Here is a 60,948-nt window from a genome sequence, read left to right on the forward strand (position 1 = left end):
CGCTCGCCACGGTAAGCACGGGGAGTTGGCTCAGGTCTCCAACCTGACTCAGCCACACTCCCCGTGTGCCCCCCCAAAAAATTGGGGAGCTGCCTCTCGGGCTTCCTTGCTAGCCGAGTCCCTTCGTAACGCTGCCGCTCTGCTCTTGCTGCCTCCAGTTCCTCCTGTGGACGGCGATACTCCCCAGCCTGCCTCCAGGGTCCCTTACCATCCAGGATCTCCTCCCAAGTCCATGAATCCTGGACACGCTGCTCCTCCTTACCACGCTGCTTGGTCCGTTGTTGGTGGGAAGTTCTGTCACGGCCGTCGTAAGAAGAGGACCAAGGTGCAGAGTTGTGAGCGTACATACTTTTAATAGTAGATGTCGCCGACAAAACAATTAACAATACAGAAACAAACCGTGAAGCTAAAGGCTATGTGCCCTTAACCAAGTCAACTTCCCACAAAGACACCTAAGTGTCATACGTAAGTATGGTTCTCAATCAGAGACAACAATAGACAGCTGCCTCTGATTGAGAACCACACCCGGCCAAACACAAAGAAATAGAAAACATAGCAATAAAGAAACTAGAATGCCCACCCTAGTCACACCCTGGCCTAACCAAAATAGAGAATAAAAGCCTCTATGGCCAGGGCGTGACAATGATGTTGTTACAAAATAGATTTGTGTTGACTGTGATTAGGGCATGGGAATATAAGAGCATCTGTTAGGCCAAATTAGCATGCATAGCTCACTGCATGAACCTCAAACCAAAGATTAGACAAACTCGTGTTTCTAAAAGTGAATTCAAAGCCACTGTAGTATAGCCTAATAAGGCATTTTTAGTTTCATTGTTATTTAATTCTAAGTGATTATTTTTTATAAATGTCATTTTATACAGCCTAAATGCAACATTTTTAGGCATGTTGTTGAAGTGCTGTTGAAATGCTGAGGATTCCTGCCAGCCCCTAGCATGTAACGTGTCACAAATGCTTTATTATTTATTTATTAAATTGCCTTGAATTTTAAAAAAATCCTTAGGATACCTGGCTTGCTCCGGACTGATTTAGAGTTAGTATGTTATTTAATAACCTGTACGTATGTTGTTTAATAAATGTTAAACGTCAATTGATCGTGACAGAATCACACATTACCTCCCAAGCAAAGTATTTTTTTGTCTCCTCGGCTATACACAGTTATAGCGCAGCCTCTGAATGTCATAGAGACAAACCCAAATATATCCCAAATGCATCGGTCACGTCTTTTCCAGCTTGTTTCAAGCATTAAGCATCGCGGACTAAAGTGTCATAGTGTTATAGATCGCTTTTTATAATCAGGTCCATATACACTACCTTTCACAAGTTTTAGGAACACCTACTCATTCAAGGGTTTTTCTTTATTTTTACTTTATTTTCAACTTTGTAGAGAAATGGTGAAATAAAAACTATGAAATAACACATATGGAATCATGTAGTAACCAAAAAAGTGAACGGATAATCTCCGCATGTGTATTTCCCACCAAAATGCATGGAGGAGGAGGTGTTATGGTGTGGTGGTGCTTTGCTGGTGACTGTCTGTGATTTATTTAGAATTCAAGGCACACTTAAGCAGCATGGCTACCACAGCATTCTGCAGCGATAAGCCATCCCATCTGGTTTGGGCTTAGTGGGAATATCCTTTGTTTTTCAACAGGACAGTGACACAACACCTCCAGGCTGTGTAAGGGCTATTTTACCAAGAAGGAGAGTGATAGAGTGCTGCATCAGATGACCTGGCCTCCACAATCACCCGACCTCAACCCAATTGAGATGGTTTGGGATGAGTTGGACCGCAGAGTGAAGGAAAAGCAGCCAACAAGCGCTCAGCGTATGTGGGAACTCCTTCAAGACTGTTGGAAAAGCATTCCAGGTTAAGCTGGTTGAGAGAATGCCAAGAGTGTGCAAAGCTGTCATTAAGGCAAAGGGTGGCTATTTAAAGAATCTCAAATCTCAAATATATTTGGATTTGTTTAACACTTTTTTGGTTACCACATGATTCCACATGTGTTATTTCATAGTTTTGATGCCTTCACAATGTTTCTACAAAGTAAAAAATAAAGTAAAAATAAATAAAATAACTTGAACGAGTAGGTGTTCTAAAAGTTTGGACCGTATACACTTTTAAAATCTTAAACTAACAAGTGATGGCCTATGCTTTTAGCCATTTTCTTTAACAAAAGCCACATTACCCTCACATACCCCCTCAAATCAAATCAAATTCTATTGGTCACATACGAAATGCGAAATGCTTGTGTTCCTAGCTCCAACGGTGCAGTAGTATCTAACAATTCACAACAATACACACATCTAAAAGTAAAAGAATGGAATTAAGAAATATATAAATATTAGGACGAGCAATGTCGGAGTGGCATTGACTAAAATACAGTAGAATAAAATACAATATACACATTTGAAATTTGTAAAGCAGTAAGTAAAATTATTAAAGTGACTAGTGGTCCGTTATTAAAGTGACCAGTGATTCCATGTCTATGTATATATGGCAGCAGCCTCTAAGTTGCAGGGTTGAGTAACCGGGTGGTAGCCGTCTAGTGATGGCTATTTAACAGTCTGATGGCCTTGACATAGAAGCTGTTTTTCAGTCTCTCGGTCCCAGCTTTGATGGACCTGTACTGACCTTGACTTCTGGTAGCGGGGTGAACAGGCAGTGGCTCGGGTAGTTGATGTCCTTTATGATCTTTTTGGCCTTCCTGTGACATCGGGTGCTGTAGGTGGCTTGGAGGGCAGGCAGTGTGCCCCCAGCGATGCGTTGGGCAGACCGCACTACCCTCTGGAGAGCCCTGCGGTTGCAGGGGGTGCAGTTACCGTACCAGGCGGTAATACAGTCCGACAGGATTCTCGCAGTCGTGCTGAGAGAAAAAGTTTTAGGGTCTTAAGGACCAAGCCAAATTTATACCACACTGTCTGTCTGTGTGGGTGGACCATTTCAGATTGTCAGTGATGTGTACGCCAAGGATGTGGATAGGGGCCTGCTCCCTCTGCTGTTTCCTGAAGTCCACGATCAGCTCATTAGTTTTGTTAGAGGTTATTTTCCTGGCACCACTCCTCCAGAGACCTCACCTCCTCCCTGTAGGCTGTCTCGTCATTGTTGGTAATCAGGCCTAATACTGTTGTGTCGTCTGCAAACTTGATGGAGTTGGAGGTGTCCTTGGCCACGCAATCATGGGTGAACAGGGAGTACAGGAGGGGGCTGAGCACGCAACCTTGTTGGGCCCCTGTGTTGAGGCGGCCCGTCAGGAATTCCAGGACCCAGTTGCACAGGGCGGAGTTCAGACCCAGGGCCCGAGCATAATGATGAGCTTGGAGGGTACTATGGTGTTGAAGGCTGAGCTATAGTCAATTAACAGCATTCTTACATAGGTATTCCTCTTGTCCAGATGGGATAGGGCAGTGTACAGTGCTATGGCGATTGCATCGTCTGTGGATCTATTGGGGCGGTATGCAAATTGAAGTGGGTATAGGGTGTCAGGATAAGGCAAATGTGATATGATCCTTAACTAGCCTGTCAAAGCACTTCATGATGACAGAAGTGAGTGAGTGCTACGGGGACAGAGGTGAATGCTACGGAGTGATAGTCATTTAGATCAATTACCTTTGCTTTCTTGGGTACAGGAACAATGGTGGACATCTTGAAGCAAGTGGGGACAGCAGACTGGTATAGGGAGAGATTGAATATGACCGTAAACATCCCAGCCATGCATGTCTGCGCATGCTCTGAAGACGATGCTAGGGATGCCGGCAGCCTTGCGAGGGTTATATTTAAATGTCTTTCTCACGTCAGCCACGGAGAACGAGAGCCAACAGTCCTTGGGAGCGGGCCTCGTCGGTGGCACTGTGTTATTCTCAAAGTAGGCAAAGAAGGTGTTTAGCTTGTCCAGAAGCAAGACGTCGGTGTCCGCGACGTGGCTGGTTTTCCCTTTGTAATCTGTGATTGTCTGTAGACCTTGCCACATACGTCTCGTGTCTGAGCCATTGAATTGCGACTACCTCATCTCTGTACTGACGTTTGCCTGTTTGATTGCCTTATGGAGGGAATAACTACACTGTTTGTATTCAACCATATTCCCAGTCACCTTGCCATAGTTAAATGCGGTGGTTCGCACTTTCAGTTTTGCGAGAATGATGTCATCTATCCACGGTTTTTGGTTTGGGTAGGTATAGTCACAGTGGTGAATAATCATCCCCTATACACTTCCTGATGAACTCAGCCACCGTGTCTGTGTATACTTCAATGTTATTCTCAGAGGCTACCCGGAACGTATCCCAGTCCGCGTGATCAAAACAATCTTCAAGCATGGATTCTGATTGGTCAGACCAGCGTTGAATAGACCTTAGCACGGGTACTTGCTGTTTGAGTTTCTGCCTATAGGAAGGGAGGAGCAAAATGGAGTCGTGATCTGATTTGCCGAATGTAATGTGTGGGATAGCCTTGTAGGCATCCCGGAACGGGGGGTAGCAGTGGTCAAGCATTTTAGCAGCGAGAGTACTACAGTCAATGTGTTGATAGAACTTCAGTAGCGTTTTCCTCAAATTTGCTTTGTTAAAATCCCCAGCTACAATAAATGCTGCCTCAGGATATGTGGTTTCTAGTCATCGTGGTATCGGCTTGAGGGGGAATATACATGCCTGTTACTATAACCGAAGAGAATTCTCTTGGTAGGTAATATTGTCGGCATTTGATTGTGAGGTATTCTAGGTCGGGTGAACAAAACGACTTGAGTTTCTGTACGTTATCACAGTCAAACCATGAGTAGTTAATCATGAAATGTTCACCACCGGAGAGTTCTTTATTCCTGTCTGTGCGATGTACTGAGAACCCAGCTGGCTGTATGGACAGGGACAGTATATCTGGAGAGAGCCATGATTCCGTGAAATAGAGTATGTTACAGTCCCTGATGTCTCTCTGGAAGGAGATCCTCGCCCTGAGCTCGTCTACTTTATTGTCCAGAGACTGAACATTAGCAAGTAATATACTCGAAGTGTTGGATGGTGTGCACGCCTCCTGAGTCGGACTAGAGGTCCACTCTGAATACCTCTTCTCCGCCAGCAGCGTCTTGGAGCAGCCTCTGGGATCATTTCAATTGCCCTGGGGGGAACGAACAAAGGATCCAATTCGGGAAAGTTGCATTCCTGGTCGTAATGCTGGTGAGTTAACGTCACTCTGATATCCAAAAGTTATTTCCGGTTGTATGTAATCACACAAAAAAACATTCTGGGCTAGTAATATAAGAAATAACACAAAAAAACCTAAATGCTGTAAAGTTGCTTAGGAGCTAGAAGCAGAGCCGCCATGTCTGTCACCACATTGCCTTGATTCGAGTCCTCGTTTTAAAACTTCTTAAGGATCGGTGTTCCGCTAGCGGGACAACTTCTGGTGAAACTGAAGGGTGCGCAATTCAAATAAATAATCATAAATGTTATGGATTTTAAACATTTAGGTACATGTGTCTTATATCGGCTGAAAGCTTAAATTCTTGTTAATCTAACTGCACTCTCCAATTTACAGTAGCTATTACAGCGAAAACATGCCATGCGATTGTTTGAGGACGGCGCCCCACATCAAAATATTTTTCCACCGGCACAGGTTTCACACATTTACATATAACGATTAAATATTCACTTACTTAAAAAAATAAAAATAAAGTATATTCCTCTGATTTGTCATCCAAAGGGTCCCAGCTATAACATGTAGTGTCGTTTTTTTAGATAAAATCCTTCCTTATATCCCAAAAAGTCAGTTTAGTTGGCGCCATCGATTTGAGTAATCCACTCGTTCAACTTGCAGAGAAAGGAATCCGAAAATCTACCCCGAGACTTTGTTTCAACAAGTCAAAATACGTTTCTATTTACTCCTCAGATACCCTAAAATGTAATCAACTATAATATTTCTTTTGGAAAGAAGTATGTTCAATAAGAAATCGATTTTAGCAGGTGCGTAATGTCTTCATGCGCGCATACACGAATTTCCAAGACTGTGTCCTTCTACTAAAACTGATATTTCTTATTCGTTTTTGAAGTTACAAGCCTGAAACCTTGAACATAGACTGCTGACACCTTGGCCATAGGAATTGCATCCAGGGAGCTAATTTTCAATATGACCTTTCTCTTGCATTTCTAAGAGGATGGTCTCTCAAAAGAAATATCTGGTTGGTTTTTCTTTGGATTTTCTCCTACCATATCTATTGTGTTATGTTCTCCTACATTATTTTAACTTTCTACAAACTTCCAAGTGTATTCTTTCCAATGGTACCAATTATATGCATATCCTGGCTTCAGGGCCTGAGCTACAGGCAGTTTACTTTGGGCACGTCATTCAGACAGGAAGTGGAGAAAAAAGGGGCCTATCCCTAAGAAGCCCTTCACTGACAGCAAGATATTTAAGGAGTGCATGGTGACTGAAATAAATGGCTGACAAAATCTATGGATAGTAGACTATCATTTTGCCTCTTGTTTCTTTAATAGGAAGAAATAGGCTCCAACAGAAAGCCCCCTTGTTAATAGCCTAAAGTAAAATGTAAGTCTCGAATTAGCCTACTTTCAGCACCCATGCACTGTCCATCTCCGCGGCTGCCCCTTCATAATAATGTAAGTTTTGCAAATTATATATGGCTTACTGTGAGTTCAATAACTCTGATAAATAGCTTCATTACGCGCAACGAAACACATTGTTTTGACTAAAATCAATTGTAGCAAGCTTACCTCCGGTCCTCTTTTACATTTTCACGCTCTCCCTCTCAAACTGGATATCAGTAGGCCTAGTCCGCATGCACAGATATTGCATCAAAGACGCCTTTGACTTGCCTCTTGAAGAGCCGCCATGCACAGTACAGCCATTGGTTAGGTAGCACAAAAGTGTGTACATCAGCAAGAGCAGGGCAAGCCAGGGCTCATGATTGTGTGTAATGCAGTCTGTAATGCAGTGTAGCCTAGTTTTATATACACCATCCCAGCAGCGAATATATAGAACAGATATAGATATAGAACTTCGCCCTGTGCTTCTCAGTGCATGCCGTTTGTGAAATCGCACTAGGCACACTTGATATTGGCTTCCAGCAAAGAATTAGGGATGAGGGGCAGCATCAGGCGTACGTCGAGATATAATATGGAACTAATTCTCAAACACTGAGCAATATGACATGTAATCAATTACAAAAAAAAAATTATATGATCCTCCCCTGGACTAAATAAAAAAATTACTAGACCCTCCCCCTGACAAATGTAAAAAGCATTACCCTTAAACAAGTGTGCATATTTAGACTGCTACCTTTAAACTACAACCAATGAGTGATCAAATGTCATTGGTGTGTTGCCACATAAAGGCTAGGCGCCTAGTAGATTGAAATGGAGGTTTAGACACTCTGGTCCATAATGTTGAATATAATCTGAAACAGCCGTCTTCATTTATGGTGTGGTAATATACTGTATAATCCTGTTGTAATGTGTTGCCTGCAGTCTGTCAGTCATATCTGATGCCAGGCAGTATTTGCCCCTTGGGAATAACTTGAATTTACATGCCTTGAATTAAATTAAAATTGGTAATGGTAGTGAGCCCTGTGTCACAGAGCCCTTTTCTGTAGACATCCACACATGTTACCTCCTGCTTGCAGGGACGAGGTGCGAGCGGAGGGCCACACAATCCCATCAACACCCTTCTGCTTCACTCCCCCTCCTCCTCCGTTCCAGTGTCCTGCGCCTGACATTTTACACACCGCGGATAAAAATAAACAGATCTACTGGAACGTCGGAAAATAAACGGTCTGCGTTTCGTCCTCCGGCGGCAACAGGAGAAATGTTACCACTCGAATGCTGTCATGCCAGAACTGCTTAATGTTTTGTTACACTGTGGTTGAATGAATTAACATCCAACTGTGACCATATAAGAGAAGTGATGCCCTGTGTGACTAAGAAGAGATTTCTTTAGACAGAAGATTCAGCTTGTATATGTAATGCCTTGGATATTCATTACCATACATTATGATAATGAAACGGATGTGGTAATGTAATAATGTGTTTGAGGTGATAATGTACAGTATGTGATAATGTGTGTGGTGTGGTAATGTATAGAAACAGGATAATACATGTTTAAATATCCAAATGATTGAATCCTTTTGAATAAAACAATGTACAATCCGTGTCCCCTCATTATCATTGGCTACTGAAGATCCCCAAAGCACTTGGTGTTAACTAAGAATCTGCAGTCAGTGTTGTGTGTGGAAGCATCATGCCACAACCAGGTATTCATATATCTCAGCTGTTTGATGTTTGATGAATATGATTGATGAATCCATAACTGGACCCTGTGTGTGTGTGTGTGTGTGTGCGTGCCTGTTTGTGTGTGTGTGAGAGAGAGAGGCAGGATTAGGACAATACCCGCTAATTATCAAAATTCTAAAACCACCTAAAAGGAAGCGATTCTCAAACCTTCCATAACAAAACCATCACCTACAGAGACAAACCTGGAGAAAAGTTCCCTAAGCAAGCTGGTCCTGGGGCTCTGTTCACAAACACAAACAGACCCCACAGAATTTTTTTATTTAACTAGGCAAGTCAGTTAAGAACAAATTCTTATTTACAATGACAGTCTAGGAACAGTAGGTTAACTGCCTTGTTCAGGGGCAGAACGACAGATTTTTACCTTGTCAGCTCAGGGATTCAATCTAGCAACCTTTCGGTTACTGACCCAACGCTCTAACCACTAGGCTCCCTGCCGCCCCACCCAGGACAGCAACACAATTAGATCCAACCAAATCATGAAAAAACAAAAAGATAATTCTTTCCAATATGTCCAGTAATTAACAAAAAACAGAGCAAACTAGAATGCTATTTGGCCCTAAACAGAGAGTACACAGTGGCAGAATACCTAACTACCGTGACTGGTCCAAACTTAAGGAAAGCTTTGACTATGTACAGACTCAGTGAGCATACCCTTGCTATTGAGAAAGGCCACCGTAGGCAGATCTGGCTTTCAAGAGAAGACAGGCCATGCGCACTGCCCACAAAATAAGGTGGAAACCGAGCTGTACTTCCTAATCTCCTGCCAAATGTATGACCATATTAGAGACACATATTTCCCTCAAATTACACAGACCCACAAATATTTTATTTTTTTTAAACAATTTTGATAAACTTCCATATCTACTGAGTGAAATACCACAGTGTGCCATCACAGCAGCAAGAATTTTGACCTGTTGCCACAAGAAAAGGGCAACCAGTGACGAACAAACACCATTGTAAATACAAACCATATTTATGTTTATTTATTTTCCCTTTTGTACTTTAGCTATTTGCACATATGACATTTGAAATGTCTTTATTCTTTTGTAACTTTTGTGAGTGTAAAGTTTACTGTTATTTTTTTATTATTATTGTTTATTTCACTTTTGTTTATTATCTATTTCACCTGCTTTGGCAATGTAAACATATGTTTCCCATGCCAATAAGCCCCTTAAATTGAATTGAAATGGAATTGAAATTGAATTGAGTGCGAGTGAGTGAGTGAGCGTGCGCTGTTCCAGATATGTTTCTACATTTTGTGCTGAGTCACAAGAGATAGCCTATATTGTTGACACTTTCAATGTAGCCTGCATACCAACACTGTTGTCTTAAGAGTTATCAGTAATTAGGCTACATTGCTTCTGACATCTGAAACAACTGTACCATGGCTCATGCAACGAAAGCGTTGAACCACAATTCCAATCATTAACATTCGATGCATCATAACAGTCCAATCTAACAACTTCTTGCCTGGGAGATTTGTGGGCCTTTATTCATTTTTTATTTACCTCTGTAGTGTTTCTTTCTCTTACAGATTGAACTATTCTTTGATGGGTCCTTTGTTTTGGGATCGTTTGAAATGTGGTTCATGAAAGACTCTTTCTCCTGAGCATCAGTAGAGTCGAGCAGCTCCAGCAAATCCCCTCAGTCACATGAAAATCTTGCATCACGTCGCAGGCGGCAAGAACGAGCTGGCACAATGGGTTCATTACAATGATTTCCTGTCTTCCACAATTACTGGAGTGAACTTATTATCGTCTCGGTATATTCAGATGATTTACAATGAGAAACTGCTCTCATATGGGCATGAGTGTCTTATTTGAGTTTTCAAAACAATTTGTTTTGAAATGGGGTTGAATCCCCAAAGCATATGTGTAATTAAAATAGAAATAACAAGAAATCCACATTAGCCTTTGTAGTCATTTCTGTCTTCATCAAGTTAACTCTCGGATGTGAGGGGAATGTGGCATATGACTATCTATTAATTCAATTACTTTTTTCTTTTTGACTGTCAATTGACTCAAGTCATTCAGCTTGTGATTCAAATCCTTTAACACTCAAGTTTCAGTTGCAGCAAAGTACACAACCTAAAATTATATGTACATGTATGTAAGAAAAGCATTGCATTTCCAATGTCTCAATCAAGACTGGCAGATGATAGTTTTCCCACACTGCCCTTTACAGTAGCAAGTCCAGGCTGGAGGAAGTTGACACTTGATTTAGGAATTGGCAGTGCTGTTGTGTGCCCTGGATGACTTCTCCGCCAGGTTTGGCATCAATACTGAACGCGTCCCATTTCTAAATCATATGTCAACTTCCTCCTTCTGAGGTAAATGCTGTGCAAATCAAACGCACTTCTGAAAAGGCGGTGTAGAAAAATGTCATATCTGCAATGATTGAATGCCAGTTTATGCCTCAAGACTTTTGACTAGCTAATATGTTGTAGCATTGTCCTCCAACATGGTGGATGCGCCATGATCTAAGTAACCCTCAAAACCAAAATAGAGTGTTTTGAGATAATGGGGTATTCTGTAGAAACATATCGATGCTTATTTTCCTCTGAACACAACTTAAGTGGCAAAACCAAAGTCCCATTCACTGGGCAAAAGATAAAGAATATTTCCGAACGTAAATGCTACCAAGACACCATCTGAGCTCATCCAATAGCACCGCTTATTTATGCTTCAAAAGCGATTGCTCCCACTTGAGGTTAGCGCTTGTGTCCTAACTCTGTGTGGAACAGACGTTTGGCATGACTTGAATTTTCCAACTTGGATCATGATGTCGATGGAGCACAAAGGGGGTCCAGTAAATAGAGCAGCGTGCTGCTTGGGGCCAAATGAAATGAAGATTCTGTGTCACAGACGGGGGAGAGATGAGGTTTCTCTTTCAAGGGAACCGTGGAGGAGGGAGCATTGTCACTGCAAATAAATCACGACTACTACTCGATTGGAGAGGAAAACAAAATGGTGTGAAACTATCTACGACAGCTTGCTTTACAAAGCTCAGCTACAGAGGCAGGAAAAAGTATGTGTACCCTTTGGAAATACCTGGATTTCTGCATAAATTGGTCATGACATTTGATCTGATCTTCATCTAAGTCACAACAATAGACAAACAGTCTGCTTAAATGACACACAATTATACATTTTCATGTCTTTGTTGAACACAGTGTAAACATTCACAGCGCAGGGTGGGAAAAGTATGTGAACCCTTGGATGTAATAACTGGTTGACCCTACTTTGGCAGCAATAACCTCAACCAAATGTTTTCTGTAGTTGTGGATCATACCTGCACAACAGTCAGAAGGAATTTTGGACCATTCCTCTTTACAAAACAGTTTCAGTTCAGCAATATTGTTGGGATGCCTGGTGTGAAATGCTCTCTTGAGGTCATGCCCCAGCATCTCAATTGGGTTGAGGTCAGGACTCTGACTGGGCCACTCCAGAAGACGTATTTTCTTCTGTTGAAGCCATTCTGTTGTTGATTTACTTCTGTTTTTTGGGTCGTTGTCCTGTTGCATCACCCAACTTCTGTTGAGCTTCAATTGGTTGACAGATATTGACAGATAGCCTAACATTCTCCTGCAAAATGTCTTTATATTTTTCCGTCGATGATAGCAAGCTGTCCAGGCCCTGAGGCAGCAAAACAGCCCCAAACCATGGTGCTCCCGCCACCATACTTTACAACTGGGATAAGGTTTTGATGTTGGTGTGCTGTGCCTTTTTTTCTCCACACATAGTGTTGTGTCTTCCTTCCAAACAACTCATCTGTAGTTTCATCTGTCCACAGAATATTTTGCCAAAAGCGCTGTGGAACATCCAGGTGGTCTTTTGCGAACTTCAGACGTGCAGCAATGTTTTTTTGGACAGGAGTGGCTTCTTCCATGGTGTCCTCCCATGAGCAGCATTCTTGTTTAGTGTTTTACGTATCGTAGACGAGTCTAACAGAGATGTTAGCATGTTGGAGAGATTTCTGTAAGTCTTTAGCTGACACTCAGGATTTTTCTCAACCTCATTGAGCATTCTGCACTGTGCTCTTGCAGTCATCTTTGCAGGACAGCCACTCCTAGGGAGAGTAGCAACAGTGCTGAACTTCCTCCATTTATAGACAATTTGTCTTACCGTGGACTGATGAACATCAAGGATATTAGAGATACTTTTGTAACCCTTTCCAGCTTTATGCAAGTCAACAATTCTTAATCTTAGGTCTTCTGAGATCTCTTTTGTTCGAGGCATGGTTCAAATCAGACAATGCTTCTTGTGAATAGCAAACTCCAATGTTGTGAGTGTTTTTTATAGGGCAAGGCAGCTCTAACCAACATCTCCAATCTCGTCTCGTTGATTGGACTCCAGGTTAGCTGACTCCTGACTCCAATTAGCTTTTGGAGAAGTCATTAGCCTTGGGGTTCACATACTTTTTCCAACCTACACTGTGAATGTTTAAATTATATATTCAATGTAGACAAGAAAAAAACAATCATTTGTGTGTTATTAGTTTAAGCACACTATGTTTGTTTATTGTTGTGACTTAGATGAAGATCAGATCAAATTTGATGACCAATTTATGCAGAAATCCAGGTAATTCCAAAGGGTTCACATACTTTTCCTTGCCACTGTATATGCTTCGTATTGTTTAATAACCCTTAGCAGAGCAGAATATAGGGTAACATCCTCATTAATTTACATTCATGCCTTCCTATTAACGTGCACGAGGGCTAAAATAGCGGATTACGCTGATTATGGTATGTCAATCATTTTGTCTGAGAGAGAATGAGTTCCTGTTTTACAGTAGTTTTAACGAACCTCAACCCTTTTAAGCCTGCCACCCTTCCTCTCGATATCTCTACTCTTCCACCAGACACTGGTAGAAGATGGTTGATATCTGTTTGCGCATGACAAAGACAGATATCAATTGGGTGTGCTATCTTCTTGAAATAATCCCTGCCTTGCCCTCACCTCAGTTTTGATAGGGAGTTTGTTGGCTTCACACTTGAAAAGGGAGAAACATAAGCTATTTTGAAATGGCTCTTTAAATTCCTCTGGTTTATTATCAATCAAAATGTATTTGGCAGCAAGTGGTCATAACTTCGAAACTAATGTTCACGTGCTGTACAGTGTCACAAGAGAGTAGAATGATGTGATCCATGTAGTCTGTCACACACTGTAAACCAATGTGTAAAAGGGCTGAACACACACACAGAGACATTCAATAAAGCTTGCAAGTGATAGGAAATGAGACAACGGACCCCTAGAGTTCACATTTTTGAGTTACAACGCTTCCAAACATATCGACAGATTGAAACCTCGTTACTTTGACAAACACATTGGGGAGAACTGAAACACTAAGAACAAAGAACATCCCCTTTTTTTCCACCTCTCCTCTACGGATCCACCCATCCCCTGGATTCAGGGGCATTATTGCATTATTGGAGATATCCAATCTCCATATACCACCTCCACGGTCAAAGGGCCTGGAAACAGTTGAAAATCACCCTGGAGGGAACCACTTATCCACCACATTCCTCCATTGGTGGGGGGGGGGTTCAACGTTGCCTAAAAGGTACCCACCATCCAAACACTCCAAACCCTTTATCTCCCATGTGTCGGGTGGCGACAAGGAGCTGCCAGATAGCCGGCCTACTCCAGAAGCCCAGAGTGACAAGCTCCATCAGGAGAGTCCTTGTATGGCCATGGATCGGGCTGAGGAGGACGATAAGCAGCAGTCAGCCCAGCTATGCAGCCCATGTTTAGAGAGACTCCTTGGGACCGGGCATCCGCAGAACAATGTCTGTTTCTGTTCAATTTAGAGTGGTTATCGCACGCTGTTCTTCCCGCTAGGCAGTGCGACTTTTTCACAGCTCCATTGGGACTAACAGAGGTGAGTAGAGAGGTTCTTGTTAGGCTGGTCATCCTGTTCATCTTTGATGAATTTGAAATGTATTTGTCACCAATGGAGTTTTTCTTAAACATGGTGAGATGTTTGGCTTTGGTTTTTTGACTGTGTGTGAGGTGCATGGGTGGTTGGACTTCCATGAAAGTCCTTCACCTTGGAAAGAGAGATGGTGCAGTAGACTAGCAGATGGGGAATCATCATGTGTCCTCAATTCTACGTTTCTGTACGATTTTCTTATAGCAGATGGGGAATCATCATGTGTCCTCAATTCTACGTTTTTGCACAATTTTCTTAATTCCGTTATAATATGGATCATGGGAGATTAAAATATTACATTAGCAAACCATACCATAACAGAGGCTGTTATTGATTTTCAGCCTTTGTATCCAATTGATGACATAAGCACCTGAACAAAAGTCCTCTACATTCAGTGAGAAATTGGACTTTCAGGCAAAGGGGGTCAGATAAATCTTGATTCAGAGCTAATTAACTAATGCAGCTCATGCACTGGATAGGAATGGTAAAGTTATAATATGAATAATTACACAAACATAAATAAATAAATGCAAGACATACATTTGTATGCCATTTAAAGAGATAGTTCTCCCAAATTACAAATGTATATATTTGCTCCTTTAACCAGAAAGCAGATTATGGACAATTAGGGACTGCAATCCACACTTTGGTTTGGTTGAACTTTTGGCTGCCACCAACAGTTAATGTTAGCATTTTCGAACCAAAATGTAAGTTAATGTCCCCCAGTTAACATAATTCAAATGGCATGCAGTTAACAGACATGCCCTGATGCTACACTATTGTCCTCCCAGTTTTTTCATTATCTATCGTAATGTAATGCATGAGAATGGCTGAATATATCACTGTGCTGCCTATACTCTGGATATGACGAAAAACTAGGAGAGCATGAATATACAGCCGCTGAAAGTGTACACACCCCTTGCACAGTCTTCACATTTTGCCGCCTTAAATTTAAATCTAAGAAAGGTTTCAATTAGATTTTTTTCATATCGATCTGTACAACCTACTCAAAAGGTTCAAAATTAAAGACAAATGTTAGAAAATGTTCTAGATTTTTCGTATTTATTATTAAGATGCGTTGACTGCGTATGTCTTCACATCCCTTTTGGTGGAAGAACATTTGGCAGCCATTACAGCTGTGAATCATTTTGAACGAGGTTCTACCAACCTTAGGGCAACATACTGTGTCACGGCTGTTGAAGGAAGTGGACCAAGGTGCAGCGTACATTTTCCTTTTATTAATAAAAATGTCACCGAACAAAACAATAAACACTACAAAAACAACCTTGAAGCTAAAGGCTATAGTGCCAATAAACAAAGACAACTTCCCACAAAGACAGGTGGGAAAAAGGGCTACCTAAGTATGGTTCTCAATCAGAGACAACGATAGACAGCTGTCCCTGATTGAGAACCCTACCCGGCCAAAACTTAGAAATACAAATAATAGAACAGAATACCCACCCCAATTCACACCCTGACCAAACCAAAATAGAGACATAAAAAGGATCTCTAAGGTCAGGGCGTGATCATTTATGTAATTTTTATTTAACTAGGCAAGTCAGTTAAGAGCAAATTCTTATTTACAATGATGGCCTACCGGGGAACTGTGGGTTAACTGCCTTGTTCAGGGGGAGAATGACAGATTTGATGGGTGGGGGGGTATGGGGGAATAGGGAGGGGGTGACATCTGCCCTCTTTCTGTTTACCTGTCCTGGTTCTGTATGTCTTGTTCTGTATTATTTACTTTGTACTTAGAACTCTGGGTATTTTTGTTTCTTTTATGTTCAGATAAGAATTGTATACTTGTCTTTTCTACAAAATACCTATACACCATTCTTGTGTGTTCAATAAAAATATTTTAACATCTCTCACTTACTATGTGTCGTACTACGATGCAAAGGACTGTTTAAGGACTGAGGGAGTACAAGCAAAGTCTGGCCACGTGCATGTAAGTCAAAATAACCCTGTAAGCCAAGATAACTGATAGTAAAAACATGAATGACTAACTGACATTCAAGTAAAGTGTGTCCAGTCTGTGAGCCAAGAGCAAAAACATGACTGACTCAACTGTGAGTTCACCCCAACTCTCCCTCTCTTGCTATGATGAAGTCATTTGGGGAGAAAGCTTCCCAGTTTCATTAAAACTCCACTGACTCAGAATGGAGTCAGGTTCATCTGCATGCTGTGTCTCTGCCAAGGGACACGCATCTACATTGTTTCAAAAGGAAACAAAAACACGCACCGCGCGTTCGATGAAACTTTGATGAAACCGCTTTCACCTCTCCCTTCAGGTGAATTGATTTCAAAGTCAAAGCTTAAAATAATGAAAGGTAGTCACTGTGTAACCTAATGTAGTAGGCATAGAAAGATGCCTGAGATTGGAGTTCCCACAAGGTAGGTTGACAATACTGTATCCCTGAAAACCAAATGTTAGCGTTTTCTGGCGACTCCGCATAGGCTAGTCACTGTGTGGTGTGTGTAGTGCATTTGGAGCAGCATAGGCTAAATTCAAAGAGTGACTATTGCAGCATCCTCTGACATATTCATATCTGTCGGCTGCTAAGCTAGCCTTCTACCGGAGGCCTGGAGATAGAGGGAGCTAACAAGGGGAGACAAAAGATGTCAGAGAACTCAGCGTTGGGTAACTTGACCTGACATGGCATTGCAGTGACTCAAGGTTACATGCAGGAGCACCAAACTCTTTTCTTTAGTGAGTTATAATTGACCTCAGCTTATCTGACAGGCTGGTCTCATAGACTAGACGTAACATAGTAAACAAAAATCTGGGAAACTCAAATTTGTGTCATATATTAAATATGGTAGGGTTACATAACACAGAAGGTTAATTAAGGCAAAACTGAAAAGAGGGTGGTTGGTCAGGGTGGATAGGTAGGTGTATACCGCGAACATCTAGCAATACAAAAGTTAGCAACTTTGCAACTACTTGCTACTTTTTAGCTACTTTGTAACTACTTAGCATGTTAGCTAACCCTTCCCCTAATCCTTAAGCTAACTCTTTGAGATATGCATCTTTCCCTTTCAAGACAATTTGATAAATATCTAGATAAATGGGCTTCGATACTATACAGGAATGATACATTTTAATTTGAAATTATTCGGTGTGATTTGGTTTGATAAGAGGAATAATGCAAATGTCTAGCAACCCAAACGTTGCATGTTTGAATCCCATCACGGACAACTTTAGCATTTTTGCTAATTATCAACTTTGTAACTAAACTCAGCAAAAAAAAGAAATGTCCCTTTTTCAGGACCCTGTCTTTCAAAGATAATTCGTAAAAATCTAAATAACTTCACAGATCTTCATTGAAAAGGGTTTAAACACTATTTTCCATGCTTGTTCAATAAACAATTAATGAACATGCACCAGTGAAATGGTCGTTAAGACACAAACAGCTTACAGACGGTAAGCAATTAAGGTCACAGTTATGAAAACTTAGGACACTGAAGAGGCCTTTCTACGGACTCTGAAAAACATCGAAAGATGCCCAGGGTCCCTGCTCATCTGCGTGAACATGCCTTAGGAATGCTGCAAAGAGGCATGAGGACTGCAGATGTGGCAAGGGCAATAACTTGCTATGTCTGTAGTGTGAGATGCCTAAGACAGCGCAACAGGGAGACAGGACAGACAGCTGATCGTCCTCGCAGTGGCAGACCACGTGTAACACCTGCACAGGATCGGTACGTCCGAACATCACATCTGCGGGACAGGTACAGGATGGCAACAACAACTGCCGGAGTTACACCAGGAACGCACAATCCCTCCATCAGTGCTCAGACTGTCCGTAATAGTCTGAAAGAGGCTGGACTGAGGGCTTGTAGGCCTGTTGTAAGGCAAGTCCTCACCAGACATCACCGGCAACAACATTGCCTATGGACACAAACCCACCGCTGCTGGACAAGACTGACAAAAAGTGCTCTTCACTGACGAGTTGCGGTCGGATTCGCGTTTATCATCGAAGGAATGAGCGTTACACCGAGGCCTGTACTCTGGAGCGGGATCGATTTGGAGGTGGAGGGTCCGTCATGATCTGGGGCGGTGTGTCAATGCATCATCGGACTGAGCTTGTTGTCATTGCAGGCAATCTCAACACTGTGCATTACAGGGAAGACATCCTCCTCCCTCATGTGGTACACTTCCTGCAGGCTCATCCTGACATGACCCTCCAGCATGACAATGCCACCAGCCATACTGCTCGTTCTGTGCGTTATTTCCTGCAAGACAGTAATGTCAGTGTTCTGCCATGGCCAGCGAAGAGCCCGGATCTCAATCCCATTGAGCACGTCTGGGACCTATTGGAACGGAGGGTGAGGGCTAGGGCCATTCTCCCCAGAAATGTCCGGGAACTTGCAGGTGCCTTGGTGGAAGAGTGGGATAACATCTCACAGCAAGAACTGGCAAAGTCGATGAGGAGGAGATGCACGCAGTACATAATTCAGCTGGTGGCCACACCAGATACTGACTGCTACTTTTAATTTTGACCCCCCCTTTGTTCAGAGACACATTATTCAATTTCTGTTAGTCACATGTCTGTGGAACTTGTTCAGTTTATGTCTCAGTTGTTGAATCTTGTTATGTTCATACAAATATTTACACATGTTAAGTTTGCTTAAAATTAACAGAGTTGACAGTGAGAAGACGTTTCTTTTTTTGCTGAGTTCATACTTACACATTTTTAGCTACATTGCAACTACTTAGAATGTTAGCTAACCCTTCCCCCAACCCTAACTTTAACACTTTAACCTAACTCCTAGGGTGTGAATCTTTCCTTTTCAAGACGATTCGATATGTATCTAGATACATGGGCTCCGATATGATACAGAAACGCAACATTTTTGTTTGAAACGATTCAGTGCGATTTCGTTTGATTAGAGGAACTAATCGATGCGATTCGGTTCGATGCGATACGAACCGATGCACTAATATTTGTTGCATAAACACATTAATTTTCCATTCTTAATTAAAATCTGCTGTTCATGAGCTGGGCCTCTCTGAGCTGAATTCTGTGTGTGTGTGTGTGTGTGTGTGTGTGTGTGTGTGTGTGTGTGTGTGTGTGTGTGTGTGTGTGTAGGCACCTAAGCTGAGCCACAAGGGAAACTAGGCATCTACTACCCCACTATCAGTAATGGGGGAGGGGGGCAATGCTAGCTTGTGATCTGAAATCACCGTCACCCACTAATTAATTTCTCATTTTTGCAGATTCAAAGTGTTAAGAGCTAGTAATGTATCAATATTTATCAAAAACAATTAGCAATGAAATAGTCAATGAATATATAGCAGAACTTTAGATTTCACCCCCGTCTCATAATTGAATGATTTAGACCGTTTGGAAGTTTTGAAGGACTAGGACCATCTCTTCTCCTCCTGCTTCGACCATGCAGTGATTGTAGCAAAAATTATTGCTGTCTTTGTTATGAAATTAGCAAATTTCCCCTGTATATCTAAAAATAATCACATGTACTGATTGTTTCAAGCAAAATTACCAAAACTATTGTTGATGGTGAACAACGAACAATGGAAATAAAATCTAATGTAAGCCCCGATCAGCATATAGCCTACCTATAGCCAGATGAGTTGTAGCTTAGGCTGGTAAAACACCATTTCCACAGTGCATTTGATAAAAATAACCTACCAAATTACATTGGTTGTCACTCAACTAATAAAGCCTAATAATGTGCAAGCCATTTTACAAACATTTGATTGCTGATGTTGGCACGCAGATGTGCCCGATCAGAAATAGGCCTACCTCTAGTTGGTCAGCACATGAAGCTACGCACAGCACTCAGTTTGAATATAGTAGGCTACTGATATTGCCTGGGGTTGTTCAGCATGCAAAATGACTTGTAGATCAATGACTGTCAACATAATTACATGCTTAGTTCGACACTGAAGGAAAGGACGCATATTTTTGGAAGGTTGAAAGAAAGTAATTTGAGGAACAACAAAAAAGTTCACCGGTGATTTGTAATGTTTGAATTGATTTTCTGACTGATGCATGCTACATTTGGATCGGTTTGGGGTCCTGCAAACCAATGCACTCATATCTTAAATGTTTGATGCTTATTGGTTAATCGTTACATCCCTACTAACTCCTAACCCTAACCTTAACGTTAACCTTAACCCCTAACCCCTAGCCTAGCTAATGTTAGTGTTAGCCACCTAGCTAACGTTAGCCACAACAAATTGGAAAATTGTAACGTATTGCAAATTCTTAACATACTGTATGAATTGCAATTTGTTCCATATCATACAAAATAGATGGACATCCACAAATTAATACATACCACACCAAATGTAACATATCATATTGTATTTTACGTTTACTATGTTACATCTACCTCTGAGTCCAGGTTGCATCTGAGCTTCTCTGTTAACACTGAATGAAATAAATAGCTTGGGATCAGACTCCTGTCATTTACAAATGGGTCAAAAAAACATTAGGCCTAAATCCTGTCAATCATAACAATATTGAAGTTGGAGTTAAATATTTTTTGTATAAAGGATTTAAAAAAATATGTATATAGCATTATGGCTAAACAAAATGGAGCATATCTAGGTTTGCATTAGGCGTAGGTTGCATTCACCCCGAATACCCCCTGTATATTAATATTGTTCCAATAATGTAGTTTCCACAAGTAAATGCTTCTAAAATACATGACATGAAGAAACGATACTGATTTGTTCAAACATGATTCATGTTCAAGTTTTGGTTAGATAGCATGAAACTATTCCTAAAATAAGATGTTAAAATAAATGTATTATTTTTTCTCAAGAAAGCAAATCAAATAATATATGGAAATTAATTCCGCCGTTGCTTTGCATCAGCGTCAAAAAAAACATTATTGCATCACTTGAGAGATGAGAGTATGGACATTAAAACCAGGATGAGAAATGAGAGAGTGAGAGACAGAGCAAGAGAGTGAGTGAAAGAGAGCAGTCCCGAGGAAGCGTGCGCTGAGAGCCCATGATCGTCTCTAGTCGGCTCTGTGGCAGAACATTTGTATTTTTTTGGAACGAACGGTTTACCTATACAACAACTCAACTCAAGATTTATTGACGATGTCACAACTTACGTCATTGTTTTATCAAGGGTTGGATATTGAGGATTTCTCAAGGATTTCCGTTTACTTTTTCAGCCTCAAATAATTTTCAGGATCTTATAAATTCCGTTCCCCATTACGTGGATTAAAACGGTAGGCTAGCAGTTTGGGAAACTACGGTCACTTAAAATGTTACGCATTTTTGTAGGCTACTATATCGGCTAGTTGACTTTAAATCCTACCTGTAAAGAACATGTGCATGGATGTACATTGCAGACTAGATTGCTGACAGCTGATACTGTATCTTTGTGATTTCATGTTGCAAATGAGAATCATGTAATTAGGACAAATGTTGTCTAGCCTCAAAAAAGAATAGCCTATGTAAAGAAAGATAAGACTACCAGCTCTAGCCTTCTGGGGGCCCTAAGCAAGATTTGTTTAGGGGGCCATTTCGGGCAAACACTTTAGTGACCCCCCTCTTGATGGTGGAGAGAATTTGTTTTTAAGTTCATTTCCTGCAATTCTTCACATTTTGTCATGGGGGTGTATAGAAAATGTTGCACTTTTAAAGCAGGTCTCTGCAATTCTACACATTTTGTAATGAATTTGCAATGTTAATATGATATCTGCGGGGGAATGACTGACAAAATCAATGTGGAGGTCAGGGCCCCTGGACACGTGCGCTGTGTGCCCGGTCGGGATTCGGCATGATTACGAAACGTTTAAATGACTAGCTAGACTAACTGCCAATCTAAAAATATTTTGCTGACATGGCTAATTGAGTGACTGTCAGTGACTGACATAAGAGAAACTGCTGATGCACCACCAAATTTCGAAATTGCACCTGGTGTATTCTACTATTCTTACTCTCAATAGTAAGTTGAGACCCCAACTGAGTAACACAAAAAAAAATTTTAAATCAAAACTAGACGTTGAATTGGTTTGAATCCCCGAGCTGACTAGGTGAAAAATCTGACGATATCTCCTTGAGCAAGGCACTTAACCCTAATTTCTCCTGTAAGTCACTCTGGATAAGAGCATCTGCTAAATGACTAAAATGTAGTGTAATGTAATGAACTGGCGTTTGTGCCCAGTGGGTTATGCCTGGAACTAGCCCCAACTATCTCGTAGGCTAAATGCACACATTTTTGTTCTAAAGCAAAGTAGGTGACAGTATTGCATTAAATCAAAGTTGCAAAGTGTATTTCATTGCAACATAATTTTCAAGTATTGTAGTTTCATGGCAGTATGTCTAGAGGACGTAGTAAAGATTGTATGGAGAAATGTAATCATTGGTGCCATTTTGCCATCTAAACCAGTTATTCAAATGATACAATGCACGTGATCACTAAGACACTGTCACATTGGTATAAAGGGATCGGGAGACAGGCGCAGGAATGCGTAATAGGGTTTTTTACTTCACCCAAATTACAGCGTGCCATCTAAAGGAAGACCAAACAAACACGTATACAAAACACAGGGTTGAAACCCAAACAAAAAAGCGAGGAGTACCTCGAAGAAATACACCAGGACGAGACCCGTAACATACACGCACACAATGATTCTAAACGGGACGAGACCCGTAATCATCTGCGCAATACAAGCGGCACGAAAGCCAAAACAACACAGCACAGGTACTCACACGACCAACGGACATGGGAACAATAATCAACAGCCCAATGGTGAACCAACGGGCACATTTATACAATTACAATCAGTGGGAATGGGGACCAGGTGTGCGTAATGACACAGTTCCAGTGATCCGTGACAGACACACACACAATCAGAGAGAGAGAGAAGTGTGTGGTACGCTTGTGTGGTTGTCTGGTTAAACCAGTGTTATTTTCTAGAAATGATTTAGGAAGTGTTTCCCCTACCAGGTTAGACAGATCCACCCTCCTAACCTGGTAGCCCAGAGGACACCTGAAGCGCCCTCCTATCTGACAAAGCTTCAATATTAAATGTGTGATGTGTGCATTGGAGGCGGCTATGGGGGATGTTGCTTTATATCTACTGTAACTTAGGGAAACACTGGAGTTAGGAATATTGATATTTCTCTTTCAGTCATTTGTAATTTCTCAAATTTGTTCAGTTTTTGGTAGTTCTATTCTCATCAATGCCTTTTATTTTTTGCATAGGTGAAAGGAAGAGTTGGAGCATAACACCTCATCAGAATCATGAGACAAACTGGGACATCATCTTTCCGCTTCTGCACTCTTCAACTCACAGTGTTGTTGGCAGTTTTTTCATCTGAAATTACATTTGTTACAGCTGGGAATTCAAACCCAAGCCTCGGAACAAACTCTTCCATTGGCAACCAAACTAATAGGAAGTGTGATTCAGTGGATACTGAATGCAAAGTGGGTGTCATTCTGCCCATATGGTTACCAGAGAACCCATCCTTTGGTGATAAACTGGCAAGAGCCACAGTTTACTTTGTGGCCTTGTTTTACATGTTCCTGGGGGTCTCTATCATTGCGGATCGCTTCATGGCGTCCATCGAGGTAATTACATCACAAGAGAGGGAGATCACCATCAAGAAACCAAATGGCGAAAAAGTGACAACCACTGTGCATGTATGGAATGAGACGGTGTCCAACCTGACCCTTATGGCCCTGGGTTCCTCAGCCCCGGAAATCCTACTGTCCGTCGTTGAGGTGTGCGGTCACAACTTTGACGCAGGTGATCTGGGCCCGAACACCATCGTTGGTAGTGCTGCTTTCAACATGTTCGTTATCATTGGATTCTGTGTTTCTGTCATTCCTGATGGAGAGCACCGGAAAGTCAAACATTTGAGGGTATTTTTTGTTACCGCCACCTGGAGTATATTTGCATACACCTGGCTTTATCTCATCTTGGCTGTCATCTCACCGGGCATCGTACAGGTGTGGGAGGGCCTTGTCACACTGTTCTTCTTCCCGTTATGTGTTGGGATGGCTTACGTCGCGGATCGCAGACTTCTTGTCTATAAGTACATGTACAAACGCTACCGCGCAGGGAAACGAAGAGGGGTGATCATTGAGACGGAAGGGGAGGCTCAAATACCTTCAAAGATGGACATTGAAATGGACGGGAAAATGCTCAACTCAGAGAGCTTCATGGACGGAGCGATGGGTTTCGATGAGAAGGACCTGGATGAGGAGGAGGCCAGAAGGGAAATGGTCCGGATCCTGAAGGAACTGAAGCAGAAGCATCCAGAGAAGGAGACGGAGCAGTTGATAGAACTGGCCAACTACCAGGTATTGACACAGCAGCAAAAGAGCCGCGCCTTCTACCGATGCCAGGCTACCAGGATCATGACGGGAGCAGGGAACGTACTGAAGAAGCATGCAGCAGACCAAGCCAGGAAAGCTGTTGGTGCGTACGAGATCCGCTCCGAAGTCTCTGAGGATGACTTTTCGTCAAAGGTCTTTTTTGACCCCGGTACATACCAGTGCTTGGAGAACTGCGGTACAGTGGCCTTGAATGTAGTACGCCTTGGTGGGGACTTGACTAACACTGTTTCAGTGGAATACCGTACCGAAGACGGCACAGCCAATGCCGGATCGGACTACCAGTTCACTGAGGGCGTTGTGGTGTTCAACCCCGGTGAGACTGAGAAGGAGATCCGGATAGACATCATTGACGATGACATCTTTGAGGAGGATGAGCATTTTCTGGTCCACCTTAGCAACGTGAAGGTCATATCGGAGGGCACTGGCTACGTACAACCAAGGGCTAATCACTTGGACACTTTGGCGGGCCTTGGCCTACCCTGCTCAGCCACCGTGACTATCTTTGACGATGACCATGCCGGGATCTTTACTTTTGAAGAACCGGTAATGACCGTAAGCGAGAGTATCGGCATGATGGAAGTAAAGGTTCTTCGTACCTCAGGAGCGCGGGGACTAGTGGTCGTACCCTACAAGACCATGGAGGGTACAGCAAAAGGAGGGGGAAAAGACTTTGAAGATACGCACGGAGCGCTGGAATTCCAGAATGATGAGATTTTGTAAGTTACACACTTGCTTTTAACATTGTCATGTTTATATTGTTGTCATGTAAATTAGGTGTGGCCCACAGCACATTGAAGTTATGACCTGTTATTTCTTAGTTAAGTCAATGTCCCTGTTTCTACTATGTCCCACAGAAGTGACTTTCTGTCTCAAAAAGAAAATAGCTTATTGTTGTCGCCTAGCACTAAGCATAAACGTCAGTTCAGCGTATATATATTTTTTACACTTTGTTTAGTTGTCAACTAATGTGATTTCAATGTGAAATCAACAAAAATGTCATCATGTCATTGGATTTGGGTTAAAAGTTGGGTGAAAAAAATATGAAATTCCTATACGTTCCTATACTTTTTGCAAATCTAATCAGTTTTCCACATTGATCCAACGTCATTTTTTTGTTTATGACGTGGAAACAACGTTGAATCAACCAGTTTTTGCACAGTGGGTTGTACTTTGTATGGCCCGTTGACCTCGTCATTAGATTCCATTCATTTCAATGTGCATTCCATTCCAATTATTGTTTTAATCTATTATCTTAGATTACATTTCCTCAGGGGATGTAAGTGTCTCTGGGGTTCAAGAAGGAATCCTGTCCTAAGTTCCTATCTATCTTTCCACTGTACTACTTTCTGCTTCACTGTCTTGTGTTCTTTTTCTCTCAGCTTTGCCCTCACTGCCCTTGTTGTTGTAATCATTCATGTGAGCATTCAATTGACTGCCTGACAAATCTACCAATTACTGTTTTGCATACCATATGTAGAGATACTGTGGACTGTAGTATTGCAGAACTGGCTTGAATGGTTTCATTTAAGTTAAAGGGGTTTTTCTGCAATTTCTCATCCACTGTCGCTCAACACCCTTTGGATCTTTTATGACTTGCAGTGCTTCAGCATAGAACATACTGTACAATTGAGAGTATTCAAGCGTACCAAATACCGTGGTGTATCTCACTGAAGACGGGACTTGATAACTCACCGGTGCTGGACAAACGAGAGAAAACACATCAAGAAATGATCCTTGTGATGCTAACGGTAATGATGCGTTAAGCATGTTTGCGTGAATGGATTAGGTATGGAATGTGTTGGAGCCCAGAGGCAGCAGCTATTCTTTGGCTGATCATGTAAAAACACTGGAATACCTTCCTGATAAAGAGAAATAATATCAATATAACAGGTGTATCAAAAGATATAATGGACTCTAAACAGTTATCGGCAAACGGTTACTATTTATGAAGATCTCCCAAAAACGACGGATTTTTTTTTGAGTACATTAGTACGTTCCAGAGAGATACGAGTAGAGAAAGGAGTTATGAACACGAGACTGTGGGACTCCTACATGTTCACTCCACGTGTAGTTTACATACTAGTTCAAATCACTTGGATCTTGAATTGGTCCGCAGTCTATCCTGTTTATTTCAACTCAAAACAAACTCCTCATTCATGAAGACATGACATGTCAGCTAAGCAGTTGTAATATTTAAATGTTTTTCATCAATATCATATTGAACAAAAATGCAGCTGCTATCGATACAGGTTTTTCGTATCAGTGTGTTCATCATTTATAGAAAACCACCAGAATTTAATGTGAGTAAGGCCTTTTTGCCTTTTTCAATGGGAACTCCAGCCACACTTTCATCACTCCCCTCTTCAAACTGGAACTCCCGTGAATGATATACTGCAATGGTCAGGTACACTGTGCATATCTGAAATAGCAGTTGGGCCAGACATTTTCCATGGATTGTGGGGTGGGGGATATAATGACAACAAATGTATTCCATAGAGGATTAACATTGCCAGTTTGAGGATAGCACCAACGTGTTGAAATGGAAAAGGCTCTGTGCTTGTTTTAAGTTTTAAGACATCCACACATTTATACCGAGGCAAACAGATCGCTTTGAAGTGAGCAATGTAAATCGGCTCAGCAAGCTTTGCATAGAGAAGCAGCACCATATATAGACAAGGCAGCAGTCTCTGTCGGGGAGTCAGTTCTTAAGTTTTCATTTGGAAAATGTATTAGCGTTGACATTGACCCATTTGAGAGGATGCAGTTGCAAGTTATTTCCAAACCTATTTTAAGATGCATGCAATGTCCATTGCTATGTAAACATTTATTTTTGTTTCTGCACATATCATTCACTTATGCTACAGACAGAATATGATTGATTGGTAATTCCATTTGTCACTGGAGCAAAAGACCTGGTTACACTCAACCCTGCTGTGTCCCGTATCCAGATAAGGGTGGTTGAATAGTCAAAGACGATCTAGTTATATCGTTACGAGAAACTACACGGTCGGGACCATGTTCTTTTGTTTTGCTGGTAGGAACAAGTGTTAGTTGTTGTGATGATATTGGTGGACATGAATGTGTAGTAAGGGCTTCGCTCCTGACTGAGCCTGTATAGGTTTTTAAGAATTAGCACCAGGTACTCCGCCAAGGACCTTTCAGTTGAAATATCAAACTAACAATGTTCTACAAAGTACCCGTTTCAGTCGAATTTCGACTGGATCTTTTCTCCAAAAATGTGGTTTTGGTCCGCTGTACTTAACTCTACTGAGTAAACACGGCATCATTTTATATCACAATTTATTATAGCCAGAATGTGTCCTTTGTGTCCGACTGTCCTTATCAGACAAGATCATATCTGCTGCCCTCAACCATGCCTTTTTTTATTTTGACAAGACCCGCCCTCTGGTAATGTAGATATTATTAACTTTCGCTGCCTACATGTAGTGAAATTAATGGCTTTGCTTTGACTACACACATTGACAAGCATGCAACTTGACAGGGGATTACTTTGGGCTTTAGGAGGAGGTACTATTTTAAACAACTAATTAAATTGTTTTTTTTGCCTATGCTAATTCTGCCCTCTCGTCTCTGGCGTGCTCTCGCATGAGGACAGACCTCGTGCTCCTCTATCCTTATAAGCTCAGTAGACCACTGTCATGATCCAGGGCTAGCATAGCTTCCCGTGCGGCCCAGTGGCGGCTCTGGCCTGTGGATCACATGGCTGAGGGAGTGATGTGTTGCCTTGGGCTGCACGACAGCGGGGCTGTCACCACCGCTTCATCAGACAAGCGACAGACAGAGGCAGGAGACCATGGCACTTTGGACCATAGAGGAGCAAGAAGACCAAGCGTTCAAATCATGTTTGAAATCTTTCAAATGACTTCAAGCTGTGCTTGATTGAGCTTGCCTGGTGCAGGCTCAAGCAAACGCTTAAAGTATTTGAACGATATCAAATACTATGCAAACCCAGGCCTGGGAGGAAGAGGGAGGAGGAGACACAAAAACTCGCCAACTCCACTGACTCAACCTCTGTCTATATACGCCTCACATTTTCCCTTGCAGCCTTTGGATGTTTTTGAGGGGGTTGGTCATTGCAGTGCATATGTCCCAATTTTTGGGGAGCTAAGCGCTTCAGGGGTGATGGACATATTTGTGTCTTTTTTTTTCTGCAGGTGAAGGAGGCCCCCTGCTGCCTGAAATGTTTGTCAGGCCTCTAATTGGCCGAGACACAGAGACTGGGAGCAGATATTGGCAGGCATGTTACTTACAAAGGGCGAGGGGGGAGATGAAGAGACATCCACAGTTTGATCACTCATTATGCCCGTCTCATCTGTGCTGACGGATTCTCCTAGCATTGTATCCTATTGTGTACTTGGTGCAAAAACCAATCACACTGACGACCCTGGCTGCTACTCAAGTAAGCTCATCAATGACGATGCCATGAAATAAACATAGCATATCTTAGCAAAATACACTTATTTTAGTGGAAAGACAGTCAATATAGGACACACATGCCCGATAGTCAGAAACAACACTGTTACATTCCGCATCTCAGCCGCTTAGGAACACTCGGCTACCTCTCTATCAAGTTACATTTGTGTGCTCACAAGGGTACAGTCTATAGGTTATGAATAGCTGTAGGAAAAACAGTGACAAATGACGAATTGTAGGATTATTTCGACTTTTTTTAGTAGCTTTGCTGATGTAATAGTACTGCTGAACCATAGTACTTCTTCCCACCCCAAGAGGGATACTTAACATTATGTACACTGCAGATAGGGGGACCCACCTCTCTTTGTAAATCAATTTAAATTCTGAGACCGCATGAACTCAAATCACAATTTCCATGCTTTACCGTAGCAGTGAGGAATAAAGGACAAGGAAACATGTTCAGTGAGCTGCATTGTATATTTTGTGAGGGAAGCAGCAAATAGCAATGCAAACTGACTATCATTTGACCATATACCCAATTTTGACTTTACAGCTGGCCTATCTAGCAGAAGTTGCTCAGATCTGCCTCCAGGGCAAGTTTCATGACAATAAATGTCAACCTGCTGAAAAATCTGTCAATGTGCCCTTGAGCAAGGCACTTAACCCTAATTGCTCAAGGGTCACCGTTGATAATGGCAGACCCTGGCCATGACCCCACTCTCGGAGGGGTTACTCAGCTGGAGTTGGGAAATGCTAATTTTTATTTTACCATAATTTTAACAGGTAAAAACATTTCCAAATCAGACATGTTTATTAATACACACGTGTACATGTGTGAAATAGAACAAATAAGCACCCACCAAATTATTATTATTATTATTTAATAAGCCTCCCTCACTTCGTGAGCTGTCTTCTTACAAGATCACTGGCATAAGGCTCTTACTCATCTCATATGTATATACTGTATTCTATACTATTCTACAGTATCTTAGTCACTTAATAATGTTTACATATCTTGCATTACTCATCTCATATCTACAGTATATCACAAAAGTGAGTACACCCCTCACATTTTTGTAAATATTTGAGTATATCTTTTCATGTGACAACACTGAAGAAATGACACTTTGCTACAATGTAAAGTAGTGAGTGTACAGCTTGTATAACAGTGTAAATTTGCTGTCCCCTCAAAATAACTCAACACACAGCCATTAATGTCTAAACCGCTGGCAACAAAAGTGAGTACACCCCTAAGTGAAAATGTCAAAATTGGGCCCAAAGTGTCAATATTTTGTGTGGCCACCATCATTTTCCAGCACTGCCTTAACCCTCTTGGGCATGGAGTTCACCAGAGCTTCACAGGTTGCCACTGGAGTCCTCTTCCACTCCTCCATGACGACATCACAGAGCTGGTGGATGTTAGAGACCTTGCACTCCTCCACCTTCCGTTTGAGGATGCCCCACAGATGCTCAATAGGGTTTAGGTCTGGAGACATGCTTGGCCAGTCCATCAAATTTACCCTCAGCTTCTTTAGCAAGACAGTGGTTGTCTTGGAGGTGTGTTTGGGGTCGTTATCATGTTGGAATACTGCCCTGCGGCCCAGTCTCCGAAGGGAGGGGATCATGCTCTGCTTCAGTATGTCACAGTACATGTTGGCATTCATGGTTCCCTCAATGAAATGTAGCTCCCCAGTGCCGGCAGCACGCATGCAGCCCCAGACCATGACACTCCCACCACCATGATTGACTGTAGGCAAGACACACTTGTCTTTGTACTCCTCACCTGGTTGCCGCCACACACGCTTGACACCATCTGAACCAAATAAGTTTATCTTGGTCTCATCAGACCACAGGACATGGTTCCAGTAATCCATGTCCTTAGTCTGGTTGTCTTCAGCAAACTGTTTGCGGGCTTTCTTGTGCATCATCTTTAGAAGAGGCTTCCTTCTGGGACGACAGCCATGCAGACCAATTTGATGCAGTGTACGGGGTATGGTCTGAGTACTGACAGGCTGACCCCCCACCCCTTCAACCTCTGCAGCAATGCTGGCAGCACTCATACGTCTATTTCCCAAAGACAACCTCTGGATATGACGCTGAGCACGTGTACTCAACTTCTTTGGTCGACCATGGCGAGGCCTGTTCTGAGTGGAACCTGTCCAGTTAAACCGCTGTATGGTCTTGGCCACCGTGCTGCAGCTCAGTTTCAGGGTCTTGGCAATCTTCTTATAGCCCAGGCCATCTTTATGTAGAGCAAAAATTATTTTTTTCAGATCCTCAGAGAGTTCTTTGCCATGAGGTGCCATGTTGAACTTACAGTGACCAGTCAGTATGAGGGAGTCTGAGAGCGATGACAACAAATTTAACACACCTGCTCCCCATTCACACCTGAGACCTTGTAACACTAACGAGTCACATGACACCGGGGAGGGAAAATGGCTAATTGGGCCCAATTTTGACATTTTCACTTAGGGGTGTACTCACTTTTGTTGCCAGCGGTTTAGACATTAATGGCTGTGTGTTGAGTTATTTTGAGGGGACAGCAAATTTACACTGTTATACAAGCTGTACACTCACTACTTTACATTGTAGCAAAGTGTCATTTCTTCAGTGTTGTCACATGAAAAGATATACTCAAATATTTACAAAAATGTGAGGGTTGTACTCACTTTTGTGATATACTGTATATACTGTATTCTATTCTATTATACGGTATCTTAGTCACTTAATAATGTTTACATATCTTGCATTACTCATCTCATATGTACATACTGCATTCTCTACTATTCTACGGTATCTTAGTCCGTTCCGCTCTGACATCGCTCGTCCATATGTACATCGTCTTAATTCATTCCTACTTAGATTTGTGCGTATTGGGTATATGTTGTGTAATTTTGTTAGATATTACTTGTCAGATATTACCGCACTGTCGGAGCTAGAAGCACAAGCATTTCGCTACAGCCGCAATAACATCTGCTAATCACGTGTATGTGACCAATATCATTTGATTTGATTCATAGCAGGGCCAGAAATAGAAAATGAATGTGAGGTGGGAAGAAGGAATTATATTCATGGCAGGGAAGGTACCTTATTGGTCTGCCTGCTCCTCTCTCCAATGAGAGACAGACTGTAGCCTACTTTCTGCATGGAAGTATGATGTACTACTGTATGTGGTTGGAAGGTTATAATGGAGTAGGTCGCAAAGGAGTTGGTTAATAGAGTTTTTACATTGGGGAGTCGTTACATTGACTGATAGAGTGGAGTCGCTGAGTCGGGCCTTGCACAGTATTCTCCTCTAGTTAATCACAGATACCGCCAGTCCAGTTGGAGGGCTTGAATTAAAAGGCTAAGCTTAAGTGTATTGGGACTGACTCTGTGTTATCAAGGCTCGCTCTCAGTCTCCTTTTGTGTGGCTGGGTCTGAAGACTAGAGGGTAATGCCTGTTACTGGTTGGTGTTAAGTCTTTCCCTGTTAGAATTCTCCACAACAGGGTCTGATAACCTGGGAAGACCCAAAATACACTGAAAGCAGAGCCAGGTAAAACCAGGGTTCCTAGTCTGGTGTATGTGGTTCTTTGGAGGTTTTCCTCTGTCACCTCTCGGTGTGTCCTATCCATTAAAGTCTGAAATGCATGGATGTGTACGAAAGCATCAGATCTTTAACTATTAAAAAATAGTTATTTCCTCTAAGAACCAGACCAAACTCAGAGAGCAATACTGCAAGGGTTGCAATGATGTCATTATGAATTCTTTGATGATCAGGTTGTATACTAATAAGATGTTTTGTAAATGTCTTTATAACAACCAGAAAAATAATGTATTCATGTGGTTGAACATGAAGTCTTAACCATAATGTCTTGATGTCGTCATGAAAAACATACCCGGTTGTAACAGATGTTGTATTCGGATTCTATGACGTCTTCTTAGCCAGCGGCCAACCTATAGGGGATAGTTTTCCACACGCACCCAGTTTATGGTGGCTGAGAGTATAATAACTCTGTTTCCCTCAAGGAAAAGAGGAGTCTTTGAACTTTGCACACTAAAAGTGGAAGATTAGGCAATCAGAAATGTTGTTATCCACAGACAAACAGTTGAAGACAAGGAGTTCTACGCAAAGCAGAGCCAGAAATAACATCGCCAAATGTCTGTCTGGTACTTTAGGAAAGTGCCAGATGAGTTGCTTGCATGCAAACACAAAGCAACAGTCATAGGGAGGGAATGGATCCCTTGTATCTTGGCCTTTGAGGTTGGGAGATTTGTGTATGAGGGGAATCCCAAGATGGCATTGTCTTAAGAGATGGTTAATGATTTTAATTCACAACCTGTTCATGGGTTGGGTTGTGTCGTGTCTTTGGCTATGCCGGATTAAGTGATAATGACATGCTATTCTATAAAATCCGTTCTCTGTAATTAATATTACCTGATTGAGCTAATCATGTAAATGTAATTAACTAGAAAGTCGGGGCACTACGAAAGAATATTTATAGAGCAGTTATCTTCCGAATAAACTCTTAAAGACCTAGTAATATTTTAGATCAATAGCAGTCAATATTAATTGTCACCTTATTTCAGTTTCATCTGAAAGTTGTAAATTCTTGGTTATCTTCACGAACACTGGCTAACAAGTTGAATCAGCAATACAAAATTGGGTTTAATTATTTATTTACTAAATACCTAACTAATGACACAGAATGAATCATACCTTGATTACAAATTACGTCATTAAGGAAATCGTCCCTTGCAGACGTAACAGATATGACAGCTGGTTAACCAAAGGAAAGGGGGCTGGAAAGGGAGAAGCGATGTCTCTATCGGGGCCGTAGGCAACTACTCTATCGTAAATACAGAATCTTATGCATTCTAAATTACCGCCCATTTGGAAAAGGAAAATGCAATAAATATTTACTCTGAGCTGCGCTTCGGTAGGTTGGTGGTAGATGGAAGGCCGTGTTGCCCAACAGAGTCCTTTGTCCTTTGAAGAATGTCTCTGGTGGTAAATTGGATGCGTTGTAGTAACGTTGTTGTGTGGTAGACGGGATACTCTGTCTGTTCTTTCCTAGCCCACGTTTGCAGCTGCTGTTGCTAACTCAACGGCTAGGAGGTATCACTTCTGTAGTGAATAAGAGTTCAAAGTTCATGCCATTCGCAACCAAAGCTCACGCTGAGGTTGGCTTCGTTCTGTAGTTATTATCTGAACCCTTCTGACATCGGATCGTCATCCTAATGTATCCGGAACAGAAGGTTACATTTTCGTCAAGGCTTTATATAGTGGAGGGAGAAGGGTGTGTTTTCATAGTTTTATAACCCATGTCTCTTCACAGGGGCGGGCCACTAATTGAGCAGAGCCCTAACCTTATGAAAACCCAAATCTCTCATTTGGAAGCTAAAATTACATTTAATATTTTTCACCAATAATTTTATATTTAAACATTTGAATTGCACAACAATTCCATGTGAATCTGATAACTATAATGTGTAGACTTTCCACTGTACCGTTTATGTCATCCTATCATTGATGAGAATGTCTCAGATGACAACCGAACTGACATCACGCATATGTTCAACTGGTTGGGTTACCAAAATATGGTTAATTTCCCCCCACCATCTGATGTTCCCAGAATCTCTGTTTAACAAAGGCTATTCAAGAGTCCCTCTATAGAGTCAAGAGAGAGGGAAGGGAGAAAGGTATTTATGGGGGGGTCATAAACCTTACCCACAGGCCAACGTCATGACAGTTGTCTTTCACCACTACTTCAACTTGAGCTTACCATGTATCCTAGCTGTCAGGAAGGCCATGGCTGTACACAAAGGCCAATTGGCCTTGTCCATGAAAGAGACCCATAAATTCCTAGAAAGCAGTGATGTCAAAGAAAGCATGTTCTGACATTTTTTTGTACCACGCTGAGCCGGGTGCATCCCAGTAGTCACGGCTGTTGAAGGATGAGGACCAAGGTGCAGCGTGGTAAGCGTACATTTGACTTATTTTAAGAATGACGCCGACAAAAACCAATAAACCATACAAAACAAACCGTGAAGCTAAAGGCAATAGTGCCAACAAACAAAGACAACTCCCCACAAAGAACGGTGGGGAAAAAGCTACCTAAGTATGGTTCCCAATCAGAAACAACGATAGACAGCTGTCCCTGATTGAGAACCATACCCGGCCAAAACATAGAAATAAAAAATCATAGAAACACAGAACATAGAATGCCCACCCCCAACTCACGCCCTGACCAAACCAAAATAGAGACATAAAAAGGATCTCTCAGGTCAGGGCGTGACACAATGTTTAGATCGCTATTTTTGATCCAAAGTTTCAAGGATAACATGCGTTATACACTGGATTGTCCTGAACAGAATGAGCTTATGTTTGCCGTATTGTGAATTTTCTTTGCCGCAGAACACGCACTTGAATGCACTCATGACTTCATTCTATGCGCAAGAAAATTACAATCTGTTTGTCTGAAGTGCCTTTTGAATGCCTAACACTGTAAGATCTTATTTTATAACTTAAGAATACGTTTTCAAATGATGCCCACCTCACCCAGATAGCGATTTATAAAGGAACGTTTTTGGATTGTGTAAACAGCAACAGTAATTGTCTAATTGGTGCTGTGTCCCAAACAAAAAACTATAAGTGTGCTTGCTTCAGTTTCTCAATGGCAAAGCTAGGAGAGCTCAAAAAAGCACCTTTAGTTCAAGGCTCTTTCCTTGAGTCATAAAATTGCATTGAAATTACTTAGGAACTGTGCAGAGGTGTGTTTGGGGATGCCAGTTAGACCTCTCACTCAAACCCTTGTAATAGTTTTTTCTTATCTTGCACCAATCCAACATTTCAGTAAATATTCTTATTATGTTACTGAATGTACCCAGAGTATTTTAAAATGTTGTTATTGACAAATGCTATAAAAAGTACGGGATCGGTGTCCCTATACCGGGACGGTTGAGCTAACGTTCGCTAATGTGATTAGCATGACAGTTGTAAGTAACAGCAAACTTTCCAGGACATAGACATGTCTTATATGGGCAGAAAGCTTAAATTCTTGTTAATCTAACTGCACTGTCCAATTTACAGTAGCTATTACAGTGAAAAAATACCATGCTATTTTTTTATTTTATTATACCTTTATTTAACTAGGCAAGTCAGTTAAGAACAAATTCTTATTTTCAATGACGGCCTAGGAACAGTGGGTTAACTGCCTTGTTCAGGGGCAGAACGACACAATATTTTTACCTTGTCAGCTCGGGGATTCGATCTTGCAATCTCTCGGTTACTAGTCCAACTCTGAGAAGAGAGCACAACAACAAAAAACATTCACCTCTGAAGGTAAATAATGTACTTAAATTCAATAATCTTGCTCTTATTTGTCATCCTGAGGGTCCCAGAGATAAAATGTAGCATCGTTTAATATATATATATATATATATATGAATATATGGCTCCACTCCATATATATGGCCCCACACCAACCCCACCCGGCCATCTAGATGTGTGAAAGTTAGTGCATAAGCTAATGATCCATCATGTATGACATTCCTGGGAGTGTGTAAACTTAAATGTTGTATTACCATATATTTTTATATGTTCTCTATAGTTATGTACTTCAAAATGTATAAATTGACCAATTCGGCACAAATTGCAGCGCTTCACTGGATCAATCTGAAACTTTGTACACACACTGTAAATGTAGCCTTAACTGCAATATTATATTATAGTCTTTCGCTTGCATTTCAAAGATGATGACATTTAAAAAATCAAAAAACGCATGTTTTTTATTTGTATTATATTTTACCAGGTCTAATGTGTTATATTCTCCAACATTAATTTCACATTTCCACAAACTTCAAAGTGTTTCCTTTCAAGTGGTATCAATAATATGCATATTTTCGCTTCAGGTCCTGAGCTACATGCAGTTAGATTTGGGTATGTCATTTTAGGCAAAAATTGAAAAAAAAAGGTGATGAGAGTAAAATGTAAAATGCAATTGAAATGAACAGTGTAATGTTTGGGTTCAGTCTTGTGTCCTCACCTTTGGTCTAATTATTTCCCCATAATCTCCAGTGTTCTCTGTCAGTTGCTACCATCATCATGCATATGCTTTTTTTATTGTTCTTATGTTAAAAACATTTAAATTTGGCCCTATCCAAATAGGCCAATTTCCACGAGTGTTTTAAACCATTCATTTCTATTCAATTCTGGTCACAGTAAAGCTTGAGCTTGAGTCTTTCGCAAATCGGACATTAAAGTATAACTTTTTGGGGGCCTCCCGAGTGGCGCAGTGGTCTAAGGCATTGCATCGCAGTGCTAGCTGTGCCACTAGAGATCCTGGTTCGAGTCCAGGCTCTGCAGCAGACCCACGGGGGTGGTTTGGCCGGCAGGGATGTTCTTGTCCCATCGCGCACTAGTGACCGGGCACAATGCACGCTGACACGGTTGCCAGGTTTACGGTGTTTCCTCTGACACGTTGGTGCTTCTGGGTTAAGCGGGCATTGTGTCAAAAAGCAGTGCGGGGTTGTGTTTCGGAGGATGCACGGCTCTCAACCTTCGCCTCTCCCGAGTCCGTACGGGAGTTGCAGCGATGGGACAAGACTGTAACTACCAATTGTATACCATGAAAAAAGGTGTAACTATCAAGTGCTGCTGTGTTTCACTGAAAATAAAATTGGCAATGAAGGTAACTGACATTTACAAGGTCACTGGTGTTGACATTCAGTGGCAGCGTGACCGTTGACACTGTCTATTTTGTGGGAGGGATGCCTTTGAGTGGGAGTATGGAAGTTCTGAGGACTGAGGAGATGCTGGCTCGCAGCTGGTGTTTGGCCCTGAGTCAAACAGCCCATCGGCTGATTTGACTCAGTTGGAGGGCTGGCTCATAGGGATAGGATTGACGCGGGGCTAAGAAGCCAAAGGAACATTCTCTCTCCTCTATGTTCTCTCTCTCACACTCTTTTTTCCTCTCTCTGTTGTTTGCTTCTCTTCTCCCCTTTATGTCCACTCTGCCCCCCCCTCTCTCTCCCTCTCTTACTGTCATTGCCATTCAGTCGCTCTGTCATGACTCACTCACTGTCTGTCAATCTTTCTCTCTGTGTCAGTTAAACTGCTTGTACACTTGGCTTCTGTAAAAGTTACATCCAGAGCTTGCCTTTGAAAAAGCTGTGAGGAAGCCGGCACATGTAATCCTGCTCAGAGCCAACACAGTAGAAATATCCCTTCCAATATCCCTTCCAACAACAGAGTTGTTGGCCTCCAACGTTTACTTTGTTGTGCATCCTTGAAAAAGGGGACTGTATCTCTTCAAAAGCCAGTTGAAATGTGGAGACAGTCCAATCCCCAGTTTCCCATGCTTGTGGGAGTAACAATGGCTCGCTAGGGGGGTCTCTCTGTTGACTCTTTCAGATTAGAGCCACTAAATAGGTTTAGTAACCCTGTGTACCGTTTTTGCCAGGTGGCAGAAGAAGCCCTCTGAATTTGCCAAAAGAGTATTAGTTTGCAGCCTCTCTGTTAGGCACTCTAAGCCTGTAGGAACAATAAAAAATAGAACATTCTTTTCTTTCACTCTTTTGATCAGGAAACCTGCTACAGTATTATATTGTAATAGGCCATCAATCCAAACAAGGAACTTCTTGATCTTTCTTTAAAAACTATTATTGAGGGCTCGGGTACGAGCAATGAAAGATTATCACACAGACATCATCTGCTGTGTCCAGGATTTTGGTTTAAATCCAGGGGTGTCAAATATATGGCCCGCGAGAAGGTCCAATGTTCCCTGAAATCTTTTTTGGCACTGAGCAAATTTCAGGTCTGCTGAACAAAAACTTGAACGTTGTGAAAATTCTGCGTAACTTCCAGCGCGTGTTTACTGTGAACACTGAGGCTGTACCCATTTTAAGTTACAGTTTCAGACTGTGGCTATTTGATCGTAATGTAGGCCTACCAGAGTGGTCTACCATAAATAACAATGGATAAAATGCATCCATAGCATCCATGCATTTTAACATGGAAATAGCTGTTCTATCATTCAGCCTACAGAAGCAGTCAGTGTGCTCAATGTAAGCCTACAGTCTTTGACTTTTGAAAAAAACATGCAAGGCTTGACATTAACCTGTTTATCCACTTGTCCTTCAGACAAGGAGGTGACTGCAAATGTTGTTGTCTTGTTTGATGCAAGAAACCACTTTACAAAATAAAATGCATTATTATTCCCACACCATTACTACAGAGAATCAGACAAATTATCCTGCCCTCTGCCTATTGGCTACTTAGCTTATTCAAGCCTGTTTCGAAATGCAACACTGCCCTTTTAAGACCAAAAAAAAGCTCTTTACCGGACTCGCTTTTCAAAGATGTCTAGAAATGTACACGTTTTGTGCTCTTGTAGGAAGCAATCACTCCCCCATTGATGACTACAAATTATCTATACCTGGGCTAATAACTCACTTACTAGCAAAGGATATGAACAAATGTGCACACATGACTACATGCAGCTCTTGCTTTGATCTCAAAACAAACGCATCTACTCACGACTGCTCATGCTGTAAACACAGTCCAGTTCAAAGTGATTGGCACAGGTCCATATATGGGAAATGAAAATACCTATTTGCATATAGGTCTACTGCAGCTCTGATTGTTTATGCCACACAGGTATGTGTAGAGAATGGCTCATGCATTTCAATGCAATAGAATCCTACTCCAATGCCTTCTGCCTACAACAACATCTCTTGCATAGTTAGTTTTGTATTCTAAATCTTGCATAGTTCATTTTGTTTCATTATGTTGAATTAAAAGTGGCTAATATTGTGTTGATTCGAACACAATTCCCACAGTAAAGGGAAACGTTGATAGTGTTAATTTGTCACGACTTCCACCGAAGGTGGATCCTCTCCTTGTTCTGGCGGTGCTCGGCGGTCGGCGTCGCCGGCCTACTAGCCATCACCGATCCATTTTTCTTTTTCGGGTTGTTTTGTCTTTGGTTCATTCACACCTGGTTTTCATTTGCTTTAATTTCTGTGTGTATATTTACCCCTGTTTCCCGCGGGATGCGGGATTATTTTCATGTTGCTCGTTGAGGTTGCCCTCAGTTTATTCACGCGTGTGCCGTGTTATAGGATAAGTAAGGAGTGTTGTTTTTCTCCTTCCGTGAGTGACTGTGTGTTCCTATGTCTTGGGCATTTATTGGTATTGTACCTGAACCGTTTTTGGACGTGCCGATTAAGGACGCTAATTTGACATCTCTGCGCTCCTGCGCTTGACTCCTAACTACCTTCAGCACAAAGTTGCAACATAACTAAGGGAGAAAACTCGATAAAGTTGAGTGAAGTTCAATCTCGTGCTTCTCTGTGCGGGTTCATGTTTCTTCAGTGTGGTAGTCCCGGGGGATCTGCGCGCCCTTCCGCAGCTTAGAGGGAACAATGCCCACAGGTGGATTGAAAATTGAGGGGGGAAACGAACTCAATATACTTAAAAATAACTAGAACCAAATCTAGACTGTGTGAAATGATAATGGACCTACAATATATTCATATAGTTTCTTAACTGTCCAGCTCACTAATAATCACTGTGCACAGTCAATGGACCTACATTCATACAGTTTCTTGAATGTCCAAGTCGCTAATAATCACTAGACAGTCAGGAAGCATAGAGAATTCCAAAAACGATGGCAAGGAAACATAACCAATTTTCAGTGCGGCCCGCCGTACCTCGTTGAAGACACCCCTGGTTTAATCCATGACACCCAGGGCTGCCTGAGTGGTTGAATAGGAGGTGTCACAAGAGGAAGGGACTGACTCCCTGTTATGTCACCCAAGGGCCCAGCAGGACTCTTGCTATTTCCTTTCACCAGAGACTCATTCACCTACGTGGCACCAAGAGGCCGTTGATCAATAATTCATGTTAATCTTAGTCAATCACATGAACATCAGTTTAATGACTCTATAAAAAGGTCCCTTGTCACTTAGTAGTTGACTTTAAGTAATGGACAATTCCAGCGTGATGGATGTGACATTTCCACACCAAATCACAAATTAAATGTCTCACAGAATGGACAAACAAGACATGAAATAAAGTGTTGCATGCTCAGGTTGACTATCCCACATAATTGCCCTAATTCTAATCAGTTTGGAGGTTCCAATACATTTGAACTAGTTTGTGGTTTGTCAATCCCTCTCTAGCCTCCACCTAATGAAGTTTTGAAAAAGTAATCAAAGTGTTCAGACTCCTGAGCGGTGCAGCGGTCTAAGGCACTGCATCTCAGTGCTAGAGGCGTCACTACAGACCCTGGTTTGATTTCAGGCTGTATCTCAATAGGTCGTGATTGGGAGTCCCATAGGGCGGCGCACAATTGGCCCAGTGTCGACCGGGTTAGGGTTTGGCTGGGGTAGGCCGTCATTGTAAATAAGAATTTGGTCTTAACTGTCTTGCCTAGTTAAATAAAGGTTACATATTACATTATTACTGACAATTCATCCATACTGTATTCACACTGTGTAAGATTAGCTTCCAGTTGACTCGTAGCCTCTAACCCAAAAACCATGTAATGTTAGGAACAATGTAAGAGCAAAAACCTCATACCTCCAATATGCCTTTGAGAATATACCCACAAATCACTGTGGAACCCACGTATACCAGCCTGATCTCATAGAGTAGACGTAACATAGTAAATGTATATCCGAGATACAAAAATTAGTATGATATGTTACGTTTGGTATGGTTACATAAGACAGATGTTTACTTACTATGGTGGTTGGTCAGGGTGGATGGTAGTCCCGTGTAGCTCAGTTGGTAGAGCATGGCATTTGCAACGCCAGGATTGTGGGTTTAAGTCACCAGTACGAAACCAGTACGAAAAAAAGTATTGAAATGTATCGACTCACTACTGTAAGTCGTTCTGGATAAGAGCGTCTACTAAAATGTAAAATTATGGGTTGGCTTATAGCACGAATATCTAGCAACCCAAAGGTTGTGAGATCAAATCTCATTATGGACAACTGTAGCTACTTTGCAACTACTTAGCATGTTAGCTAATCTAAACCTAAACTAAACCCTAACCTTAACCCCTAGCCTAGCTAACGTTAGCCACCTAGCTATATTTTCTAACATATCATACGTTTTGGAAATTCGTAACATGTTGTACATTTAGCAAATTTGTAACATATAATACGAATTGTAATTCTTAACTTATCAAACGAAATGGGTGATGGACATCCACAAATTAATACTATTAATACCATACGAAACGTAACACATCATACTAATTAGGAGTGTCTACGATTTACATACAGAATAATACGAAATGCTCTGAGACCAGGTTGAATATACAGCATGTGTTTATTTTCTATGGCAATTTTCCCTTCCAAAAGGGACTTACATTTCCAATTGCTACAAAGCAGCACTGTTTTATCAAGGGACAGTGTAATTCCACTCCAATTGATGACCCTGTTTATCCCCCAGTCTCTGAATATGTGTAAGCAATTGAAATTGCACCAATGTTGACATTTGTAATAAGATTGGGCCGAAGAGGATCGCTGACGTGTTACATGCTCCTTCCTACCCAATTGTGCTATTTTGTTAGTTTTTTTGCATTGTTGTTTTGTTTTTTTAACATATTTTGTACATAATGTTGCTGCTACCGTCTCTTATGACCGAAAATAACTTCTGGACATTAGAACAGTGATTACTCACCACGAACTGGAAGAAGCTTTTTCCTTTAACGAGTTCGACGAGAAGGACATACTGCTTTCCCGGGAAAAGGCCCAAATCCCTGTAATTTGCGTGAAGAAAAGACGGAGAAAAAGAGGGCACATGTCGGGCTGCCTTCTGAGAATTCGTAGGCTAGCGAGTAAACTCCCACTGCCATCCATTCTACTTGCTAACATGCAATCGTTGGAAAATAAAATTGATGACCTGACCTACGATTACGATTATCCTACCAACAAGAATCTAAAAACTGTAAAATCTTATGTTTCACCGAGTCGTGGCTGAACAACAACACGGATAATATCGAGCCGGCTGGATTTTCCATGCACCGGCAGAACAGAGAAGAAGCTACGTCTGGTAAGACGAGGGGTGGGGGTGTGTGTCTTTTTGTCAATAACAGCTGGTGAGCGATGTCTAATATTAAAGAAGTCTCGAGGTATTGCTCGCCTGAGGTACAGTATTGTACCTTATGATAAGCTGTAGACCACACTATCTACCAAGAGAATTCTCATCTATATTATTCGTAGATGTCTATTTACCACCACAGTCCGATGCTGGCACTAAGACCGCACTCAATTAACTCTACAAGGCCATAAGCAAACAAGAAATGTCTCATACAGAAGCAGCGCTTCTAGTGGCCGGGGACTTTAACGCATGCCAACTTAAATCACATTTACCACATTTTTACCAGCATGTCACATGTGCAACCAGAGGGAAAAAAACTCTAGACCACCTTTACTCCACACACAGAGATGCATACAAAGCTCTCCCCTGCCCTCCATTTGGCAAATCTGACCATAATTATATCCTCCTGATTCCTGCTTACAAGCAAAAACTAAAGCAGGAAGTACCAGTGACTCGCTCAATACGGAAGTGGTCAGATGACGCGGATGCTACGCTACAGGACTGTTTTGCTAGCACAGACTGGAATATGTTCTGGGATTCATCCAATGGCATTGAGGAGTATACCACCTCAGTCATCGGCTTCATCAATAAGTGCATCGATGACGTCGTCCTCACAGTGAGCGTACGTACATATCCCAACCAGAAGCCATCTATTACAGGCAACATCCGCATCGAGCTAAAGGCTACAGCTGCCGCGATCAAGGACCCGGAGACTAATCTGGACGCTTATAAGAAATCCCGCTATGCCCTCAGACGAACCATCAAACAAGCAAAGCGTCAACACAGGATTAAGATTGAATCTTACTACACCTGCTCTGACACTTGTTGGATGTGGCAGGGCTTGAAAACTATTACGGACTACAAAGGGAAAGACAGACGCGAACTGCTGAGTGACGCGAGCCTACCAGATGAGCTAAATGCCTTTTATGCTCGCTTCGAGGCAAGCAACACTGAAGCATGCACAAGAGCACCAACTGTTCTGGATGACTGTGTGATAACGCTCTCGGCAGCCGATGTGAGCAATACCTTTAAACAGGTCAACATTCACAAAGCCACGGGGCCAGATCGATTACCAGCATGCGCGGACCAACTAGCAAGTGTCTTCACTGACATTTTCAACCTCTCCCTGACCGAGTCTGTAATACCTACAGCCTACCATAGTGTGCCCAAGGAAGCGAAGGTAACCTGCCTAAATGATTACCACCCCGTAGCACTCACGTCGGTAGCCATGAAGTGCTTTGAAAGGCTGGTCATGGCTCACATCAACAGCATCCTCCCAGATACCCAAGTTCCTTGGTGTTCACATCACCAATGAACTATCATTGTCCAAACACACCAAGACAGCCGTGAAGAGGGCACGACAAAACCTTTTCCCCCTCAGGAGACTAAAAAGATTTGGCATGGGTCCCCAGATCCTCAAAAAGGTTCTACAGCTGCACCATCGAGAGCATCCTGACCGGTTGCATCACCGCCTGCTATGGCAACTGCTCGGCATCTGACCGCAATTCGCTACAGAGGGTAGTGCGTACGACCCAGTACATTTCTGGGGCCAAGCTTCCTGCCATCCAGGACCTATATAATAGGCGGTGTCAGAGGAAAGCCCATAAAATTGTCAGAGACTCCAGTCACCCAAGTCATAGACTGTTTTCTCTGCTACCGGAGCGCCAAGTCTAGGACCAAAAGGCTCCTTAACAGCTTCTACCCCCAAGCCATAAGACTGCTGAACAATTAATAAAATGGCCACCGGACTATTTACTTTGACACCACCCTCCATTTGTTTTGTACACTGCTGCTACTCATTGTTTATTATCTATGCATAGTCACTTCACCCCTACCTACTTGTACAAATGACCTCAACTGACCTGTACCCCCGCACACTGACTCGGTACCAGTACTCCCTGCATATAGCCTCGTTATTGTTATGTTATTGTGTTACTTTTTATTATTTTTTACTTTAGTGTATTTGGTAAATACTGCACTGTTGGTTAAGCATTTCACGGTAAGATCTACAGTTGTTGTATTCGGCGCATGTGACAAATTAAGTTTGATTTGATTTGTGTTTATGCTAATTCTATTAGGACTCGCAATCAGTGTTTAGCCTACCTTTAATGGAGGAAATACATGTCAGACCACGGAAATGTTCTGTTATTGGATGCAGTTATCTGCCAGATTTAAATGGTCCATCTTGTCACGGGAGAAATATGGCAAACACAGCAGCCTTGAAGGATCGTTCATCAACCATCCACAAGGTTACATTTTGAATTGGTTTGTCACATGGATTGGCTGTTTATTTTTTGGGGATGATAAATTGCCAACAAATCGTGGATTTTGTGAATAGTTCATCCCTAAAATTATCACAATCTGTTGTGATTATTCCCTGTTATTTGTGAGCGTTGCGTTATTCGAATCCGGTGTCAGGATAAATAAAAAGCAAGGTCTGCTAACTTTTTAAAATTATGTTTAATTACCGCAAGCAATGTATGGCAAATGCAATTTTCGTATATACGGGTTCGCTGTATCACTGCGCAGGGTTGAACAGGGAACTGGCAGGAAGTACGTAAACAGCTGTTCTTATACCGTGATGACGTAGTTCCAACGAGTCTGTTGGCCTATCACAGTAGAGGCTGAGAGCGGTTTAGACTTTACTCAGCCTGTCCCCTTCTCTCAGATGTCCGCATCTGGTCGTTGCGTAGATTAGATCCGTCTTGTGTCTGTCGATTCTACACTGAAACAGTTCCTAATATGGTATTGTCCAGTGCCCTACCCTCCCTGGTTGGCTTAGAGATATGCACCCCTCCCCTCTCCAGATTGACCACAGCTTTTATGGCCTGTCACTCAATGTTGGTCAGTCTTTACACACCTACACACACACACGTCTGTATTGTTTGTGTGTGTGTAACAAAACAATATTCATCTTCAAACAATATGCTAGCGGGCTATAGTGAATAAACATAAATCCTAACATATTTCAAATCCAGCAGCAAATGGCCATCTGCTACAGGAGCTAGTTTCTGCATTATTTAGCAGTAGCAATCAGACAATTAATAACGTATAAATTGACAATGTCATCTCCTGTTAAGGCCCAAGGCAAGTAGAAAGGCTTTTCATTCAAAGCTGCCTACATAGTTTTTGTCATTACTTGCATCTTTTGTCCAAGTATATTAGTAGTGTGGTGTTTGGAGACATGTTCAGACATGTTTGGCTAGCTGTTAGAGCGACAAGCCTATCTCCCTCTCACCTTACCCCCTGGTCTGGTCTGGTCCCAGATCTGTTTGTGCTGTCTTGCCAACTCCTAAGGTCATTGTCATGAGTTGGATATACAGCACAAACATATCTGGGATCAGGTAATCATTTCCCCATGGTTTAGTTTATTTACATTTACATTTAAGTCATTTAGCAGACGCTCTTATCCAGAGCGACTTACAAATTGGTGCATTCACCTTATGATATCCAGTGGAATATAAACATTATGCAGGAGTGCATCTTCAACCCATGGGTGCTCTGCTTTTGTCTCAGAGTTGTTTTGGTCTCCATATTTGGGTAGCATCGCTGTTGAGAGGATCCTGGTCATTCTCAAACATGGGCCTGTGCCACAGTATAAGACTATTAAATAGACGGATAGACTCTCTAGGCCTTTTCGCATTACTGAGCCAAGCCAAGCTCAACTTACATTTGACCTGTTGCTGAGGGAAAAAATGTAGTAATATATGTTGGAGGGAAAACATGTCCACCATGCCTGTCTGTACATACAGTGGGGCCTATGACCTATAAGAACACTAACAGTACAATACAGCACTGCATGGTCACACTCGTGAAAATATTTCAGTCTTGTTGTGAATCGTTGTGTCCCTCATTTGTCTCAAATTACTTTCATTCAGAACTTAAATGTAGTATTTTGATGAGGCGATATCTGGGGGCGTTTTCATTTTTCCAGTACATTTTTGTATAAAAAGACATTGATTTCATTGTTTGTGATTTATTGTCTCCCCCTACCGGAATCGCTCGATGTCACTCTACAACCCAACTTCCCATTTGTTTTTGTGCCGTCGCCTTTGTGTCGTTTGACAATGCATGGCTCGTCGTTCTTCTTCCCTCATGTTCGCATACGCTTTTCATGTTCTCCATACGCTTTTCTATCTGCAATCTTGTGTTCTTTCTTTCTCTCACTCTCTGTTTCAGCAAAACTATACAGATCAATATAATCGATGACGAGGAGTATGAGAAAAACAAGAACTTCTTCCTTGAGATGGGAGAGCCTCGGCTGCTGGAGATGAGTGAGAGGAAAGGTGGGGCGTTCCCTTCCCAGGCTTTGGTCCCAACCCCTGTACCCCTTAACCCCACCCCATTCCATTCACCATGTATGGCGTCCCCTACTGGATCCATCCACTATTACTTTGTGTTCGCTCAGACCTACTGTATTGGGTATACATGGATAAAGGCCACATTTACATCCTCCATGGAGCATTTTCACAATCCTGGTCCGAGAGGAACACTGTAATAGACAGGTTTTCCTACCCACTGGATTCTCTTTTTTGGTATTTTTTCATTGTTACCTTTCAACCATATTTGTATAATGGCCGGGTGTATATTTCTTGATTATGAATCCCAAGATTGATTGGAGCCAAAACCAGCATACGCCGTGGTCCTCCAGGACCAGCATTAAGCCTAAAACAATTGTAGTCAGACCTAGACTACAGAGCACTTGTTTATAGTCACTTTTTTATCTGTGACCTTTTATTGACCTCAGCACCTAGACAAAACAATATCAATGTTATGAGAGGTAAATAGGACATAACAATATCAAATGCACAGACTTAACAATAGTGATATTATGGTTAGAGGTTAAGATCAATGAAAAGCTTTGATCTTTAAACTCAAACTGAGATCATAGAGGCTTCCAAACAGAGTTCCAACTGTCCCTCCATGTATGCGCCATGAGATGGTACGAGTGTGCAACAGAGCTCGACTTCCCCCCTACCCCCGAACCCGGTCAAACTGTTCCATCTGTACGTCCATGGATGGCTCAGTGGATAGGTGGATATCGAAACCAGTCCAAATCCTTTTTGGTGTGTGTGTGTGTTTGTGAAACGTGCACAATCTATCCATCCCCCACTTCCCGCCCTCGTCCTTCACCTTTCCCTTTTTGTTTTATACCTTGTCTTGTGTCCCCTTGCAGGAAGACCATAGCGGTTAGAATACTTGACCACGACGAATATGAAAGACAGGCCAGATTCTACATAGAGCTGCAGGAGCCCCATTGGAAAAGGCGATTGACAGGTGTGAGAGTAACTGAAAAGAGTAGAAGATGGGCTCAAGCTTCTGACCTCCTCCTCTTCTTCCTCCCACTCCTTCTTACTGCCATCTTTCCTGTTCTTTGTCTCACCCTATTCTGCTCCCTCTCGTATTTTCTCCGCTGAGGCTACCTACCCTCTCCTCTGGTTTCTTGTGTTTCTACCGCCGCTGGTCAACACCGCTGTTCAGTGAACAGGATTTGGAACAGGTACAGGATTTGAGCAGAGTCAGTGAGGTTTATTTCTGTCCTGTTAAGGAGTCCCATCCTATGAGGCGTGCAGAGCGATAATAGCTTTTTGGTTGATAAACAAAGGTGGAATGTTGACTGGTAGTGGTTGTATGCTCAAGAAGGTGCTTTTCTAGCCCTTGAGCTCGTGTGGTCTTCAGCCAAGCAAATGGTCCCGAGTTGACCCTTTTATAACCATACCCCTTGGTACTAACTGTGTTCCACTGTTTATGTTTGGGGTGCTGCTTGGAACACACACTCACAATACTCAAGAACGTTATACGTTTGTCAGTATGCATGTTGGACTTTGATTAACTCCTTACTGTAGGATTTTGGAAGAAATGCCATTAAATATATTTTTAGAATGACATAATACAATATTAACATTTATATAAGGTACCAATAAATATACTGAATCACCACTCTCAATGTACGGAAATAACTCTAACATATTATCACTGTGCTAATGAGAAAACGTTGTGATGCGGTGGTTAATTTCTCGTGGAAACTTTGCCATCACAGAGAAGTGATTGCCATACATGTTTATTGTGGTGCCATTTCATTTCATCTTTTTTTTATGTATACCTCCAAATGAAGCAATGCCAGAGCCCGAGGCCCTGTTTCCCAAAACCTTCGTAATGTTACATTTTGGGACATTAGGGACGGTGCATCGTTAAAACGCTCTTATGAGACTTCAGTTCCATCTCAGGAAACTGGGCCCAAAACAGTACGCTGCGGGATAATGTTAGCGCATCATTTTGACAATACTCTGTCTTGACTTATTCAGTGTGCGTTTAGGCATCCTTTCTCATTGTTTAAACTTTCATCCAGTGGAAACATTTAGCGTGTAACAAATGCTCACTGATACCTTGTTTTGATTTCCGAATATGTTACATTTTTCAATTCTCACAGATATTGCGAATTTAAATTCTGCCCAATATACACTACCTCTGAGATTTGATTGGCCCAAGTGTTTCATTGGCATTTTAATGTATAACATTTCGAGTCCTACAAGTCTGATTTCGAATTCAAAAACTTGCTAGACATGTCTAGTCTGTAGTGAACAACAACCTAACCACGAAATCTATATATTATAACTAACTTGCCTGATGGCTATAACTTTTTGCCACCGGCTTGTGTATATTAATTTCTCTGTTTCCCTTGTTACTTGTTTCCGTTTCTCATGTCTCGTTTCTCTCTGCTCAACTGTCTCTTGTATCATCTGTTTCCATCCTATCAGCTGTGTTGCTTCAAGAAATTGGTAAGCGGCCTACTTTTTCTCGTTAGTCTGCTCTGGTGTGCTGTCACACTCTTTGTTTCCCTCGCTTCTGAAGTCACCTATTACTTGAAATGCCAATCATTGTCTGTTACTATTGTAGTGAAGTGTCAAAAGTGCATACACTGGCAGTCCGTGTACATGGTAACCTTCTACAGAAGGGTAAATTAATTTCCTAAATTATGTTCTCAGTTGCAAGAAAACATGTGTAATTGTTCTTATTAAAGAGTGAGTTGGAAGTAGGCTTATACGGTATTTTTGTTACTAGAGTTTAATTATTATTTGCTGATCAAAATGTGTCATTAATGAATAATACTATTAAGGTACTTCATATAAACTAATACCCACTCACAACCAAAAGGCATGTTTGATTTATTTTCTTTATTTTCTTTGGTTTTAGGTGGATTCGTGAAGACAGGTATGGAATATTGCTATTATAATTGTTTTTTTATTATTTTGGATTCAATGTATATATTGATTGATTCATTCATTAATTAATGGGTCATTTTTATTCATTTTAATAGACAAAAGGCTTTATGGTAAGAGACGATTCAGTGTTGTAATTGATTGCTTTAAAATCGGTGAAATTTAAAGCAAGTAAAATTCAAGTAACATATGTCACCTTGGTGAGAATCGTGCGTTCTACTACCCATTACTAATGGCACAAGCCTTTCAGGCTACTCTTTCATTGTTTAGACTATCTTTATAACTATGTCTATTTACACATAGACATTTATAATAAACCAATGTAATAGATTGATTATATTGAGAAAGCTTTGATAGACTTTAGTTGATTTGAGCATGGCATATTTTCAAATCAAATATACTCCAAAGACAGCACTGTGTACACTTGAATGAATATATTCGACTGTGTACTACTGTAGTACTACTATAGTCTTTTCTTTGATACTAGAAATGTCGTTTTTTGGGGGTTTGCACTTCCAGGCATTCAACATGTAGGCCTATCCTATCACTGAATGAGTCACACTTCACTGTGTGCGAAAGAGTGTGAAAGAGGATGAATGACCTCACTGTGTGTGACCACACTGTGTGTTTCTGTAGGCATGTACCAGTGGACGCTGCTGAGGGGGCTCATAATAATGGCTGGAATGGAGTCAATGAAGTGGTATTAACCGCATGGAAACCACATCTTTGATGTGTTTGATACTATGCCATCCGTTACATGTAAGGGATTACAAAAAAAAAATGGTAACTGTAATCCGGTACATTACCAGAAAAAAAATACTGTAATCAGATTACAGATACTTTTGAAAAACTACAGGATTACTTCGAGGATTACTTTTGAATTCAGAAAGGATGTTTGAAAAAACAAATCTTTGATTTCTCAATGACATTCAAATCAGCATTGAAACAAGGTGCACATTAAAATGTGTTCCACCTGAGCCAGTCTGACCATTATGATGACACACCAAATGTGTTTGATGGATCGCGGGAAAAGAGCACGGATAAGCGTGTGTGGGCTACAGAACAAGTAATGTCTTCCAATGGTGCGACTGCTGTCGGCATCCACAGATTATCCATCTTTAATAAACGCTTGGAGGTAAAGGATGACAGCAGTGGTGTAGTCTATGGCGATATGGGTATCACTTATTATTGATATCTACAAAGCGTATTGATGTGAATCACACTGCTGCTCTCTCATTTTGCTATTTGCGCCTTACGGATTGTGGTTGTTGTGGATGACTGTTACCAAATCTAAATATGTATTTGAGCCCAATAATGGTTGAATTCAACAAGTTCAAGGTGCTTATCAATCATTGTTTTTTAAACCATTGGCCAGCCAGTGAAAAATGCACTCTTGCAACAGCTGCATAGTGCAGATCCCAGCCTATGGAATAAAAGTGGGGATTTTATTGCTCAATCTAATTCATGCTGATAAAAAAACATCCATAGGCCTAATGGACACATGTTCAAACTCGCACACTTTTGATCTGTAGTTGGTACATCCATTTCTGGACTTATAAATGATATATATTAATGTAAAGATATCATTTAGTCGTATTATTATATGTAGTAAAGTCAAATTTAACATCCATATATGTCCAACTATGTAAACTTCAACATTGATTTATCCTGCAATAGATGTCCTTCAATTGGTAACATACATTTTTGTCTTCTTCTAATGACTCTTAAGGGGAAAGTAATCCAAAAGTAACTGAATGTAATCAGATTGCGTTACCGAGTTTGAGTAATCCAAAAGTTACTTTATTGATTACAATTCTGGACAGGTAACTAGTAACCCTGGCCATTGACTTCACTCCAGCCATTATTAGGAGCTTTCCTCCCATCAGCAGCCTCCACTGGCGTGTACGTCCCGAGACACGTGTCATTTGCATGCCACCGGGGTTCGTGGAATGATTCAAAGCCTAGATTGACCTCCAACGAGACAGCTTTTGCCCTTTGTCCACTTTGGCTTATATGCACCACACCCGTGATCAGACACTCACACTGGTATCACTGAGCACACCGTCCTTTAACGGTTGGGTCGTGGACCGTTAATGGCCAGGTCACACTATTCATCAGGGTTCAATCAAGTCTCTTGGGAATGCAATTTCCACCAACACTTTGTACTTACTCAACTATATACTGATAAGGTAAATATAACAATGTAACGAAACGGAACTAGTTCAATTCTGACTCAGATAATTTCATGTCCCAAAGAACTTGAGTTGAATTCCCCCTATTTTACAGGAAATAGACATTCATAAAGCTTACACACTTGACACACTTGTATCATGGTAATGCGGTTATTACAAATGATTCATACATGGTTTATGAATGTGTTCTTGTTGTGTAAGGTGTGACCAGTTGTATAGCCATTTCACCTAACATGCCTGGTGATGGCTGTATGTGCTATATCAGTGGTCACTCCGGTTCAAGAGAGGTACTGGGTGTGCAGGCTTTTGTTCCAGCCCAGCACTAACACACTTGATAGCACTTAGGCTACACACTTCATTCAGCTCTTCAGTCTGGGCCGTGATTAGCTGAATCAGGTGTGTTTGTGATCCAAATGCTGTATGAAAAATAATATTTTCAATCAAACACTGTCACTGGTTCCCCCCGGATAACTTAAAAAACTTGACTCCTCTAGAGCTGCAACTTTAACAAAAGTCTCAAAGCAAATGTACTCAAATTAATGTACTCAACAAAGTAATGTTTACAGTGGGATCAAAGAATCTCAACAACTTTTCAAATGAAACGTGCGTTCCTCCACCATAATATTGTGAAATATATTGGATAGTGTTTTTGACTTATCCGGAAACATTGGGAAACAGTTTTTTTTCAATCTAATGGGGGCTCCTTGTGCAATGAACTTTGAACTGTGACCTTATCCCTCAGGCAGGGACGTCTACCGGAAAGTGCAGGGTAGGGATAACCCTGTCCCTGCCACCATTATCAGCATTGCAGGTATACATCCTCCCTTTGTCCTCTCCATCCTCCCCTCACTTCGCTCTCCTCTATCCTCCCTCACTTCTCTATCGTCTCGCTCATGTGACTCATGAGTTCTCTGTCACGGATGTCCCAATACTGCCTCCAGCTGGAAATCTCTGTGAATTAACAGTCTGCTTTCACATTTCCAGTGTCACTCTTTCTGAATGAACCCCCTTTCTCTATCAGCTCAGTACGCCAGTGCTCCTGCTTTGGTGACTAGCTTTGGGCCAGTCAAATGGCTAGGTTGTCACTGCAAAGCTAATAGTCCGTATCCTGCAGCTATTGCACATTTGCCTCTTTCACACACCTTTGTGGCTTCTCCTACTATCTATGTCCATAGATCATTTATGGTAGCCTGTGTATGCACACTTTTCTTAGTCCTCACTTTATCGTTAATCAATTAGCATAAACAGAGCACAAGAAGGTACACTTGCAACAGAAACCTGGACTCAAGTGACATTTTCACACTTATGAGCCTCACTAAACTGAACCAAGCTGAACTGTTATGCACAGGCCAGGTTATGCATCCAACACAGTAGCTGGAGCTGTGCTAGAAAGGATGATGTGACAATAAAATATCCAAGGCAGCATAGTACGGCACAGCTGAGCACAATATTTGGAAAAGTGTCCATATTTTCAAGAGCAGTTGTTGAGCAGTCAACAGCTACATTGGCCACTCACGGACATACATGCATGGCCTTTTATGGGTATCGTCCTTGTCATGGCCACTGACCACCCAAATGTGTTCACTCCCTTTCTTTCTCCCCTCTCTCCCTCAGAGGAAGGGGACGAGGAAGCTCTCTCCAAGAAGGAGGAGGAGGAACGGCGCATCGCTGGGATGGGCCGGCCCACCCTGGGGGAGCACGTCAAACTGGAAGTCGTCATCGAGGAGTCGTATGAGTTCAAGGTACGTGAAATTATATTTTGAATAACCCAAAATATTGTATTTTTAGCTCTTTGAAGCTGAAGTATAAAATTGAAGAAAAAAAAAAAGCAAAAACGAAACTTGCAGAGGGGAAGCATAGCATACCGCACAAAGAACAGGTCTACCCTACCGCTTACCAGACTTGCTTTCAATGAGAGTGGCAAATCATTATCTCTCATTTATATCTGAAATATTTCGGGTCGCGCGCAAACCTGCAAATTGTACCTTTAATAATAGTAAATCACAGCTTTGATAGGACCGTAAAACAAATAGTGCACTATTTGGTTCCCAGTCTGGCCTGATAAATCAAACTGCTTTGTCTTTATTGTATTGTATAGACTTTTACATCATGTGCACTGCCAAGGTGTATTCGTTGGGCATGTATCTGTGTTTGTGGAATGCTAAATAACCAGGATTGAGGATTATTAGACTGAAATATTATTTTCTGGTGCCCCACAGAACACAGTGGATAAGCTGATTAAGAAGACCAACTTGGCTCTATTGATTGGAACCAATAGCTGGAGGCAGCAGTTTATGGAAGCTATCACAGTCAGCTCTGGTAAGCAGATCAATCAATCAATCAATCATTTAATTGGCAGCCTATAGAGCTTGTTAGAATGTGTTTGTAACAAAGTGACTAACCAAAAATCCAGGCCTAACAACCCCAAAAGAGCAAGCCACAACTAGAGTGACAGGGGAACACTCCCTAGGTCTAGGAAGTGCAGTAGGAAGAACCCTTCAAGGTAACCTCTTAAAAACCATATCTGCGTCTCAAATGGCATCATATTCCCTTTATAAGTGCACTACTTTTGACCAAGGCCTATAGGGCTCTGTTGAAAAGTAGTGCACTATAGTGAATAGGTTGCCATTTGGGAACCAGCCTATATTCGGATTCTTGGACAACAATACAGGATGATGTATTCAGAGCAAAATCAAATCTTGTCCAAAAGAGAAAATATGATGTTATTTTCCTTTCATATCACATTTGTCTTAATTGGCTACACAATCACCCCCACAAAACCATCTGCCCAAATCTTAATTGGAATGCTTTTTGTAATTAGCGGGAACTGTGAAGTTCTTGTAACGGCGCCCTCCGAAGCACATTCCAGACACAATGCGCACTGTTGATTTATCAGCAGGGTAGCGCCGAAGCACAACGAACTCATCAAGCAACACACACCCACACGATCTCACATGCACAATCACATATACACACACATCTCACACACACACCTACCTACACACGCGCATGCATGAACACACGCACACAGACAGACACACACACACACAGAAAGTTCCACTGAGGGCCTGAGTAGAGATGACAAAGCGTGTTAGCCATGGGAGTGCGCTCCAGAGGTGATTCCTCCAGGGATACAGTAGTAATGAGATCATTAAAAAGTCCGTGTATTGATTTAGTCTGCTCATGGGGTTCTAAACTACGTGTGTGTTTGTGGCCATGTCCAGAATCAGGCTTGCCTACTACTTACTTAAACTGCATATTGTGTGCTAGTATCACATACTGTTAAAAAAGAATGAATTCAGTAAGCAACAAATATCAGCATAATAGAATCCTGAGGATGCATAATCTAAGGAGCAATTCCGTTTATTCCCGCCATTCGTTCCTTTTGGTACAGCGCGTCCCCTCAGCTGATTGTCAGCTGTTGTCAGACACTTGGTTCTCGAAAGACGATTCTCTTCCTCAAAAGTGTACAGAGAATTCTACTGGCTGAAAAGCTGAAATTAGTATGACATCCTGCCTGTAATGGCTTTCGTCTGTAGAAGGAGAGGAGGACCAAAGCGCAGCGTGGTGCGTATCCATAATTTATTAGAATACTTCTGAATATGAACAAAAACAATAAACAGACGAAAAACCAACGAAGCTACAGTCCCGAACTAGTGAACACAGAAAAAACCAGGAACACACGAACAGGAACAATCACCCACAACCAACAGTGAAAACAGGCTACCTTAATATGGTTCCCAATCAGAGACAATGCAAAACACCTGCCTCTGATTGAGAACCATATCAGGCCAAAAGACAAACCTCAACATAGAAACACATAACATAGACTGCCCACCCCAACTCACGCTCTGACCATACTAACTAAAGACAAAAACAAAGGAAAATAAAGGTCAGAACGTGACACTGCCATTTAAAGCATACAAACATTTTGGAATTTCACATACAAACATTCTATGAAACAATGCCTACTATTCAGAATGCAAGCATGGGTATTCGGACACGACCATTGTGTGTGTGTGTACTCGTGAGTTCTGAACTGTGCTAATATCCAGGAAGACCCTTTCCACTAGGATAGGCACAGAGTCTTTGCTGCAGATGGGCTATGGTTGATCTCATCCCTAATCTGTAACACAAATTAAAATGGAAAACAAAACAGGACAGGACATGGTCAAGCTGGATCTGTTTAACCACTATGGCCTCCTGTCCACTCAAATGCATGCATGAGCACACGCACCCACACGTAGAAACAAACATTGAAACAAGTACTGAAATGCAGACCTATGTCTTGAGACATACTCATGGACACGACATGTATTGTATTATCAAAAATACACTCAAATACAGACGCACACACATACCCACACACTAAAACGTGACCATTCCCTGCTCCCATGCAGAGAAACGCATTCAGATGGATTTTGCCCATCAGCTATTTTAAGCAACGCTGTCAGTCACCCTAATGAACTCTCCCATGGCTTCAATGAGTAGAGATGTGGCTCACCGTCCTGACTTGATGTGATGAGAGGCTTCATTGTTTGTGTCATGTGGACATTCACTCTCCACACAGTCTGTAAGGAGTGGAGAGAGTGGAGCTAACGGCTAACACTACTAGGAAAGCCTGAACGTCTGTGTTTTAATTTAGAATGGACTAGTGGGTGCTAGTTTCTGCTGGTCTCCTCACAGTTTGGCTTGTTTACATTGCAGAGAAACTTAACATTGTAGCAGAGGTTTTAACCATGTTAAATGTTGAAATTGAACTACGAAGTTGGGGTTACAACTAACTACCGGGGTTTTGCTAACTACCTCGCTCAAAGAGTGCAGAGTATAAAGTCAGCCAATCTGCTGTCTCAGCCACTGCCTGTTACCAAGGGAGTACCCCAAGGCTCAATCCTAGGCCCCATGCTCTTCTCCATTTACATCAACAACATAGCTCAGGCAGTAGGAAGCTCTCTCATCCATGTATATGCAGATGATACAGTCTTATACTCAGCTGGCCCTTCCCCGGATTTTGTGTTAAATGCTCTGCAACAAAACTTTCTTAGTGTCCTACAAGCTTTCTCTACCCTTAACCTTGTTCTGAACACCTCCAAAACAAATGTCATGTGGTTTGGTAAGAAGAAGCCCCTCTCCCCACAGGTTTGATTACTATCTCTGAGGGTTTAGAGCTTGAGGTAATCACCTCATACAACTACTTGGGAGTATGGCTAGACGGTACACTGTCCTTCTCTCAGCACATATCAAAGCTGCAGGCCAAAGTTAAATCTAGACTTGGTTTCCTCTATTGTAATCGCTCCTCTTTCACCCCAGCTGCCAAACTAACCCTGATTCAGATGACCATCCTACCCATGCTAGATTACGGAGACATAATTTATAGATCGGCAGGTAAGGGTGCTCTTGGGGGGCTAGATGTTCTTTACCATTTGGCCATCAGATTTGCCGCAAATGGCTTAAGGACAACAAAGTCAAGGTATTGGAGTGGCCATCACAAAGCCCTGACCGCAATCCTGTAGAAAATTTGTTGGCAGACCTGGAAAAGCATGTGCGAGCAAGGAGGCCTACAAACCTGACTCAGTTACACCAGCTCTGTCAAGAGGAATGGGTCAAAATTCACCCAACTTATTGTGGGAAGGTTGTGGAAGGCTACCTGAAACGTTTAACCCAAGTTAAGCAATTTTAAGGAAATACTACCAAATACTAAACTTCTGACCCACTGGGAATGTGATGAAAGAAATAAAAGCTGAAATAAATCATTCTCTCTACTATTATTCTGACATTTCACATTCATAAAATAAAGTGGTGATCCTAACTGACCTAGGACAGGGAATTTTTACTAGGATTAAATGTCAGGATTTGTGAAAAACTGAGTTTAAATGTATTTGGCTAAGGTTTATGTAAACTTCCGACTTCAACTGTATATATATATTTTTGTATTAAATCCCAGCACCCGTACCCGCAGGAGGCCTTTTTCCTAAATTGTAAATAAGAATTTGTTCTTTACTGACTTGCCTAGTTAAATAAAATAAATACAACACATCTTCCCTCCCCTAAAAATGTCTCAGGCGATGATGATGAGGACGAGTGCGGCGAGGAGAAGCTGCCCTCCTGCTTTGATTACGTCATGCACTTCCTCACCATCTTCTGGAAGCTCCTGTTCGCATTTGTGCCGCCCACCGACTACTGGAACGGCTGGGCCTGCTTCGTGGTCTCCATCAGTATGATTGGCCTGCTCACCGCCTTCATTGGAGACCTGGCCTCCCACTTTGGCTGTACCGTGGGCCTCAAGGACTCCGTGACCGCCGTGGTGTTTGTGGCGCTCGGGACGTCTGTGCCAGGTGCGTTCCATGCATGCTGCAATACACCCAGACACGCATACACGCGCTAAGACATATTCACAAACTCTGGGTCTTATTAAGACTCTGTCACCAATCTGGTGTTTGCGGCATTGGGACGCCAGGTTAGTAACATACACCATCTAACTCTTTACTCTCATGACAGGGTTTTATCATAATTAGGCATTGTCATTGTCAAAAGCAGTGTTATGTAGGGTTTATATGAAGTGTTCTTGAATAGTACACTATGTCATAGCTCTTGTCATGCATTGACATATAATTTTGGATCTGTGTTACCCTATCACCATTCCCAATTCTCCCTTTATCTCTCTCTCTCTCCCCCAGACACATTTGCCAGCAAGGTAGCCGCAATCCAGGACCAGTACGCCGATGCCTCCATCGGCAACGTAACGGGCAGCAATGCCGTCAACGTCTTCTTGGGCATCGGCGTGGCCTGGTCCATCGCCGCCATCTACCACAATTCCAAGGGCAACGACTTCCGGGTGGACCCGGGCACCCTGGCCTTCTCCGTCACCCTATTCACCATCTTCGCCTTTGTCGCCGTGGCCGTGCTCATGTACCGGCGCCGGCCCGAGATTGGGGGCGAGCTGGGTGGGCCCCGTGGCCCCAAAATCGCAACCACCTGTCTCTTCTTCAGCCTGTGGCTCATGTACATTGTATTCTCCTCCCTGGAAGCTTATTGCCACATCAAGGGCTTCTAACTTCTCTATAAAGTATCTAACAGCAAGATTCAAAAAGGAATAATTAAAAGATCTAAGAAAGCCATAGCTTCGAGAGTCTTCAAAAGCTTCTGAAAGATCTTTGAAAGCTTCTTAGTCCCTGAAAGCTTCTATAAGGTCTAATAAAGCTATTCAAAAGTATTTGAAAGCTTCTAAAATATTTTAAAGCTTTTTAGTCTTTGAAGCTTCTAAAATATATTTTAATGCTTCTAAAAAGAACCACTTTATTGACATCCAAGGTCTTTATCCTAAATCTAACATCCATGACTCTGCATACCCTTCTATCTCGTCCTATGCTTAAGCCATCTACTGCCACATCCAAGACATCCGAAGCATCCACTACTACAACTAAGGCCTCTGAACCAACACCAGCAGGATGGTGGCCCAAAAATAGTTTTTTTTTTTTTTTTTTTTTTTACTATTCATTTAGTGTTTGTCCTCTAGCTCCTTCAATCCTGTTGTTGCAGCTTTATTTTAAATGGAAGCTATCTGTTGACTTTCATTGGATCAAGACTCCTAAGGTTGTGTATCCAAAATGTACTTTCGGATGAAGCAAAAACGTGTGCTTGTTTGGTTAAACAGAACTTCAAAGCTGGGCATAGAACCTCTGCTGGTTGGCGTCCACAATTTCTGTTCGGTGCCCCCACCCCCCCCCCACCCCCTCAAAAAACTACACAGATTTGTCATAATATTCCGTGAGTGGAATAAACGTGAGTGGTTGTTTAAATGCAAAGAGCATATGGATGATAAATGCATAGTTACTTAGGTAAAAACTTGAATGAGGCTATAGCTCATTTTATGTCTACACTGTACTGTTGCAGTGATGACTGTATCTCTAATATTACAGAAACTAAAGAAACCTTTCCTTTACAAGAAGAATGTCTTGATATAAAATGTCACTAATGCACATGTTACATATTATAATTTTTCCCCCACTAAACATTTATCAGCAACAATACTATAACACTAGACAAGTCAATAAATAATGAATTAGAGGTGAAATAAGCATTATGGCTTTGTGAAATGTACTGTCTAAAGGTCTATGACTACACATTGTACATGACTTGATTTATATCATATAATGTCTTCTATGATCTTTCTTTTCATTGAGTAAAACATATTTCATTCAGTCGGCTGTGTCTGCTAGCAGACCGTTTTTACAATGAAGAGATTGTGAGATCGCTATAGAGTGGAGACCACAATGCACTGAGATCTTTTGTCAAAAGGTGATCTAAATTTTCACTAAAATACATTTACCACAATTTACAAATTAAATATCATTGTAAAACAAAAATTAAACTGCGTGAATTGAAATCAACAAGTTGTTTTATCAACAACAACAACAACAAAAAATCGGA

At 41.7% G+C, this 60,948-nt stretch overlaps 1 protein-coding gene across 19 annotated transcripts; it reads left to right on the top strand.

The window, feature by feature from the left end:
• Positions 1–23,477: 23,477 nt before the first annotated feature.
• Positions 23,478–59,589, top strand: LOC120032904 (sodium/calcium exchanger 1-like). 19 transcript variants are annotated; one of them, XM_038979140.1, is made up of 10 exons: positions 23,478–25,291; positions 47,286–47,392; positions 49,865–49,885; positions 50,301–50,318; positions 50,425–50,439; positions 53,261–53,329; positions 54,133–54,260; positions 54,738–54,837; positions 58,581–58,853; positions 59,196–59,589. In XM_038979140.1, exons 1-10 carry the CDS (start codon positions 23,478–23,480, stop codon positions 59,570–59,572), a joined length of 2,922 nt encoding a protein of 973 aa, XP_038835068.1. In that variant the 3' UTR covers positions 59,573–59,589. The 19 variants fall into 19 exon arrangements, with proteins under 19 accessions (XP_038835068.1, XP_038835069.1, XP_038835070.1 ...); XM_038979141.1 differs by lacking the exon at positions 50,425–50,439; XM_038979142.1 differs by lacking the exons at positions 47,286–47,392; positions 49,865–49,885 and adding an exon at positions 48,283–48,383 and having other exon boundaries at positions 23,775–25,291.
• Positions 59,590–60,948: the final 1,359 nt, after the last annotated feature.

Source organism: Salvelinus namaycush, chromosome 39 (genome assembly GCF_016432855.1).
Source record: "Salvelinus namaycush isolate Seneca chromosome 39, SaNama_1.0, whole genome shotgun sequence".
NCBI classification, from domain to species: Eukaryota; Metazoa; Chordata; class Actinopteri; order Salmoniformes; family Salmonidae; genus Salvelinus; species Salvelinus namaycush.

What these genes read in the sequence shown, in the direction of transcription:
- LOC120032904 (XM_038979140.1), top strand. Translation starts at nt 23,478, where the DNA reads ATGAGACAAACTGGGACATCATCTTTCCGCTTCTGCACTCTTCAACTC. An exon ending in AGGAGTCGTATGAGTTCAAG is followed by an intron (nt 54,261 to 54,737) that starts GTACGTGAAATT and finishes GGTGCCCCACAG; the next exon opens with AACACAGTGGATAAGCTGAT. An exon ending in GCTCGGGACGTCTGTGCCAG is followed by an intron (nt 58,854 to 59,195) that starts GTGCGTTCCATG and finishes TCTCTCCCCCAG; the next exon opens with ACACATTTGCCAGCAAGGTA.